Source organism: Montipora capricornis, chromosome 12 (assembly GCF_036669925.1).
Source record: "Montipora capricornis isolate CH-2021 chromosome 12, ASM3666992v2, whole genome shotgun sequence".
Lineage (NCBI taxonomy): Eukaryota > Metazoa > Cnidaria > Anthozoa > Scleractinia > Acroporidae > Montipora > Montipora capricornis.
This window is the reverse complement of record NC_090894.1, coordinates 4,262,203-4,334,291: the sequence shown is the minus strand read 5'-3', so window position 1 is coordinate 4,334,291 and position 72,089 is coordinate 4,262,203. Positions and strand designations below refer to the sequence as shown.

General features: G+C 40.5%; 4 protein-coding genes and 1 long non-coding RNA gene across 6 annotated transcripts in view; 3 read left to right on the top strand and 2 right to left on the bottom strand.

The window, feature by feature from the left end:
- Positions 1-24,401, top strand: part of LOC138027540 (uncharacterized) — a 35,773-nt gene extending 11,372 nt beyond the window's left edge. Inside the window, exons 3-6 of the mRNA XM_068875087.1 lie at positions 6,523-6,600; positions 8,042-9,810; positions 10,176-22,722; positions 23,084-24,401. Coding sequence (XP_068731188.1) covers positions 6,523-6,600; positions 8,042-9,810; positions 10,176-22,722; positions 23,084-23,188 — 14,499 coding nt within the window. The 3' untranslated portion in view covers positions 23,189-24,401. The remainder of the gene's footprint in view (positions 1-6,522; positions 6,601-8,041; positions 9,811-10,175; positions 22,723-23,083) is intronic.
- A 23,459-nt stretch (positions 24,402-47,860) lies between these two features.
- On the bottom strand, positions 47,861-50,798 carry LOC138026127 (uncharacterized). Its single transcript, XR_011127227.1, has 3 exons — positions 50,680-50,798; positions 48,069-48,364; positions 47,861-47,953 (listed from the first exon to the last, which is right to left on the bottom strand). It is a non-coding gene; the product is annotated as an uncharacterized lncRNA (long non-coding RNA).
- Positions 50,799-50,813: 15 nt separating this feature from the next.
- On the top strand, positions 50,814-59,170 carry LOC138026125 (rRNA N6-adenosine-methyltransferase METTL5-like). 2 transcript variants are annotated; one of them, XM_068873327.1, is made up of 3 exons: positions 50,814-51,299; positions 54,694-54,890; positions 58,496-59,170. In XM_068873327.1, exons 1-3 carry the CDS (start codon positions 50,897-50,899, stop codon positions 58,523-58,525), a joined length of 630 nt encoding a protein of 209 aa, XP_068729428.1. In that variant the 5' UTR covers positions 50,814-50,896; the 3' UTR covers positions 58,526-59,170. The 2 variants fall into 2 exon arrangements, with proteins under 2 accessions (XP_068729428.1, XP_068729427.1); XM_068873326.1 differs by lacking the exon at positions 58,496-59,170 and having other exon boundaries at positions 50,816-51,299; positions 54,694-55,087.
- Positions 58,441-60,126, bottom strand: LOC138026124 (uncharacterized). Its single transcript, XM_068873325.1, has one exon. It carries the CDS (start codon positions 60,109-60,111, stop codon positions 59,143-59,145), a length of 969 nt encoding a protein of 322 aa, XP_068729426.1. The 5' UTR covers positions 60,112-60,126; the 3' UTR covers positions 58,441-59,142.
- A 481-nt stretch (positions 60,127-60,607) lies between these two features.
- Positions 60,608-63,922, top strand: LOC138026366 (uncharacterized). Its single transcript, XM_068873686.1, has one exon. It carries the CDS (start codon positions 60,835-60,837, stop codon positions 61,972-61,974), a length of 1,140 nt encoding a protein of 379 aa, XP_068729787.1. The 5' UTR covers positions 60,608-60,834; the 3' UTR covers positions 61,975-63,922.
- The last annotated feature ends 8,167 nt before the right edge of the window (positions 63,923-72,089 follow it).

Genomic DNA, 72,089 nt, shown 5'->3' with positions numbered 1-72,089 from the left:
GACCTGCTTTCGGCATTGGAGTCAGAAAACTTATAAGTTTCCAATAGTTTCTCTGCAACATTGCAGCACTTGCTCCCCGAGAAAACCTCAAACCGCCCGTTGTATGCGGCCTACTTTTAATTAGTTAATAAATTCCGTGTGTATATAAACAGCGTTTGTAATAACTGCGATTTAGTTACAAAACCTCGGTAAGCAGTAACTGTAGTAAACCTCTCTCATGAAAACATGGCATGAGAGTGGTGAGATTGTCAAGACTACATGTAGTTATAACCCAAGATAATTCACAGAGGGAATAGGTAATTTTCTGTGTTGAAATAAACTGCTTTGTTGTTTACCATTAGCCTTTTATTTTTCAATTTGATTTCAATTGAGGGAAGCCCAAATGTCGCGTTCTCAGTGTCGTAGATGCGTGGAGTTCGCCAGGTCAACCACAGTGAAGTACTAGACAGTCAGCAAGATTTAATCTGTTTATTAAAATCAGGCCAGTCCAACTATTTATAGCACTTGGGGTGAAAACTAAAAGGAAACGAGTGATCTCTCCGTCAGAAGAAAGGAAAACTATGATGATACTCCATGCAGGAAAAAGAAGGACAAAGGAACTACAAGGTCTTAAAGCGTTACTTACATCTGATCTTGACTCTTTGGGCAAGAACTCCAAAACTTCAACAATGAAACAACTTCGAAAGTTCTATGATAGCTCCTAACAGCTCGTTTTGATGGACTCCTTACAACTGAGTAAATGTGGTTAGGAAAAGACTAATCTAATGCATGCCTTCTGATGTAAAGGAAATGAAAATGAATAAAGCTTTGTACGCCTAGCCGAAGAACGGATATGTAACGATCATGTGGTAAGATAATCAATGCTACAATTATGAGAAAAAAACAGCCTTTGAATGTAACTAATTAAAATGTCACTTTTCTTTTGTGGATAACGTGACATCAAAAGTAAGATGTTTGAACATGAATCAGTAACAAAGTGGAATTAGTGGAGCAATCTACTTTTTTATGGAGATGAAGAGACAACTTACAGTGCTAATCACTTTTTTTGCGATTGATAGTTTTGTTGATCGTCTTGAAACTTTGGTTTGTCTTTTAGTTGTTATGAGCAAGCTAACATTTTGTACCTTTGAGTTACTCAATGAGCATTTCAAATCACTAATGCGTTGCAATAAGGGAGCTCACTTCAGAGTTCTTGTAGTGTTACATGTTTTTGAAAGTACAAAGGACTTACTGCCATAGAAAGAGCTGCTTTGTTCAAGAAATAGAATTATGGTAAAGTAATCAATTTCCGAGGTTTTCTTTGAGAGTGTGAGTAATCACAAGAGGATTCTTGGACATCTTAGGGCAACTTTTTAGCAAACTGCAAAACTTGAGCAGTTGAGGAAGATAAACCATTTCGTGACATTTGCTCTGAGGTGAAGTTGTAGCCAAGCCAAACTAATTTCCTTCAATTCGTTGCGGCTGACAGATTAAGTACATTAGGTTAAAATATTCTTGTTTGCCTGAGGTATAAAAGACATGACAAACTGGAGAGAAGGGTTAGTTCCTGTGCAGCCTGTATTTCTAGTTTCAGTAATGACAATTTTCCTTTCATTAAATGTAGCTATGTGCAATGCAAAGTGAAGGTGAAAGTGTCTGATACTAACTATAAGCTTTTCTGACCTGTACATGATGATATTATCTGTCAATAAATGTGGTTGCTTTTGACACAGTGGAGTTTCAACAAATTTATGACGCCTGGCTCTGTGTTTTGACATTTTGATATCTTGGCAAGATTAGCTAGAAATCTTCCAGTTTAAATGCTATACCGAGTAATTGCATTGTGACTAAAATATAGACAACAAATGCAAGGAATCGATGTTATGTGCTTGTAATATTTTGATATAAATCTTTATCATCTTCGGACTAAGGTGGGATACAGGTAGCAGAAATTTAAATACTACGCGATGGTACAACAGTATTACCACGTGAAAATGAAATAGGTGGAGTTCCCTACTGGCTTTTAAACCAGTGTTCAGCAATGGTGTTAAACACTTGATACATGTATGATAAGCTTCTTTATATGTAATAGATTCCAGTTATCGTCGCAGCCTATTATGTTTGTGTTATCACGCATGGTTTGGGTGAGAAATTCTTTGTTCATTACCAACAGTAGAAGGAGAAATTATGTTCGCATTAGTGAAAATATCCGGTAAGTTGTATAAACCCTGCATGTGTTTGATCTTATCACAATCGCATAGATGTTTATATATAGTGCTTTCTTTTGTCCGTGAGTGCATGTTCTTGTGTTCGGCCAAGCAGAGTTCTGTTCGTTTTTCCGATGAACGAGGAATTACAACCAGGGCTGATGAATTCATATACAACATTTAATTGACTCAATTGCAGCGTTTTGTCCTTAGTGCTTGTGAAGAAACATAATTTTGTGGTCTTCTCTTTTATTCGGATGTCAACATTCGGATCGACAAGACATATCTCCGAACCTTACGTTTAAGCTTCTTAACAAGTTGTGTTGTTAGGTCACCGACGAATGGGATGGTAAGCCAGATAGTGGGATGCTGGTTGTTGTGGAAGGTGTCGTTGGTGAGATGATCTGAAGCCCTGTTCTGTACATTCGTAGTAAAGCGATCAATTAGTAGGTTGGTAACATGTTTAGGAAAACCGTTCCTCGATAAAAACTTCCTTATCAGCTTGAGCTCGGTTTTAATTTTGTTAGAAGTGCAGATTCGGTGTATGCGGTCAATCAGTGCGCTGAGCCAAGAGAATTTGTGTCGCCAGGGGACAAAGCTTTCAAAGTTAGTGTACTGTCCAGTAAAAGTATCTTTTCTGTAGATGCCAAGACCATCTCTAGCAATGTTTATGTCCAGAAAGTGCAGAGTGCTATTTTCGAATAAGTCGAAAGTGAAGTGGATATTTCGATCAAATTTGTGAAAGTGTTCCAAAAATAGCACATTGTGATTGCATTGTGTTTAATGAGAAGGAGTGGGTCATCCACGTATCTGCAATAGAAGGCAATTAGACCCTGATTGATGAGCTTATTTATAGTTTCATTTCATTTCACCTTCTACTGTAATGAACAAAGAATTTCTCACCCAAACCGTGCGATGATAACTGGATAACTGGCAATAGACCGCGATGATAACTGGAATCTATTACTATATAAAGAAGCTTATCATATCAAGCATTCAACACCATCTCTGAACACTGGTTTAAAGCCAGTAGGGAACTCCGCCTATTCTCTTGACAGTTTCGTTTCTTTGTTTTTCATTTTCATGTGGTAATACTGTTGTACAATCTCGCAGTATTTAAATTTCTGCTACCTGTATCCCACCTAGTCCGAAGATGATATAGATTTATATCGAAATATTACAAGCACATAACATCGATTCCTTGCATTTGCAATGCAAGTACTCGGTATAACATTTATTCTTTATCTACTAAAACTATCAACAGGTAATGAATCTTCCAGTTTCTCTCCGGGTTTTTTTGGCCCCTAAGATTTTGATATCTTGATGAGAATCTTGGTGGCCAAAAATTAGCTAAGACTCCTAGTGAGATCTTGGCAAGTCTACCTCAAATCTTGCACCAAGATCTTGGCGAGTTTTTGGCTCGACAAGATCTCTGCAATCTCACAAGAAAATAGCTTGCTGAGTCTTGGTCAAAATTATGCTGGGGAATAGAAGCCATGTTATTAAAGCTTTTGTCAGTTTTACATCGGTGAGCATTAGCTTTCATTTTGTGCTATCTTACAAACAGTTCATTGAATTATGGGTTTGCTGTCGGTAGACTGTCGGTAACCTGTCGGCCGACAGTTGACCGACAGTCGGCCGACAGGTTTTTTGGTTAGCTCTTCTTCGCAATTACCGAGTTATGGATGTGCATTGGAAGTTTAGTGGCACTTTAAGGTACTGTTGTGGCTCTTTGTCATGGCTTGCTCATTACTTAACTCAAATCCTTGTGTTCTCTTTGATTCAACTGATAAACTTGTGCTGGGACCACTAATCTCAGAAACAGACAAGGTGTTTCTAACCCTGTTCAGGCTAAACACGAGCAGTTATTTAAATTGTAACCATGCCCTACTTTATTATGTGGACAAAAAAAGCTGCTCTTAAGGTGGATTACTACAGTTTTGATGGATCAAGTACAAGAACCCAACTTTTGACTGGTGAAGAAATGTTTCAAGATGTTCTCCCCTTCTCTAGTTACCATTTGGTAACCTAATGCACTTAATGCACTTGTTGACAAAATTTGAAAATCAACTTGTTGCGTGTCATATTGTTTATGTTCATCAATAACAAATTGGCTGCCAAGCCAATGGGCAAGTCTTCAAGTCAGAGTCATCATGTGGAGAGAAGAGACAATTGTCTACCCTCATGCCCAAGCAGTTTGTCATGTCCAGTCTTGCATACTTTGCTTGTCCACTCCTGCCACTGTTGTCTCTCTGGGTGAGTATTTTCAAGTGGGCATAGCCCTTGACTTAGACCCTGACTGAACCCTTACCAGAGAGGCTATTACAGACATACCATCCAACAAATGCCGTAAAGTGTCACAGCTCTGGTGTCAGCCCCATGTTGTGTAAGCAGTAGCATAGCTTCAGTGGGATCTGTGTAGCCAACAACACTACTGAGCCAAAGACAGTCCAGTACCATGGACAGCCCTGCCAAGCATCTCACCACAACCAAGGAACCTAACACTCCTTCTGTTAGACGTCACCCATCACCTCCCCAACCCAACGGAGGCTTCTCAAAGTTGACGCTGCTGAGAACGTGTTACGTAAAAATACCACAGCCAGTTTCAGGAAATTGAGCATTCAGCATAGTTTCTCTGTTCAAGAAATCCTAGACAATACCAACATTCACTAGCAGGCCTGCATTGTTTAACATCCAAAATGAGTGTACCAAACTACAGGGAGCAGTGTTGGCTCAGTGGTGAGAGCTTTCTTCAAAGACAAAGGTAGTCCGGGTTGGATTCTGCCAGGTGCCATATGTGGATGAGTTTGTTTTTTGTTCCCACCTAGCTTTGAGGGTTTTCCTCTAGGTTTACTTGGTTTCCTCCCTCCACAAAAACCAACATCCCCAATTTGACCAAGACAGAGGACCCACATGAAATGCAGTTACAGCTGATGTGGCTTCCGCTACATATTGTAACTTATGCCACATCTGCCTGCACTTAACTCAAGGCTGGTGCCTGACCATCCAAAAAGGTAACTATAGCCATAAAAGGCATAAAGTGCTGGATCTCGGGGCCAGCTCTCTATTCCTTACAGCACCTTGGCATCTCAGGTGAAGTCAGCTTGGGTTGACAACATCAACAAAAATGCTATTGATGCAAGCCACTTTAACTGATGACTCTACAGCCAAAGACTTTCCACCTAAGAACTTTGGATGTACTGCAACTAGTTCATCAACATGCAATCATTGATTAAGCTAATGGTATACAATGGATATTGTGCACTTGGGCATGGGGGTGAAAGTTCATTGCTAGATTGAGGAGGATTATGCAGTATACAGAAAGTAATGTTTTTGTCTCTTGAGCACCCAAACAAATGGGTCTGTTGAATCTGGCAATACTACACTGCTGGAAATGAATATATGAAAGTTCATATATTTGAACTGCAGAGAATGATATAAAGACAAGATTGATCATTGCAGTTAAATGAACAATTTAAGCAGTTGTGAAATTAAAGCCTGAAAAAAATTCAGGCCTGAATGGATTCAAACCATGACCTTTGCGAAACTGCTGCAGTGCCCTACTAACTGAGCTATCAAGTGAAGCTGTGATCTTCGCAGTTATGAGTGCAATTTTTGCAATTGCATAGAGAAGCCTGAAAAACTCATGCAGGACTTCAACGGGGTTTGAGCCCTTGACTTCCCGATGCGGGTGTGACGCTCTAACCAACTGAACTGTGAAGCCACTGATGTTGGGAGCTGGTCATTTGTGGGTTCATTTGTGGGAATCGCGAGGTCACGGGTTCAAACCCTGTTGAAGTCCTGAATTTTTCAAGCTTCTCTACGCAATTGCGAAAATTGCGCTCATAACTGGGAAGATCATAGCTTCACTTGATTTCATATCTGCAGTTCATATATGATTCATTTCATATACCATTTCATCATTGATTCATTCCTCACGGGACCATTAGAACCCACAAACGACCAGCTCCCAACGTCAGTGGCTTCATAGCTCAGTTGGTTAGAGCGTCGCACCGGAATCGCGAGGTCACCGGTTCAAACCCCGTTGAAGTCCTGAATTTTTCAGGCTTCTCTACACAATTGCAAAAATTGCGGTCATAACTGCGAAGATCATAGCTTCACTTGATTTCATATCCGCAGTTCATATATGATTCATTTCATATACCATTTTATCATTAACTGAGCTATCAAGCCAACTGGGAGCTGTCCACATTGTGAGTTCGTTCATAATACATCCGTCACATGACTTGATGTCCACTAATAAAATCAGAACTTTCAAGTTTCTTGCTCAATCATTGCATCTTCATTTATGGTTTTTGTTTTTGATTGTATGCAGGATGACAGATCTTTACGAAGTGACACAGAGGAAGAAGAAAACTGTGACCCAGAGGAACCCTCTGAAAATCCAGAACAGGTACTTTGGTTATGAGCTCACAAATATGTAATATATGCACTGGGCATGCAGATATGTTTTGTTGCAGGAAATGTCCAATTACGCTTCCACTGAAGGTCTTTCAGGTTGATCCCCCATCCCTGTGAAAATGCCAGTTTACCGTTTTTAATTTCCATTGAAACCCTTTCCTTTTGGGTAACCAATTTGGAATACCATGTTGTCTAGGCTTTTTCTTTTCAGTTTTGCTTTATACTACTCAGTGTGGAACCTCCAAATACTGTTGCAGCACCCTAATTTAGTAGGCAGCCCAGCATGTAACGTATCATGTGATGAAAAGTTGTAACCCACTTGATAGTCATGATTCCCTTCTAAATTGTAAACTTGGGTGGAGGAAGTTAAACAGCTTTGTAAGAAAAACTACTAGATTATGGAATTCAAATAATACATCAGACATGTATTTTACCGCATTTCCAAACTATTTCTAGCAGACTTTGAGATGTTTGAATTGTGGTCAAGAAACGGTCTGGAGTGATTGATATACAGTTGTATAGCTTTATCTTCTCAATGAAAACAAAAACGAAGGAGAAAACGGAGAAATAAAATTGTAGCAATCTATAGTAATTAAGATCAGATATCCAAACACCATCCCTTTGTTTAAACGTATGAATTATATGAGTTTGAGAAATGTATTTCCTACATAGTTCAATAAATGCCCAGAGCAGGATTGCATTGTTTGTATAATGGGTAGTCTCTTACTGCCCACCAGTGTATCCATGCATGTGTCATGTAAGATTTTTAACTCACTAAACATAATCACAGAACCTAGCACACCATAGCAATTTGCAAATTTTGGTGGAAAGTAGAAAAGGTGCATAGTATTTTATCTAACACTCCAGACAGTGTTCAACCACATTTCCAAACACGTAGAATTCATCAAAAAATACTCCGCTGCATGTTGTATTTTAAACTCTCCTCTTGGTGTTTCGAAATGTGGTGAAACACAGTTTTTCATGTTTGATATATTACTTGAAGGCACAAATACCCTCCATCAGGATTTTTTAGTGATATTTTAGCTTTTGTTTGTTTTGTTTTGCCGACTTTTACATGTATAGAGGTAAATCAAGTGACTAATTATGCAAAATCCTGAACATTAATTTTTGTTTTGTAAATAGACATTTGCAACCTATTATGCTTGAAACAATAATCTTGTAAAAGATATATTCTGCGGATTCTGAAGGTTCCACAGTCCACCTATCGCGTCTTCCTGATGCCAAATATATTGAATATTTTGAAATGAAGAGTCATTGAATCAAGTTGAACCCTTGCGTTGAATGAGCATCAAATTGAATGGCATGTGTGCATTTTATTAACTATAAAATTTTGCTTTAATTGGCTCGCCATACGAGGAGTACAGTGTCCTTGCAAATTTAACATGCTTTTTCTTATCAAAGCATTTTCTTAGTTTCTTAGGTATGTGTTTCACCTTTATTTGGACGAAACAGTTGAGTCAGTGAAGATTCTCACAGAGAAGCCAATGTCAAATGGCAATGTGACACGAAACCTTAAATGTTGTCCCGAGAGCACAAGTCACTGGATGTCACCACCATTATTCATACATGCTTATGATGAAGAAACCTTTCGTTATCGGTATGTGGTAAAATACAAAGAAGGACTAGGGTCGTGGTTACTTAAAAAGGTTACAGGCGGAAAAGATGACAAAACTGTGAAGGAGACATGTTCTCGGAAGTTGAATTACGGAATGCATCAGTATGACATTTTTCATGCCCCAAATGAGAGCAACCAGATGAAAAAGATCTTCCTTGGGCAGATGTTCTTTGTCGAGCAGTTGTATGACGCCCTAGGTAAAGGTGGTGATCTTAAAGAGATACTCATTGAGTGTGAACACGTAGGCTTTGGTCATCCAAGCTATGCAGAGGCAGACGTGAGGTCCTTTATTCATTGGGTTAGTGACATACTAATCAAAACCGCCACTACTCCCTTTCAAAGAGTGTATATATGTGCTCTTCTTGGTCAGTTTGTCAAACGCATGCATTCCTTGTCAGCTTGGAGGACATGTGACCTGCTGGGAAAGAGGGCTGCTGACCAGCTTCTGTCATCTTTCGGGTGTTGCTCCCACAGGGCACTGCCTCAAAGTAGTATCAAGTTCATCAAGATTATTGCAGAAGAACTTCTCAAAGCAGGCTCTTCTACAGGATGTTTGATGTTTATTAAAATCTTCTGTAATCTTCTAGATGCGAACTATGTAACTCAGGTGGCAGACAAGCTTTCATCACAGTCATACACTGAACAGAAATTTGACAAACAGGTACCTGGTGTGTTACACTCCCTCACAACACTGAAGGACTTGGACACCTCTGTGAGATTATCGTGTTGTATAATACATCTTTCTCCGAGTGTCCGGTGCCTTTGGAATCTCTACCACGAGATATCTCGTCTTCCTAACCTGTTGGAGAACTGTGTGGACGAATTTGTAAGTGTTTACTGCAAGTTCATTTTACGCCGTCGCGCAGGAAAGCCAGATCTTCTTCAACCATGGTTTTGGAGTCAGGTGCCAAACAATTTGATGGAACGACTGGCCAGTCCATTCTGCAAGGTGTTGACTGAGCAAATTTCGTCAGAAACCAACTGGCCTGAAGAAAGGCTCGACGGCGTGACAGCCATTGCCCTAGATGCATGCTTGCAATCAAACGATCAGTTTTCTGATTTTGTTTTAGCTGTTATGACACACAAGTCCAAGGAAATGGTTTCTATCATTCCAGTTCTGTTAGAGTCAAAAGCGTTTTCCACTTACTGGGACACCAGGATCTCTAAGGAAGACAAACAGATGGTTTGCTTTAACTGGCTGAAAGTAAATTGCTTCCGTGTTGGAAAGAAAAAAAAAGAAGAAATCCTTGATGTCGTGGACGCCTGTGAGTCACTATGTTCAACACAAGCGTTGAAAATGGACAAAGTACTTTGCCAAGATATGGATAAGGAAGTAGAACGTCTAATACTAAAGACAAAGTTCGAATCCATCATGAATGCAGTGAAAGATTCACAGAATTGTACCCCAGCAATTCAGCATCGTCTTCGAATGCTCCTCAGAAGCGCGATAAAACAACAAAGTGGCAGTGGAGATCACCGATCGAAATACAGGAAAATGGTTCACTTGCTTGGCTATGACGCGTCAAAGGAACGAAAGAAGGAATTACGAAAGGAAAAATTGGACGGGTAAGCTTAATAGGATCGGATGTGTAATTTGTTATGATATTGAAATATATTGATATTGCTCTGTAGAGACATGTTGTTTTAAGACTATTAATGTTTACACTCATCTAACATGACTGTTTCTTGTAATGGTATTATGCGTGCCAGTGTCCTTCACTTCTTTCATGTGGTGATCATTCTAAAATTTAGCGATACGAATTTGAACACTCGTAATTTATACACTTGTAATTCAATTGTACACATAATTTCATGATTCAACGTTTTATCGAGATCCAGACACTTTGGACGCTGTTGTTGTCTTAAAAACAGATATTTCTTTAATACACTAGAAAGTCTATATCATTTTGCTTACCCAATCTTTTATTTAGGGCAAAGGAAGAACTTATCTTGTCGATTCTGGAACTAATCCAAATGCCACCCGAGGGAGGAAAAGCTTACGAAGAGATTTGCAAAGTGATATCTTCCCACAGTGAAGTTTGGTTACCACTGCTAAGTGCACTTCATGCCAAGAGCGGACTTTTGGAACATCCTAGTGTCAAGACAGTCTTGGAAGCCTTACAGTCGCTAATCCATCCAGACCAAAGACAGGAATTGCATGTGGACTTCTACCTTAACTTGAAGGACGACGAAGTCTATCTCTTGGCCACATATTGTGCCTTAGTAGAATCTGAGGAGTCAAGAATCGATCAAGTCAATGTAGATGAATGGATGACACAGCTGTCTTTGGCCCGTACAAGTGCACATACCTTTGATGAGCAGTTCTCTAAACTGGAGCACACAATACGTTTCCTCCAGGAGGTGTCCAAGGGTATTGCTGTGATCTCGGATGCAGACTCTCTAATCCGCGAAGTCAACAAAAGAAAGAGAGAAAAGAAGAACACAACTTTGGCGGATGTTCTTGCTGTAGACTACTGGGGTACCCTAGGCACTTTGACTGATTGTGAAGGGACAACAACCAAGTTGAGCGAATGTATCATTTTCCGCAATGTTGCACGTGTGTGTTTGACAAACTTGTTTACATCAAGCGAAACAGAAGTGGAGGAGTTAGCTGGTTCTGTACAGGACCTTCCAGAATCCAAAGCTGATGAGGTGTTGCACCTTCTTGAAAGCAAAGTGTTGCAGCAATTCAAAGAGGCATGCATCTTTCTGGTTGATAGCAGTGCCGATCCACGCACTGAGGAAGTGGACATGCTGTTTTTTGGAATTACTGATGAAGGCGGTCTCCTTAGAGAGCTTGATGTGATCAGTTCCTTCTGTGGTCGTCGGGTTCCTAAGCGAAAAAAAGAAATGCTGATTAACTACCTGCACTTCCCTCTTGTCTTTGCAAAAGTTCAGCAGCTTATGTCAATTTTCTCAGCCCTTGGATTTAAAGATGCTGATGATTCAGCGGTAACCAAGGAGCTACAAGACATCATTTCGTCCAGTCTTACTGGTGGTCTCAGCATAAGAAGCGTATCAGAAATTGTTGAAAGTAAGAGTGTGGCCATGATCGACTCTAAGCTTGATGACACTTTGAAAACTATCATGGAAACACTTCAAGGGTCTAGTGAATTGATTTCTTTCATGAAAGAAACTGCAAATGAAGACATAAGGATATTAATCGATGCTGTAGAGGAACATTCTGACCAATTTGTCTCTGAAGCAACTGTCTCCGATTTAATTGATGTCCATGGATTCCTGCGAAATGTCTTACGGGAAACGCCCAAAGATCCCATGGTGTTTTTGAAAAGCCTCAAGCTCTACTACAGCAAGCTTGAAAAGAAGCCAGAAATGGCGGCAAAAATCAAACAGTGCAGTTATAATGTCCACAGCTTGCGGGGGCTGTACATGAATGTTGCCAACCGAGGAGAAATGACAAAAGAAATCATCAGCAATGCCCTACAGAAAGGTTGCTACCTTATAAAGACCAACTCTGATGGGTCATGTGACGTTCAACTCAGCTATCGCCGCCAAGGTGCCACAAAAGACACAAGCTACAGCATGGCGGAACTCCATGACCTACGGAGCCGAGCTCTCCTTATTGTGAACACGGAAAAGAAGCAAGGAAAGATGAAACAATTAGAAGAAGGCGAAGTGGCAGATTCTTCCGTCAACGTTACCTTGTCTGCATTTACTAAACAAGTCGAGATGATTACAGACATCCTCAGTATGGTGACCTTGTTGCGAGAATCCGGCCATCCAAACTTTAAGAAATTTTGGGCCAAGCTTTCTTCCTCAGAAGAGATTGAATCTCAGGCAAAGTCTTTGGACTCGACACTAAAGCAGTGGGAAACGTTACTAAGTCGTTTGCAACAGGAACACTATTTCCTAAATTTTTTTCATCCGGACCAGCTTTGGATGATAAAGAAGTTTTTTTCGAGATCCTTTTCTCATACGAAAGATCAGTCATTAAAAACAGTTGTTCATAACCTTCTTCGCTTTGTTGATCCACGTATACAACTCAAGGACCTGGATAGCCTTCATTGCCAGTACAAAGCATCCAAAGAAAACCTAGGAATCGAGGGTGATTTCCACGCCATTGGACGGTTTCTAGATAAAATATTCGCCAAACATCAACAAACCACAAAATGGCAAAATGTACCACAACAGGATTTACAAAGAGCTGTTAAACCAGGCGAACTATTTGTAGCTGTCCTTGAGCATGATAGTAAACAGACTGCTCATGTCGTCATGTCTCTGTTCGAGAGTACAACAGGTTCATATCCGCAACCAAGCCAAGTTCTATTCTGTCATTCAGAGACCAGTTGGGAAGAGGTGGAGCGACTTCTTAAACGCACATTTGAAGCACACAGGCATGCCACTACAGTCAAGTTGCACTGCCTAGCAAATGTGGAGAATCTGTCAAACGACATGCAGTTTCAGCTTGTTGCAGCTATCAGAGCATATCAAGAGAGTGGGAAGGGTCCGTACCTGTTGAGTATAGTTTGCTGTGGAGGAGTTCATCATCATATTGTTGATCAATTTTCTACAGCAGTGCATAACGTTCTTGGCATGACCGAGGTTCAGCTGCGTAGCACATTCAAGAAAGTCTTCCCTGAAGTTTTCATGGTCACGTCGGATCTTGCTGGCGTTGGGAAAACGGAGGCCATTTACGAACATGCTGCATCCCGGAAAAAGAAAATCGTGACCATTCCAATCAGTGGGCCTTTATCGCGTAAGCATCTAGTGAAAAGGTTGTCAGGTTTGACTGTTGGCCCCCATGAATGCATTCATTTTGATGTTGGCGAAGTGGATGATCCCTTAGTTCTTGACACATTGATGTTTGAGCTTGTTGTTGTTGGCATGTTGTCCTCTGGAACAGAACTTTTTCATCTTCCAACCAAACACGTCTACATCGAAATTGCGAATACACTGAGGCACTGGTTGCAAGATTCACTGCCTGTTACGAAGTGCTTTTCTCCTGTGCACATCAAGCTGGATGGGTATGAAGACCTTGTTGTGAGCCAAGAACCTCTGAGCCCTATTCAAGTGGTTTGTCAATACCTCCATGCCTATGAAGCTGGTTTGTTGGAAAGCCAGCACTTGAATCTTGGCGAGCTGAAGCCGCTATCTCCTGAGCGCTGTAAAGTACTGCTAGCAAAACATTTCACATTAAGTGGTGACCTGTCTTATAACATAGTGGAGAGCTTCATCAAAGTGTTTGCTGATCAGCTTTTGCAATTTTCAGCAAGTCCTTACTTTAAACCACATAATTTGAAGGTCGTGCTTGGCCCATCACATGATGTTCGAAACTGCTTGTTCAAAGCCCTTTTAGAGGTCTCCAGAGAGTTTGCATCACGCTCTGTCGTAACATGCAAGAATGTTCAGTCAGAAGCAATCTCTAGAGAACAAGCTACAGAAGTACTCAAAGAGATTCAGTTGGCTTCAAAGAACGCTGCGGGAAAAATGGTTGAACGGGTAGAAGGAATGATTCAATGGGCTGACAACAACCATCTTGTCATTGTCTTCCACAGTCTAGAAGCACTAACTATTTCCGCCCTGTATCGTGATTTGTCACTGGTGCCTTCAAATGTTCAAAAATTATTCAAGACTCAAGCTATGAAAGGTAAAGGAATGGAGGACTTCACAAAGATGAATCACAAACAACTTCAGGAGAGACTTGATCGAATTGTTCGAACAACTCCAAGAGGAAGTGATGGCAGCTTGCAGGCCTTAGATTATGCTCTTACACCAGACAACATTCTCAAAATGGTGTTAATCATTCAACGCATAAATGCAGGCATTCCTGTCATTGTTATGGGGGAAACTGGCTGTGGTAAGACTAGCCTTGTTAGGTACCTTGCAAGGACGTGTGACGTCCCATTTCACGTGTTCAACTTCCATGCAGGGATAACAGAAGATGAGTTGGTCACTTTTGTGAGTGAAAGGGAAGAAGAAGCAAAGAGTGGCCAGGACGTGTGGGCATTCCTTGATGAAATTAACACTTGCGAATACCTCGGAACAGTCAATGAGATGATTTGCCACCGTACCATCAAAGGGAAACCCCTACCACCAAACTTGGTGTTTATCGCTGCCTGTAATCCATACCGTCTCCGCCCTTCCGGAAACATTTCAACAGCTGGTCTCAGTGGAAAGACGATTACAGATGAATACTCAAAGCTGGTGTACCGTGTTCATCCACTGCCAGAAACAATGATCGACTTTGTTTGGGACTATGGTTCGCTGAGTAAGGAAGATGAACGAGCATACATTAGCCGCATGGTCGAAGGAATCACAGGAAATCCTAACAACTTACTAGTTGATCTTCTTTGTACTTCTCAGGAGTATGTCAGAGAAGTTGACAAAAGCCCTTATTGTGTCAGTTTGCGAGATGCTCACCGATGCATTGTCCTTGTCAAATGGTTCAAGGAAACCCTGAAACGACGAGGCGATTTGCCATTATCGAAGCTGAACGATAGTCGCATTTACCACAAAGTTGCCCGTGGCTTTACTCTCTTAATGAGATCATTTGTGCTTGCCTTGGCGCACTGTTACCAATCACGTCTTCCTGCAGCAGAGGATAGGCATGGATATCGCAAGCGTATTTCTATGTGCTTTAGAAAACACAACAGTCATTCATTCCAAGAATCAAGCTTTGAAGCTATTGTAAGAGCTGATCAGGAAGATTACCTGGAACGAATGGAATTGCCAGAAGGAACTGCCAAAAATGCTGCGCTTCGTGAGAATGTGTTCGTCATGTTAGTTTGTATCTTAAACCGAATTCCCGTTTTTGTTGTCGGCAAGCCTGGTTGCAGCAAGTCTTTGTCTATGCAAATCATCAGGAGCAATTTGAGGGGAAAGGATGCCAAGGATCCTTTTCTTAAGACATTGCCACAGCTCTATGTTGTTTCTCACCAGGGATCGGAGTCATCGACATCTGATGGAATTCTCAAGGTGTTTAACAAGGCAAGGAAGTACAAGGAGCATAACAAAAGCGGTGATGTTCTTCCAGTTGTTCTTCTTGATGAGATTGGTCTCGCTGAGGTGTCAAAGTACAACCCTCTCAAAGTATTGCACAGTCTGCTGGAGCCAGGTGATGGTGCATTTCCTGATGTTGCTGTCGTGGGAATTTCAAATTGGGCTTTGGATGCTGCAAAAATGAACCGTGCAATCCATCTGTCCCGGCCTGAACCAGATGTGAGTGATTTGTTTGAAACTGGGAAATCCTTGCGAGAGGCTGGAAGTTATAAGGCTGGTCTTGGAATATCCGGTACACGCTCAGGGCCTCTGTGTCATCAAGATGTGTACCCAAATGACAACCAGCTCCATTGTCTTGCCACAGCATATCAGAAGTACCAAGAGCATCAGAGGTATGCAAATTTTCACGGACTGCGTGATTATTACAGCCTAATCAAATGCCTTAGCACAGACACGAACCAGAACACTTCGCACAATTTGTTTTCTGAAGAGAAAACCAAAGGAATCCAACGTGCACTACAAAGGAATTTTGGTGGCGTACCCGACGATGTAAACAATTTTCAAACTTTGTTTCAAGAAGGACTCCACTCGCTGGATTTGATGGAGAAGACGTACCGTTTTCCAGTCACAGAGCTCATCTGCGACAATCTACAGGACAAGCTAGCGCGGCATCTCATGATAATCACGAACGGCGATTCTGCTATTGGTATGCTTGATCAAATGCTGAAAAGACTGGACAAAGAGAAAATCACCATCTTTGGAAGTCGATTTGAAGAAGATCTCTCTGAAGAGTACAACTACCGAATGCTGAGCCGCATTATCCTGTGCATGGAGAGAGACTGTGTTCTCATTCTTCGAGATCTTGAAAGCATCTATGGCAGTCTTTACGACATGCTAAATCAAAACTACACTGTCGTTGGAGGAAAGAGGAACTGTCGGGTCGCACTTGGGGCCTTCAGTAATCCTATGTGTCAGGTCCATGATGGATTTCGATGTGTTGTGTTGATAGATCAAGGTAGAGTTGACTATACAGATCCGCCCTTCCTCAATCGATTTGAAAAGCAACTGCTCCGTTTCTCAGATGTCCTTAACCTAAAGCAGAGAAACATTATCAGCAGTCTGAATACCTGGATAACAGGCATCTCAACAATTCCTGATTTCGAGTCCCACTTTCACAAAGAAGACATGTTTGTTGGATTCTGTGATGACACCCTTCCCTCAGTAGTCCTCAAGAATAGTCAAGATGCAGAGCTTACCGGAGACGAAATTTTAGAACAATGCAAGCACGATCTCATGTTAACAGCATCCCCAGATGGTGTCGTGAGGAGCTTACAATCATCTTTGGCCAAGACAAACTTTGAGGAAGTCCAGACACTTTACAACAACTACTTTCAGAAACCCCTGCACAAAGGTTTGAAGGAGTACCTTAAACACTCCATGGAAAATCTGCAGTTTCAGCCAGAGCGAAATGAGGATGCAACTAATGGTATGCGACTGCTTATAATGACCCACAGTAACATCCACGTAAACGTATTGCAATGTCTTGAGGGGCTACTTCAGTGCCAGACCGAAAAGCTCAGTGCTTTCAAGTCTGAAAAGCACTTGACCAGGCAATTGGAACGTTTCTGGAGATCCGGTGACTCACTTTTGGTGCTACAGTGTAAACCAGAGCTTGATGCCACCCATATGCTTCTTGCAAAGTCCATTATCGAGCAGCAGAGACAGACGTACATCAAAGATGCAATGGAACAAAACCTAAAGCAGATGAAGCATGTTTGCATTGTAGTCCATGTTCAGAGAGAAAGTGAGGTAAATGAAGCTCAAAGTCAGCGCTGGCAATTCAGTTTCCAGAGTGGTTGGAAGCAAGCAACAATCGATGTTTTGGAAAACCCTCTTTTGCCCATTACTGACTGTTTGAATGTTAGCATCACGGACCTCCTGGAGACCAAGGCGCTCTCATTTGAGGATGTGGCTTCAAATCAGTTTCTTTGGTGCTTTACTCGAATTAAATATCCAGCTATTCACCAACCCACAGTGGATGCCATTGTCCAATTAGAGCAGCTATTGAGGTCATCATCCAACTCCACGATCCTAGAATGTTTCAAAGAGATAGTCAAACGGTGGTTGAAGAAGAGGGAACACCTGGTCGCTCATCAGCCCGATGCTCGCACTTGGCAATTCTCTGTGGCCTGTGACCGACAAGCCTTAATCAGTTCCTCGCATCTAGTGGGAGCCATTCAGCATCATGTCAGTCATCTCATACGTCAACCGTTGGCAAAGATTGTTTACTTCTTGGAGAACGAGTCTGCATGGCCACAGTTCTTGTTCACTCAGGATCCCTCCGATAAGGAGGAAATGCAAGTCTGGTCAGAGTTAATCCTGGACCAAGAAATTTTCATCATTGATGACATCCCAGAGCACCAAGGAGCAGAATCGTATTTTGTTTCGGAGCGACACTTGCAGCTGAAATTCCCTTGTGCTTCTGTATTTTACAAGAAGGTGGAACAAGTACAGCCTATGTTCGCTGAAGACCAAAGACAGCTCCTTTTGAACGAAGCAAACCTGGACGAAAATGAAGACTTGCATGATGTTGCCGTAGAAGCACAGTTATACAGATTCACGAGCATTGTAAAGGAGAAAATTCCTCAGGTCCTTGAAATGGAATACCTTCAGAGGAACATTGGATGCTATGTTGACGATCTTCTTGACATGAAAACAGCTCACTTTTCTGACGACTTCTCACGTGCTGAGAGAATTGATTTCATGAAGTCGGCGATGGCCCATGACATAAGGTTCCGAATCGATGGTGATCCTGCTCGGCTCATAACTTGTTTGCATTCTCTTTTGTGGTTGAACGAGTCTTCATATATGGCTGCCCTTCAGGTTTATCAAACGTGTCACAAAGTGCAACATGTGGACTTTAGTGTTCTGTCTTCTGCATGTCAGCCTGTGTTCGAAAAAATGTTATTTCAGGACAAGACACCCAAAGAAACTGAAGACACCCAAGAAACTGAATGGAGAGGTATTTGTGACAAACCAGAGGATGCTGAAGTGACTTCGAGGGGTAAAAACGATTGCCAAGAAGCTTATGGGAATGAAGTAATTGAAGAGGACTCCGTACTACTAACCAACACAGTAAATGATGTGCAGCCTCGACAATGTGAGCAAGGAAGGACGATGGACAAGGAAGACGAAAGGAAAGAAGTAGAATCAAAAGACGATGAGGCCACCGAGGAAATAGTAAACGACGCAAAAGTAGTTGGAGAAGTAAAGGCAGTTCCGTCAACAAATGAGCAAAGAGAGTTGGCACTGGCTGAAACTGCGAGGCAACTGGAACAGCAAGAAGATGAAACACACACACTGGAAACGGCTTCTTCGCCCATTGATGACTCTTTAAAAGAACAACGTGGTGGAGAAATTAACAGCCATGGAAATGTGAATAAGGAGAAAATCGGTGGTGCTGTACAGTCGGAAAATGAAGAAACTGCAAAAGATATTCTGCGAGAAAATGAATGCAAAGATCAAAACCGTGTCCATGGAGAAGGTCAGTTCGAAAAAGATAGGAATGTTGACAAGGACCATGACCAAAGTGAAGAAAATAGCTTCAAGGGACAGGATGGAAATAAAGAACTCGAAAACGTCCCTGAGAAAGGAATGGACCTAAAAGAAGAAGACGTGGAAGAAGCGGACGTAGAAGAAGAGGAGCTGACAGATGAACCATGCGAAGACAAACCTGTCAGCTTTGATGAGGTACTTGTGGACACACTGTGTTCAGCGTTATTTCCAACGAAGGATGTGATAAATGGCTTGAGTGGACCCGACGCCTGGCAGCGAACAACGAGTCTATTTCTGTCTACGGTCAGTAGAATGGGCGTCCAAAGCCCTGCATTTCACTTCCTTCGTGTCTGTTACGATTTTGTCACCTTGCTGGTTATACCCGAATCTCTTGAGCAATATTCTATTTACATGCTGGGTGAACTTGGAAAGGCGGGAGCCTCTGCCGGGTACCTCGACTGCCAAGACGTTTTTAACAGCATTACCAGTGTTGCTGACGAGTTGGAGAAACGAGGCGTTCAACAGAACAGATTGGAGGACTTCCTTATGCTCTTCTATGGACGATGCATTGATGCGAATCCAGACACCCCAGTCCTTGGCTCTATGCTGACAAGAATATGTTGCAGTGGAAACCAATCGCTTATGCGTCTGGCTGGGCCGTTGGTTCATCGCATCTTTCTTGACGAAGAGCAGCTTTCCTCAGGTGTCTTTGAGAAGCTTTTGCAGAACTTGGACACCATCCAGGAACACCCAGGGCTTCAGGAAACAAGTTATGCTTTGTCAAGCCTTGCTGATGATGTCGAGCTGGATTCCCCATTTGCTGTGGTGTGCTGTGACCTTATAAATGAAGTTGCATTCTTGAACATAGACCTATCAACTGTGTCGAGCTCCGAGGATCCAAATCTCGTGAACTTTCGCAGAGCTTTTCAAACTTTGACAGAGCCTTGCGAAGATGTCGAACATGGACAGTTTCACCTTCTTTGTGCAGCAGCATATCTGAAGTCCTTTCTAGCATCATTTTCCACCTTCATTTTGCAAAGACGCCAGTGCCTAGTTGAAGAAGGAGAATTTTCTATGCTTTTCAATGAGATAGACGCCGCGTTTTCCTCAAGTAAAATCGAGCCCTTTCAATTCAGGGCATCGGGGTTGCAACTATATTTCCTAAAGGAACTGAAGAAAGAGCTGTCGATGTATGAAGTCCGTGATGTTTGCCAAAGGAGCTGTAAACTCCCGTCTTTAAAGAGCATAGAGTGGCAAGATCCAGACCTGGTCGGCAAACTTAGTTTCGATCCTTTTCAATCTCGCACAGAGAATTCCCAAGCTCAAGCAGCGCTAGCAACTCTTTTGGAGAAAAAGGATCTGAAGCCTCTTGAAGACGTCATCCATTCTATGGCAACGTCATTGGAACAAAGAATTGAATTGGCAGCCGTCTTGACCAAGTCGTTCTATCTCGTTCGTTCCAGACGGAACTTGAAGGATAGTGAGGACAAGGCAATAGTTGCTTTTACAGAGAGATTGCAGAACATGGAAACTCCTTATATTGAGCTTCTTCTTCGAATCACAGGACGGAAAGATTTTAAAGGGTCAGTACTTTGCGTTTCACCGGAATCATTACCCGCAGACGTACACAAAGCAACATTGATTCTCCATCTCTGCATCCTCCTTTCTTCAAGTTTCAAAAGCACAAAGAAGACCACACTTGCTTTGATGTCATGCTTCACCAACCCATTGGCGTCAACGGGGTCGTATGTCTTGGCATCAGGAGAACATCCTAAACAACCCTGCAAGCAACACAATTACGCCAGCGCCGAACGATTTGGCAAAACAACTTCTTCCTCCTGTTCGTGTGGAACGTTCTTTGTGATGGTTGGTGACAACACGGAAGCAGTCTGCCCAAGTTGTAGGTCAGAATGCAAAGCTAAGGAAACATTTCCCCAACTAGTGAAGGTCGGAAACACCATCTTGCCATCAAAAGATTACGTCTCTATTCCATACTCTGTAGACACCTCCCTTCATGTACGGCAACTGAAGCCTGCAGAATTCCGTATTCTTCACTTGTTTGTCCACGCAGCACTTTATGGGGGCTTTGCACTGGAACTGTTTGACGACAAATGTCTTTCCCAGTTTATGGGTCTCGATCTTAACAAGCAGTCACCTTCCGAACTTTGTTTCCAACAAATTGCTAACGACTTAACGGCGCTGTGTAGTCTCTTAGATGCCAAAGAAGAGGAAATCATCCGTTTCCTGCACTGTGCTTTGGAACAAAGTGCCTCCATCCTCACTTCAGGAGATTTGTGTCATACACCAGATGAAAGATTGTCTTGGGAAAAGACGTTTGCAGCAGCTGTTAGCCCCTTAATTCGAGAATTTCATCCAAGACGACTGCTGGAACATTCTAAGGACTTTGCAGGCAAATCTTCACTGGCCATCCAAAGGAAGATAGAAGAGACCGACAGCCCCCAATTTTCAGACGCAAATCAGAGAAACAAGTACATTACTCGATTGTTGAGAATGACGCTTCCGAAAACGTTTAACAGCTTACAAGCTTACTACCTGGCGGCTGGAGACAAAGCGAGAGAAAACCATCCCCTGCTTGGTTTGTTTCTTGATTTTAACGACAATCTACCTCTTGTGTCAAATTTGACCCACCTTGTCTCCTGGAGCCGTATTGTGGATTCGCTGTTGAGCAGACGTCTTAGCCGTAAAGACACTAGTACAAAGATTGGTGATGTCATTCGAGGCAAAGCAAACTCCCCAGAGGAGAAAAAGCGATTGACCGAGGCCTTCGAGAACTTCACTATCGCCTTTGCGAATATGCATCCTGTTTTAAAAGATCGCCTTCAGAAGGAAGTACCATACCTTAGCGAGAGCTCGCCGATTTCACTTTGTCTTGTAGAGAAACAAAATCAAGGGGTGTTTCTCTGTGCGGCTTTAGACATTCTTCAGAAAATCCAGAATGACTTCTTGCGGAAGGTGCTCAGTATTGCAGCAACTGGGAAGTGTTCTGCATTGATATTCACAGAGAGAGATCAGGGAAAATGTGCCATTCCAATGGTCCACCTACAAGAGGCACGAGAGAAAGAAATTATCCAGTACCAATGGTCGGACGCTATCTTGAGGCATTCCCAGCGCAACACTGAATATGGCCATGGCAAAGAAGTATTCTTCGATCTCGACAAGATAGAAAAAGAACTGTCCGTCCGTTTCTTAGTAGGAAAAGCGTTCCTCTCTACGTTGGATGGCTTGCAGGAGTTCATCTTCTCCCGGGACCTCTTCCACTCTTGTAGAGGGATCCTGGATGAGTTACAAGAGCTTATTCCTCAGCAACCACTTACACATGTTTTTCGGAGTGGTTTGATTCGTCAAAGCGACCATAGCCTCGAGAGCGTGCAAGATTTGTTGGAGCACATGGAAATCGTTCTTTGCCTGATAAAAAGACATCAGGTTGGAAAGCCTGAGGAACCCTTGACAGACTTTACAGACAAGTGGCTTTGTGGATCAAGACCCTTTCCAAAGACCTCGCTTCCTCAGCCCCATAGTGCAATCCAGCTTAAACACGTGGTTGCCTTATACGAGTTTCTTGAAGACATGTTGGCTGAATCGGCTGCCAAACGCGTTCATGACGTGTATCGTGGTGCTGTACCGAAAGAGATTGCAGAGGAGATGGCCAAAGCATCCATAGTCTCTGGTAAAGCCGAGTCAGATCGTTCTTCTCTAAATGACATCACAACAGCTCTTCGACGCTTCATTTTCCGCTACCTTTCCTCAGAGGAGATGAGACCTGAGCCTGGTGACAGTCTAGTTGAACGCATGTTGGAACCATCACTTTGGCCAATCGATATGTTCAAATCTTCGGAGTCTTCGAAGGTGGAGTTGTCCAACTTAATCAACGCTGTATTTCCAGAGAATCTGACAATTGCACATACCTTCCAAGTACTCTGCTTTTACCAGGACCGTCTTAAAGTTAGTAAAAGTGATTTATATCGATTGTGTGTTTCTATTGTTTGCTAGGAACTCCGAACAGGAGATTTGACAGAGTCAAATCTTGTGAGAGTTTACTTTTCGCTCTTCCCAACTCATGAGTTCCCTTTAGCTGTAGAGACGTATACACAAAGCGAACAATTTGACTGATTCTATGTCTTGTTAACGCGGGAAGTGGCCTCACCCGTCGCCCAGTTACGATTTCTGTTGCATGAAGATATAAGGAGTGTTGTTGACAATGCGCAGACTTACTTAATTAGGACTTCTGGACGTTGGGATGTCGTCTCCTGACGGAACTGACTCTAAAAGTACATGATGTCTTCATGATCTTATTGTATTTCAGGTAATGGAAGAGGCAAAGCAGGTCTCTCGGAGCCCGGCTCCCAAAGGTGGTAGGCCCAACGTGTCAAGAGCCCGGAAAGGTAGAGCACGTTTCGGCTTCTCCTAAAGCAAAACATTAAGATGGTACCAAGTCACCACATGTGGCGTCCAGCAGAACTGACGACTTCCAACTGATTCAATTGTAGTACTAAAGAAGACACACTTGCAAGCAGTTAAGCTGTCGTTGTTTCAGTTCCAAGGCGTAAAGATCGGCAAACGTGGTAGACGTTAATATATTTATGTATTGTCTTGAACACTATTTGAAATTTAGTTCTAGAGAGCCGGTTGTAATTTTATTTCTCAACTTTACGACTAGTAGAATACTAAATTAATTAATGAGTTCACCTTAGCTTTTTTGCAAAGAGTAGTGATCAATCAGTGTGAAGTGGTGTTGAAAGATTTCCGTACTTTAAATGTATTTCGTTTTTTAGGCAAATTTATTCAGTCAAGCTTATTCACTAATATGAACCGGGTGATGTTGCGAAGCGAGATGTGTTCAACAACTGAATGAATGAATTTAGTTCCACATGGATGATAAGATTTGGTAATCAAATTTAAAATTTGTCGTTAAAGCTAATTTAGGACGAGTGTTTATTGCAAACTGATCCTACGATACGAGATGTCGGGATGATAACAATTTTCAAAAGCTGTTCATATTGGTTATTGTTATCAAGATCATGATTTAGTAATGAAATTGAAGTTCGTAGTCAAACGCTGACTGGTGTCACGGGACGAGACATTTTCGACAAGACTATAGAGCTTTATAGCTTTAAAGTTGTAGTGTTGTACTCAGTAAAGTTGTACTTTAGATTTTCTGTCTGATTTAAATGTACAGGCAAACTGTAGGTAATTTCAGAAAGAGCACTTGTTGCTTACTTAGTGATGGTGCGAGATGAGAAGTTTTCATCAACAGAATAATATTAAACAACTTTTTAAAGCTATGCTTAGAGAATATATTTCCGGTAATCAAGTTCACGTTTTTCAATCTTACGTTATTTTAGAAACGGTTCCTGTTGACTGATGTTGTGAGACCAGATGTTTTCAACAAGAGAGTAATGTCAACATACCGTACATAAGTTGTGCTTGAATGTTTAGGTTACGTTTACCAAATTGAAACATGTAGTCAATCGCTTTTTGAGAGACAGCAGTTATTGTTAACTGATGTTGCGAGGCGAGATGTCTTCAACAAGAGCAATGACCATTTATGAAGCTGAGTTTATTACAATTGTCTGTAAGTTTAGTATTAGATGGAAGTCAAATTAAAAAAAGAAGCCCTGCGTAATTTTTAGTAGCGGATATTTTCAGCTGATGTTGCAAAGCGAGATGTTTTAACACAGAAAGCGGTTTAATAATTAGGAACATAATCAATTAACTAACAGTTACACGTTTACTTCACAATTGCACCATTGTGCTTTAGGAGGGAGTAGCAGAGCTCAACTTTTAACTCTTGTGTAAATAAGCCAACATGCCAATATGCCGGGGACCGCATACATGTCCAAGCTATGATGAAGTCAACCTAAGGGCCTGATTACATGGCGAATTTCAGCCCGGGCTGAAATTTTGTTGCGATTACATGACGAACTTCAGCCCTGATGAAATATTAGCCTCGGTGCCAAATATGAAATTGCGCGCGAAGAGCCTCATGAGAATCAAAATGGCGCCGAGAACACGAAAATAGGCGCATTGCTTCTCTAACAGTTTGTCCATTTGGCAGCGCTCAATTTTCAACTGTTTGGGATGGTAAGGGAAGGTACGTTTTTTATTGGTGGGGGTGGGCTGGGGTATTTTAGAATTTTTTTTCCAAAAAAGTCGTAGCCCTCCCACTTCCTGGAATGGATTAATGCATTAATTAATTAATTCCCTGACCCTCCCCCACCCCCTTAACCTATCCAAGACAAAAATAACCGGAAGTGGAAATAACAAACTGGAAGTGTTACTCATATAACCATGTTCATCTGCGCACAAAGTAGTTAATTGCGTGGCGTGTGATTGTACGGTGAAAACTTGAAAATGGGCAAGGATGTACGAGGAATAGAAAGAGGGAAATGTGCTTGTGGTGAATGCGAGGATTTCATGAGGTCTGATGGAGCAACTTGTGGCTATTGTGGCTGTTTGCCGACTCGCCATTCTAAAAAGGATGCCTGCTACTCCTCTGACTCAGTTGATGGCACATCGGCTGCGGGAACAAGTGAAAGCACAGGTCCTGAGAAGTGGAAAGATAAAGACCTAGGGTGGTTCCCGAACCCAAAGGGCGAATATAGTGATGTAGTAGATCGAGTTGTCGGTTCAAGTTCGAGTAGCTTAAGTGACGAATCCTCACCGGAGACTGATTTTATACCAGAACCCCACAACATCAAAATATGGGCGAAAGCGGGAACAGGTCGAGAGAGACGATTATGTTAGTTGGGAGAAGATAATTTTTTGATGAGTAAATTTTTCGACACCTGTAAAATAATTAAGTTTAATCTCGACTGGGAGCTTTGCTTGTATATACAAAATAGAAGCGACATGGAGTATTTTTTTCCTTGCCAAAAAAAAACTTTTACCCTCCCCGGGTTGAGAATAAAACAGGTTTGACCCTCCCCAATTTGTAAAAAAGTAAAAAAATTACCAAGGACCCTCCCCTCCGAAGCCTCGGCTCACCCCCCCCCCCCCCCTCACTTAAAAACGTACCTTCCCTAACAGCCTACAGATGATGGAACTGAAGCGAAACCTGTCTTTGGCTGCATATCTCTTAGCTATAAAGACGTATTTGCGAAGAAAGAGAAGACATCTTCAAGCTCGCCAAGTTCATGGCTTTCCGGACAGCCTCGTACTGTTTAAACTTGTCCACATTGAAGTCGATGTTCTCATACTCTATCTGAGCTTTGAAATCAGAGAGACATTGAATACGATTCTCCATTTTATCGCCTTAATTCCACTGAAATCGCTTCTACAGCCATATTGTTTCCTGCTTTTCAGCCCGGGCTGAAATTCCGTTTCGATTACATGAGATTTTTTCAGATTTTCAGGCCCTTTTTGCCGGGCTGAAAATCCTAGCCCGGTTTGAAAAACTGGGCTAGGAGTTTCAGCCCGGGCTGAATTGCGCCCCGGGCTGAATCCCTCTTCAGGTAATCGACAATTTGATTTTAAGAAGATTTGTTTCAGAAGCCGGGCTGAAATTCGCCATGTAATCAGGCCCTAATTCCCTTGTTTGAAAACCAATCACTTCGTAACTCAAAGTAGCCAGCTCCCAGTCGGTTTGATAGCTAAGTTGGTAGCTTGCGGTTCGAATCCCGTTCAGGCCTGAATTTTCTTCAGGCTTTAATTTCACAACTGCTTTAGTCCTGTGCATAACGGCGATCATCAGTCATATCTTCACAACACAGATTCATGAGACGACGAGATATCGGCATAAGTCTGTTTAAAACAACTACAGACACGATATAGTTATCTGGTTGAGATGGTACATCTCTAACATATGAAGGTGTCATTGTTTTATTATATGTTTCCGGGCTGAATCCCTCTCCAGGTAATCGACAATTTGATTTTAAGAAGATTTGTTTCTGAAGCCGGGCTGAAATTCGCCATGTAATCAGGCCCTAATTCCCTTGTTTGAAAACCAATCACTTCGTAACTCAAAGTAGCCAGCTCCCAGTCGGTTTGATAGCTAAGTTGGTAGCTTGCGGTTCGAATCCCGTTCAGGCCTGAATTTTCTTCAGGCTTTAATTTCACAACTGCTTTAGTCCTGTGCATAACGGCGATCATCAGTCATATCTTCACAACACAGATTCATGAGACGACGAGATATCGGCATAAGTCTGTTTAAAACAACTACAGACACGATATAGTTATCTGGTTGAGATGGTACATCTCTAACATATGAAGGTGTCATTGTTTTATTATATGTTTCCGTCAACTCTTCGAAATGAGGGCGTAGCCGAGCTACAACAACTCATGGAGTGCAACCTTGCTCTCCGTGACTTTTCATATATAGCTCAGTGGATAGAGCACCCGCCTGGTGTTTGGGAGGTCATGAGTTGGAATGCTGTCGTCAGATTTTTCCTTTGTCCCACACTTGTGTCATGCTGATCAGTTCACTCAGTTTTCACATTGCTTTACTGGGCTTAACATTCACCATCTTTATTAACTTATGAACTGCAAATTGTAAGTGCCATTTTGCTTGATTGATTGGACACATGACAAGCACCCACAAACTTAATTACATATTTAAGCAGAAAATATCGACTTACTTGTTCAGCTCCTTCTTGATAATCAGGCAAAACTTGAAAATGAATTCCACATGATGCTGGAAAAAGAATGCGAGGAAAGAACTTTTTAAATATAATCTGATATAAAAGAAACAAACAAAAAACCAGCTCACATAATTTACACATTAAATGTGCCAAACTGTTAAGAATAATATTCTTGCAATGTATTGCAGTCAATGAATGCCTCGATAATTTTACTGAATGATGAAATGGTATATGAAATGAATCATATATGAACTCCGGATATGAAATCAAGGAAAGCTGTGATCTTCGCAGTTATGAACGCAATTTTTACAATTGCGTAGAGAAGCCTGAAAAATTCAGGACTTCAACGGGGTTTGAACCCGTGACCTCGAAAATTGTACATGTTTGAACTCGCAAAATTGAGGAAGAACTAATTGAAAAGACTGAACAATGTGCAATTGGGCCTTAACAAATAAACATGAGGATGGAAATTGCTCAAGAGTTCATAGCTGGCTGGTTTGCTGGTAAGCTTCAATTTTTCATTTTGCTAGTAAAGAGGTTACCCGCTTTATGAAATTAGTGGAGAAAATGCATGGGATTTAGAAGTCTCTTCATACTCTAGATCTTGAGACAACTAAATTATATAAGTCATTAACACTTATTTCCTCTTTGATAGCCACTCAGTTGGGAGATGGTTAGCCTGCGCAGCAAGCGTTTCTGTTTGACAAGAGCTGGGAAATGATTTTCCGCAAATTGGCTGCGTTAATGTTGGGACAAGAGACTGAGGGAACGCTTGCAAGAAGACCCCCTATTTTTGAAAAACGTCCACCTTTTTATTGTTGACTTGACACACGCTGATTGACGTCTTATTGACAAATTAGCCAATAACAGATAACCATGATAACACAAGGCTTCCGACAAAACAAACCGAGGCACCGAGGAAACACCGAGCGATCAACGCAGAATTTGCCAGTCTTATTTTAAAGTTAAATTTGTAACGGCAGCTTCTAAGCCGGGTACGACTGGTTATGTTTCTTCCGAGAATTTGTTTAAACCATCGAAAAGAAACTTACGGGCAAATTCTACCTGATATTTGCATAGCGGTTGGAATAGAAGTTATCGAAAACAACAGCCAATTTTTTTATGTTAGAAACATAACTCGTACAGAGTTCCATGGGTAGTAAGGGCGTTAAATGCAAATCTCCAGCAAAGCTGACCATGAAACCATTCAAGAGGTTTAAGTTTAAAACTAACGACGATTTCAGTGCGACTTGCTGGCTATTTTGTTGGTGCAGAGTGGTTGACGAAATGGATCGTACTAAATCTCCTGGAAATTACAGGCAAACATCCTCGCTAGTTTGATAATCCACAGTACGTTTTTGGTAAAATCGTTACGAAATCGTAGATGAAATAGCAAGTAAAAGTGCTTTAAAAAATCGAATGACTTTACAAAGGCGCCGCTTTCTTCTAACAATAATTAAGAGAAGATTTAACAGGCTGCGTGGTTGTCTTCATCTTGTCTCAATCCATGACATAGGACTCAAGCTTACATCAGGCAGAAAATTCGACGAATTTCCTTGATCCTGAAACATGTGGATTCTGATTTTTCGCAGGCATTTTATTAAACGAGATGCTTCTGTGAAGCATACATTGGGTTGCCTGTGGTACGTGCTACAGAAAATCAGAAGGCACAGAAATGTGTGGTATTGAAATACAGCATTCCAGTCTCTGAAGAATAACCAATAAAAGAGAAGCGAGAAACATTGGCTTCTGGGCTGACATGTTGATAATTTTCAAGTTCCCTCACAACCTCTTTTCACCACAAGTGTGCCCTCTGAGCATCTGACAGCTTTCTAATACTAACGTTCACTGAAGTCGAGACCTGTTTCGCGGGGTTAGTGTTAGGATGGGAGACCAAAACAATAAACCCCTCATAAAAAACAGAAACATCTGACCGAAAATACTATTAACGCTAACAAATGCGAACTCAGCAAGGTACAGATTCTGTTAGCTTGCTTTATGCAAAACAAATATTGATGAAAAAGCAAATAACTATTGATACACAGTTTTCAGAAAGAGCAGAAGGAAGGTTCCCGGACGGTCGATCAAGAATAAAATATTTACGACATGAAAACAACATTAATTTTGAACCGTGAATATAGAATATAAAAAGTTACGATCAGCGACAAACATTTTGGGAGATTTTTGCTACGTTCAAGTAAATTGTAAAATCGAAAGTGACATGGCCGGAATTCAGCGGGCGCCGTGATTAAGTTACCGCGGCATGTTTACGCGCCAAACAGTGAAGCATCTGTGTCAAATGATGGCAAGATACCGGGTTTTTGTAAGTTTCTTTTTCTGTCAAGTGTTATAAAGTTTGACAATGAAATGAGCGAAGTCAAAACAAAGATCACAATCGCCCAACTCTTGTTTATGCAAACAACAAAATTACTCTCCAAGACGCGTACGACGTTATTTATCACCAGGTAATTCCATCATTTTGGAAATAGCAGCTACTTTATTATTCATCTGCGTCACAAGTTTTCACTGATTTTGGGGCTCATTTTGTTGAAACTCAAGCACGCTTCCAACAGGCCTGTGAACCCTTCCTGCTTACAGAGCAATACTAAAAAACTTCTCCCATATCACATTTGAACCTTAAGCTCGAAAATTCAATACACAACATGATATTATAATTCACAAAGGCAGAAAATACCACAGAATCCTTTTCCAGCGAAATATTTATTGAAACAAACAACATATTTGCTCTTAGAGGCGAAAACCTCTTCCTATTTCATTGCGTGCGTGAAGACAAGAAACTCAATCGTGTCAAATTACCATGTACTTCAGGTAAATACAGCTCACTTTGATTTCGTCTCGACGGGCGATAGATTGTTGTCGAAGTCCATTGCTCGTCGCTTTTGAGATTCCTGCCTATTTTATTCAACTGACTTTCCATTATTGAGCTCCATAAGGGTATATTTTGTTTAAGGATCCACTAAAACGCCATTCGCGTTACATGACTTTCGACGCCATTGCAGGCTAAGTTAATGATTCTACTGTGTCCACCAGAGAAATCTACGCAGTTCCACTACCCTCTCGATCCTAAGAAAATACTCGCAGAAGGCTCTATCCACAAAGACACCACTTACCAGGGGAGTGACAGGCAAGACTTTTACCGACACGAAAAAAAAAAACTGAAAAAAAGAAAAAAAAGAAAACAAACAAACTAAACGCAGACCTTGACTGGGTTTGCCATAAGGCAACCCAGTAATTAAATTCATCCTGCGTAAATAAAGTATCCTTTGCAAGCGAAAGAAAAGCTCACTTCAGTTCAGTCCAAACTTTTCGTCGACAATAAGCGCTGCCAATGTTTTGTTATCGAATCTTTTGCTTTTAATGAATTACAGAAACGCCATAGCGGCTTCAGCTGACACGTAAATAATATTGAATTTCCCTTGATGGATATTGTCCAAGCAGTCCAGATTTTCATTTAAATCACAGGCTGTCATTTCCATAGAATTTATCTTAACCACTTACTTGATCGCGTATTATGCTTTGAAATGGAGAAATCACGATGATACTCGAGAAGCCGGTTCTTCGTTTTAAGTTCTTTTATTTCGCACTTCGCACATCATGACGAACATCTGAAAAATTAAGCTTTTTCCGAATCCTGTTAGCAAAACGGCCATTACATCTATACAGTTAAAGAGATGGCGTATTGACAGTTCTTTTTTCCTTTTCAATGTAAAACCCGAGACCCGATTCGCTGAGCTTCGACTCACGATTCAAAATCTTCCAGCATTGCCTTTGTCACGCTAGAACTTAGAAGAAATATTTTGCTCCAGGATTTGTCACCTGTCAATCATTGTGACTGTGCCGCACCAATCAGAAGCCCCCGCTCGTGGGCGAACGGGTTTTTCAAAAATAGGGGGTCTTCTTGCAAGGGTTTCCTCAGTCTCTTGCCCCAACTTCCGCGCGGCCAGTTTGCCGAAAATCTTCGAAGCTCTTTTCGTCGAAAAGGAACGCTTGCTACGCAGGCTAGGAGATGGTAAATTTGTTGGGCTTATGTGTTCGCGTGAAAGGACTTGATGAATAAAATAAATGTACATACTTGAAGTGTGGGTTATAGATGAAAGGGAAAAGGGATCCTCCCATTTCTCTGGACAATATAAACATTTTGTTTCTTTATACAGATATCTGAAAAATGTATTTCAGTCATTAAACATTCATTGCGTGAGGATAAACCACCATAGTTCAGATGGTGAAGTACCCCTGGTTAAACGATGAACTCTCAAGGCTTATTCAGAGTCAACGCCGGTTAACGGGCTCGAGGCTTAAGTATAGGCGATCAGACGCTTGCAAAACAAGCTGCAAAATGAATACTACGACGAAAAGAGCCGAAGCATTAGCCACGCGGCGAAGCAAAAACAAGTTGCAAGGGAGTTCAAGGAGATAAAAAAGTTTGACAAGATGCATAGCGGACGAGGGAAGCTCATGATCAGTAATGAAAAGCTTAGGACGCATTTTGAAGCGCACTTTAGTAAACAGCCGGACTTTCAGATGCCTGGGGAGTTAGAAAACCCGGAACAGCAAGATTATTTCGAGGTTGGGCAGGCGGCTGGGGTTGACCAGTCGGCTCCGACGCAAGAAGAAGTCGAGAAAGCATTGGGCAACTTGAAAAACCAAAAATCATCTGGTATAGATAAGTGTCCTTTGGAAAGCCTAAAATATGGCAGGGGATCGGCTAGGTTAATGATATGGATAATGGCGTTCATCTCTATGGTCTTGACGAGTGTCGTAGTGCCGTCGACCTGGCTCAGAAGCCAGTAACGTGTCTTCATAAGAAGTCCAGCTTTGCGGAGCCAAAGAATTACCGCCCTATAAGTACAATGTCCAATTTGTCGAGGATCATACCTGTGTTCATCCTAGATAGGGCCAGGGACGCGTATTCAAGGCTATTAGGACAATGTCAATGTGGATTTAGGCCGGGTATGGGATGTGATGATGCAATATTCACACTTCGGAATGTAGTAGAGCGTACTGGACAATCTGGAGTACTTATATATATTTTTTGTTTTACGAGACATCTGGTTTGTCTCTTCTACTGGGCAAACCTGCCCAGAGGGAAGGAGCACGAACAGGACTCGAGGTCCTATGCGAGGTGCTCCACCCTACCCTATCCAGACCAGAAAGACCAGACCACAACACCGGGAACTACATGCCCTACTCTTTACGACAAGTGTTCGAGAAGACTAGAGAGTCTAACCAATTGCAGATGTAATTACAAAGGCAGCACTTTCTCCTCAGTTATTTAAAGACCCTGAGTGTTGGTCCGGCCGGAGTTGAACTCACGACCTCCCGCGTGACAGCCCGGTGCTCAACTAACTGAGCCACCGGTGCACGGTATAGTCATTGATCTGACGAGTGCTTACGATACTTTGCCAAGAAGACTGATGTTTAGGTTAATGTCACTACGGCTGGATTTACCACACTTTGTAGAACTCCTACGTGCAGTATACACTAACACAACCGCGGTAATCAAAGGTTCAAAAAAGTCATTCAAGGTAGCGCGTGGTTGCCGGCAAGGTGGATTGGAATCTCCCTGGATTTTCAATGCAGTGTTTGACTCAGTATGTCGTGTTATTCACCGGAAACTGATTGATGAACTTGGCAATGGATATGGGCTTCAGCTGGATTACCAGATTCCGATTGAAGCTACTGATAGGGAGCAACGAAGCAGGTTCGAAAGCTGGGGAAGTACAAAATCGTATAGGGAAATGTATGCAGACGATTTATGTGCGTGTTTCACTTCGGTTGATGCGGCCAGATGGGTACTCAAAATCATACAGAATGAATTCAAAAGGTACGGCTTGATACTGTCAAGACCTAAAACAGAAAGTAAAACATTGAATCATGACGAAGAAACCACTAAAAGCGAGAGTTTAATATCTCTAGATGAAGAAAAAATCAAAAATGTGCGGGAATTTAAGTATTTAGGTGTTTCTCCAGAAACACCTACAACATCAGCAACAGCTAAATTCCACGAGCTCCGAAAAATACTCATCATGCGAGGACACGGGGTCGATATATGAATGCTTTTGTACGATCAAGATTATGCTACAACATAGCAACTGGGAATAATCCAGATCATTTTGTGAAGAAGTTGGACGTTGTATGGAACAGAATGTTGAGAGGAAAGAACGTTGGACAGAACTGTCTCTGGGCTAAAAGTCGTGACACACCTGAGAATCGAGTGCCTAGCAGTAACAAGCGACAGCCTGTCACTGAGCCTCATATTAATCTGGCATCCACATGCAGAAGACGGTGAACGCGGTCACTTCCGAGGTTGCTGGCGAGTCCATAACTGTAAAGCCCAGCAGATCCGTAGCATTTTGTTAGGTTAGAGCAAGTCGACCGACAGCGTGCTACAAAGTCGTTCCTGTTAAGATAAGCTGCCATGGAAGCACAAAAGAAATAATCACTTACGCTCTCTTGGACGGAGGTTCTGATGCAACATTTTGTTTGCAAAATCTGGTGGAAGAGTTAGGCTTGAAAGACATGAAACTCACCAGCTTCACGATGACGACTGCTAACCTTGAAGGGGAAAGATTCGGTCACGAAGTTAGGTTGGACATAGAGTCACTTGAAGGGGTTGCAAAGTTTCAGACTACCAATGTTTTGACCACAGACTGTCTTCCAGTTACACGAGGGCACGTAGCCACCAGCGAAGACTCAAGGAGATGGCCCCACCTTTCTGATGTCAACCTACCGAATACTTTATTTATTTATTTATTTATTTGCGATGTTTATACAGGCAATCCAATTCAGCAACGCTGGTTTAAACGGAGGCCTGTTTACATATTAGCATTGTACACACAGTTTACACATTACGTACAGTTGACATATTAAGGTGACATATACTGGGGACAAGAACGTAACCATCCTGATTGGCGGTGATCGTCTAGACATCAGTGATAAGCAGCAGCTAAACAAGAGAGAAGGGAAACATGGTGAACCCATAGCAGTGCAAAACCCCTAGGATCGATCCTCTATGGCTCCATTGCAGAACCTGCAGGAGATCGTGTTCATCTGAACTTTACCCGTACAGGTCAAGAAAGATTAAATGCGCAGTTGAAACGCATGTACGACAAAAAGTTCAATGAAGTTTGTGCTGACTTTGAAGAAGGCATATCCTTTGAGGACCGCAAAGCTCCAGAAATGGTGATCCTGGTGAATGGGTACTATCAGCTTACGCTTCCATCCCATCAAGAAACACCTGACCTACCAAATAGTCTTCCAATGGCAGAAAGGAGGCTAACGTGGCTGAAAGGAAAGATACAAAGATAACCAATATTCCGTAGCAGGTACACCACTACATAGTCGAGAAGTACTGAGCAGAAGGCGCATTGAGACAGGTGCCCGATAACATCTTGTTAACCTCAAACCGATCTGGAATCTTCGTCATCACGCTGTGTGGTATCCCAGGAAACCAGAAGAAACGGAAGTAGTGTTTGATTGTGCCTCTCGGAGTGGTGAAATATCTTTAAACCAACAGTTGTTAAGAGGACCAGAAAATGCCAGTACCCTGATAGGAGTAATCGTCAGATTCAGAGTGGAAAAAATAGAGGCTACCGCAGATATGAAGAGAATGTTTCATCAGGTTCTTATAGCACCAGAGGATCGTGAAGCTCTGTGTTTTTTGTGGTGGTCGAATGGCGACATTACCAAAGACCCTAAGATTCATCAAATTCTGGTTGACATTTTTGGAGCCAAATTATCACCGACCGTAGCTGGTTCCGCCCTTTACAGGAAGGTGGCTCAGGACAATAAGGAAGATTTCTCGTGACAGGTATGGATGCCGTGTACACTGCAGGGCTCGAAATTAACGAGAAAATCCAGTTGCAATTTTGCGTCAAGATACGTAATTCGCAAAATTTAGTCGCAAATTGTTGCGCTGCATTGTGTTGCATTGTGTTGTCAGCGGTTTAGTACAACAAAATACGAGCCCGCAATACTTGTGTGCAAAGAAACCGCTGAAAATGGCGAATGAGAAAAAGTCCCCCTCCCCTCCCCCCCCTCCCCATCCAGGCGTTTATGGGGAGGGGGAAGGAGAGAATTCGGGAAGAAAAAAACATTTCTTCTGCAATGGCGAAAGAGGGATTATTAACCGTAAAAGAACTGCTTGAGACAATGTTTTTTAAGTGTGGCGAAATCGAGCTCCGGATGCCTGTCCAAACTAAAAAGTTAGTCCTTTCGATCTTATTTTTAGCTGAATGGCAAAAGCGATATGGACCACGGTCCGAAATCTATTCCGTACTGAAACTGTCGCGGCTAAATGTTTTCACTACGGCGCGACGAAACGTTGGATTTTACCTCTTAAAAAGCCAATTTTCGCTTCAAGTTAACCGTTGCAATGAAAAGGAAAAGCAAATAATAGGATATGAGGACAGAGACAGATGTTTGAGTATTTTCAACAAGACAAATAATTTTAACACGTAGAACATTATTCTCCTGTTTGTACGAAATTTTCAAATATCATTGTTTAGTTTGTTTAGCTCGTTTCTATGTGCTTGCTACGAAATATAACAGTATGTTTTTTATATTTATTGCACCGAGAAATTTGAAGTTCTGTTTTATCGTTAATCTATCACTTTTCTCTGAGATCTGCGAACGGAGCGTTTTTTTTTTCAGTTATAAGTTAATTTCAACTGTGACAGTGCGACATGGTGCGCGTAGAAAGACTTTTTGCTAACCAGTTTGCCTTGGTTCATTTTGAAAAAAAAAGCTTAGGTCGGTCCATATAGGGAAAAACTGTGCCCTCGGCCTGCAGCCTCGGGCCGTACTCAAGACCTCGGGCACAGCTGGTGAATAACGTTTTAAAATCTTAGAATTGAAATTCCTTTGAACAATTAATTAGATAAATTTACTAACTGAATCAGTTTCAATTTGCCTAAAAATACATTAAACTTTTGAGACAAAATGCAATTTTTTCAATCGAACTTTTGAAAGGTCTTGAAACACCCTGTACAGCTACTACAAGTACCGTCCGGCAACGCGTACTACACTTGCTACACATACTACAACTACTACAGCTGTTACAGCCGCAAAATACGGCAATGCAACCAAGAAAGGACGAACTTCAAACAACATCCGCTCCAACACTTAAGTGACGTTTAGATGCTTTACAGAAATTTTTGAAAACACAAGCTAGTAATATTTCCCCCCAATTTTACGAGAAGTCATTTCGATTACCTGTTTATAACATAAGGGCCAAATTTTCTTGTCACTGTCGAGGCACATCGAAAACCAGTTGGGAAAACGGATTAAAAAGCACTTGTTCGCTCGCAGTTTAAAGCAAAACAAACAAACAAATCAACTTTTTCTACACGTAAAAAAAGAGTACAGATAATTGTTATTTAACTCCAGTTGACAATAAAAATTCGATTTTTAACATTCCTGAACAAAGGAAAAACTGATTAAACCACTTTTTGAAAATAGTAACGCTCTGCGTTGTTTGAAGAAGTCAGGTGTGATGGAAGGGGATTTAGTTGTGGTGTACTCTAGCCTGATCCAATCAGTGTTGCAGTATGCCTCCCCAGTTTGGGGAAATTTTCCGGAATATCTTAGCCTCCTAATTGAGGGTGTGCAGAAAAGAGCCTTTGATATAATCTTTCCTGGGCTTCCCTACAGGGACGCACTTGTGCACTGTGGTCTTCGTACTCTCTCGGATCGGCGTGCCGCAGCATGCACTAAGTTTATCCAGAGAGTTTGGGACACCGGTGTCCTTGCTACAGTTGTAACTTGCTACCACAGCGCACAACTGTGTCCCTTGGATACAATCAGAGAGGATCTCGCCATGGCCTCTACTAACCGGCTCGACAAATTTATTACATATAGATATTCGTATAAACATAACAACTTTCTTTAATTTTCCAGACATGTTTCGACGGTACATCCGTCATCTTCAGTGTTACATATTTTGAAATCGCCGTTGAATTTAAAGCGCGCGCGATCTTACAAACTTCGTTACATTGCGTTGTCAATATTGCGTATTAAATCAAAACAGAACAAAACAAAAATTTAAATGAGTGACGCTTAGTTCCTTACAGGGAGAGAGTCAGGTTAATGTGTTTCACCTGCTGGTTGAGATCGGGCTTCTCCCATTTTATATACATGGATTCCTTAAGCTTCACTTGGTACTTAGTGGCTGCAGAGTCCAGGATCTCGAAGCAATCCTGTGTGCAGGATGCCTTACAAGACTCTGAACTCTGCAGATGTTTAAAAACGTTCGAAGATCTGTCTGAAAGTAAGTGCTCGCGCACTCGTGTGGAGAAGTGTCGGCTGGTTTCACCAACATAACAAGCATTACAACTTGCACACGAAAATTTATAGACCACACGCGTGCGAAGCCCTACAGGGACAGCATCTTTCACATTAAAAAGACTCCTGACTTTGAAAGTAGTGAAGACTAACCTTATATCAATAGGTTTACATAACCGATTAGCAAGTTTGCGTATACACCTCTGTGCCGTGACTGAGAAGTGCCCAACGTAAGGGATTTTAAAGAAAAACTTAGGTGTTTCCTGGGCTCGATTCCTGAATGAGACTGTGTTTTCCCTCCCTTGACTGCTGTCTGAATATATTTAGAAATATATTTGTTGATAAGGTTTTCAGGGAAGAGATTCCTCCAATCTCTTTATGGGTCACCATGAGAATATATGGTTGGATCAATACGGGGATTCAGAGGTCTTATTCTATCGTCGCTACGTAGACGATACATTTTGCCTTTTCCGCTCTGAACGGGATGCAACCCTTTTCTTCAATTACATCAACAATCAACACCCCAATATACGCTTTACAATGGAACGGGAGGCTGACCATGTTCTACCTTTCCTAGATGTTCTAATCAATAACACTGACCCGCACCAAAGTATAACCACCGTTTACCGGAAAAAAACTTTCACAGGTTTGCTCACCAGTTATCTGAGTTTTTGCCCCTTTACCTACAAACTGGGGTTAATCAAAACCTTGATTGATAGAACTTTTAAGATAAACAACACTTGGATGGGGTTCCATACTGATCTTCAAAAATTGTCTGTCATTCTGCGGAGGAATCTCTCCCCTGAAAACCTTATCAACAAATATATTTCTAAATATATTCAGACAGCAGTCAAGGGAGGGAAAACACAGTCTCATTCAGGAATCGAGCCCCAGGAAACACCTAAGTTTTTCTTTAAAATCCCTTACGTTGGGCACTTCTCAGTCACGGCACAGAGGTGTATACGCAAACTTGCTAATCGGTTATGTAAACCTATTGATATAAGGTTAGTCTTCACTACTTTCAAAGTCAGGAGTCTTTTTAATGTGAAAGATGCTGTCCCTGTAGGGCTTCGCACGCGTGTGGTCTATAAATTTTCGTGTGCAAGTTGTAATGCTTGTTATGTTGGTGAAACCAGCCGACACTTCTCCACACGAGTGCGCGAGCACTTACTTTCAGACAGATCTTCGAACGTTTTTAAACATCTGCAGAGTTCAGAGTCTTGTAAGGCATCCTGCACACAGGATTGCTTCGAGATCCTGGACTCTGCAGCCACTAAGTACCAAGTGAAGCTTAAGGAATCCATGTATATAAAATGGAGAAGCCCGATCTCAACCAGCAGGTGAAACACATTAACCTGACTCTCTCCCTGTAAGGAACTAAGCGTCACTCATTTAAATTTTTGTTTTGTTCTGTTTTGATTTAATACGCAATATTGACAACGCAATGTAACGAACTTTGTAAGATCGTGCACGCTTTAAATTCAACGGCGATTTCAAACACTGAAGATGACGGATGTACCGTCGAAACATGTCTGGAAAATTAAAGAAAGTTGTTATGTTTATACGAATATCTATATTGTTGCTGCTATCTAGACCTTTTGGATATAGATATTCCTAGTAAAATGTTTCATGATAATGTATATATATGATTAGCACTTTGACCACTCTTGTAATTTAGCTGTTAAGCTACAAAAAGAGGAATTAAAATGATGATTATTATTTATTATTATTATTATTATTTATTATTATTAAATAAACGGTTTAGTGCCCAAGGAAAGAATTTGTGGAGTAACTTCTTCCACTAAGTATGAGCTATTACTGGTATTCTGTTTTGTCGTTGTCGTTCTCTTTCGCTCTCCTTTCGTTTCTGTTCTAGTCATAGGTCCACTAGGCATCATGTAACTTATCAGAGCTTGTAAAGATATGCCAAAAATTGAAATACAGAGAAAAAAGCAGCTCTAAGCAAATTAAAAATAAACACTCAGCTTTCAGTTTATATCCCTCAGATGCTTGACTTGAATAACTCCATAGCCGCCAGTGTGGAACACAGCTATCATGATATGTCAAAATGGATTGAAACCAGCGAAAAATGCAGAAAGAAAGCATTTTCCAAACCGTTTTCCACCTGAACTCGAAAAGCGTTGACTGTGTAAGAACTGTAGCTGACTTAGTATGGCCGTGTAGCCGCGTCGCGCCACAGAAAGCGCGCGAAAAATGAAACCTCGCTTATGTTTAGGAAATGTTTAGGTGAGTTTACCTGGGTTGAGCCTTCAATCCAATTGAAAACCAGTACCTGGTAAGCGTTCAACTTCAAAAAAACCCCAGCTGACGTTGACCTCGGTAAGCTCTAAGCTTGAGCCCGCGATCACGTGATGCTAGTCAGCGGATACCTTGTTTTGACAGATGTCAATTAATCAAAAGGTGGATGTCCAATATCAAAGATGTATGCTGTAAACTAGCATGATAAACAAAGGAGACTTTTGTCTGATTGGCTGTTGAAAATTGTAGTATCCAGTTTTCCAACCGCGCGCTGTAATATAAACAAAGATGGCTTTCGAAGCGGTGATTTCAACCTGTGCTTCTTCGATCGTTCTATATAGCTTCTGCCAGTTGAAGGTGGTCATTTATAGTTTACGTGACAGGGAAAGATTCTGCAAGGGGCATTTTAGTCGGTGGGAATTTTTCTTTCGTTACGCTTCTTGTAAGCAGCCCTTTTAGTCTGCTCGGGGAAGCAACGCCTCTGAAGTTGCTTCGAGTCACCTTTTATACTTTTTAGCTTTACTTCTCCATTTAAGTGAACAACAAATGCTCAAAGTGCGAAAAGACCCGAGCAAAGGCCAGATTCCTTTGTTGGGAAGGGAGTGGTATCTAACGTTGTTGCGAAATATATCCCTCGAGCTCGCAGGCTTCGATATATCCAACTTGAATGCAGCGCTGGAAGGAAGTATGTCACTTCATTCACTTTCTTTCATTGATCGTTTAGAGTTATGAGATGTCCTCAGTCCTTTGAAAGAACATCTTATCTCAACATATACGTCGACAGAAATTTAATACCAGCCGCTATTTTGTGTATGTGTCTGAGGCCAACCTGGTTCACTGCATTTATCTCATGTGCAAACACTCTCAAGATACACTACCTTAAAAATTTCAAGAACTTTCATTTAACGGAACCAAAACATTATTCTTAGATACATCAACTGATCATGAAGGCATGTTTGATAATATATGCTAAAATGATTCAATAATGAAGTTTCAGTTTATTACTTTATTGGATAATTTTGTCCTTGATCTATGGTAACTCCATTAAGTCTAGCCATAGTAGTTATTCATTGTTTTCATCATTTATGCTACCAGCGAATTATTCAAAAGTGATGTTGATGTTCTTAAGAAATCTATACAATAGTGACGAATGATGTGGTCACTGCCATCAGACTTGTAGGTTGTACTGAAATGAAATTTTCTGAATGAGTTCTCTTTGGGGAGGTAAAAATTTCACTTGACCATTTGAAGATGTAAAATTACACCCACATTAAATGTACAATTAAAATTGGGATGTCTGGAAATACATAAAGTAGGTCTTGTCTTCTGTGCAATGTTTAAAATTAAAAGGACAATTAAAGGCAAAGGAGACTTTGTGGTAGAACCCTGATACAATATTAACTACTCATTAATTTCGATGTGGGCAGTTCATGCTCATTCATATTCATTGCTCACTTTTGTGGTAAGTTACTATCTCACTGCAGAGAATAAAGTAAATTTATCTAAATCAGGATTCCAACAGTGTTAAGTAATTAATATACATTGATTTATGATGATGGAACATCACACACCATTTTGTGTTCATTAAATTTATTTTTTACTTCATTCTTGGTGTATGGCAACTTATAGTAACTGCAAAAAACTTGCAGAAGAAATTGAAGAGAAGGTATACCTGAATATTATGGCTGTTTTGTGTGTCAAAAAATTTAATTGACCTGGTTTTTGTTTATTTTTGCTGCCATTCCTTGCACACAGTCACATGTCTCATAAAACTTGAATGTGCAGACAAAGGTAAAATAATTCACTGTACAAAGTTTAAAGAATTGTTATATTTGTATTATTTATAAAAATGGGATTCCAAAAGCAGAAAGGTGCAAATAGTGACACACACACCCATGCAAGGCAGCCACACAAGGCAATGAAAATTTTAAAATATACATTATTTACAAAATATAATGTACAATTACTTATCATGTAAATCATCATGAACAAAATTATTATATTTTACAATAATTACTTGTCATGTAAATTTTACTATACAGTTTGTAAATATCTTTAAAATTTCAATTACTACAGTTTCCCTCAAATTTAAAGTAAGAAATTTATCAAATCGAAAAGTGCAGTGCAAAGTTGTGGTAAGCAGGCATTTTTATTTGTAAATATTACTACACTAACTAAACATTTTTATGTAATTAAGTATAATTTTTAATAGCTGGGACTAATATTTATTGCAATAAAAGCAAGAGTCTTATTTGCAGTACATTGCATTTAAGAATGCATTGCATCTCAAGAATTTGACCCAGAGTTGAATCAACGCATCACAAAGTGCCAAGTTTCGATGAAATTTAGGTTTACTTTCACAGGGCATTTTCGTGCGCCCTGCCACTTTTGAAGGAAAACTTTCAAAGCAGTTCGATTCTTCACAAATATGTGCGTTCCATACTAATGGCGATCGCTGGACAAAGACATATTTGCTGAGATTTGACCGAAAGTAACGTGAACACTGACGCCATTGTCTGATTTGGGGTAAGAAAATTTCAGTTGCGCGTCAAATATACACGGTTGTAGTTCACATTTCAAGAGGAGAAAAGACAAAAAAATGTCCAGACGGTATGAAAATCACACATTAACAGTACAGAGACTTTTGATGTCTTAGTCCAGAGAAAATAACACTTGATGGTGGAAAAAACAAGCACTGTTTCGTCGACAAAGAAAAGCACTTTGGTAAACGAAGAAGTCGAAACGTCGGGGTTCAGTATTCGCTGTGCCACTTTTACCGGGAGTATCTCTAGTCAGACCTTATCTTTGGCTCACAAAATATCACCTGTTGACGGCTTTTCGTGGACGAACGTCGGAGACAAAAGTCCTGTACTCTTAATGACCGAGTTCGGTTTAAACAGAAAAAGCTGTAAACCGATTGACATTTTGCAAAATGACTCTTTCGTCCGGATAGGATGTATTCGCGTCAAAGAGAGAACAAACGAAATTCTTCTGTCATGTTTTTCTGTTACTTACCTTAACTCCATTCATTGATAAATTTTAAGCTGTGACATCCTTTGAACGGTTTACCAGCTCATTTACCACTGACGCGCCATAAGCAAATCCCGTCAACCTGGCAAATTTGTTTTGCATTCACTTCAAGCGCGGGTATCCACGTGAAAAAACCACAGCGGAAAATTTTAATGCCGGTTCCAGTTACTTTAATACGTAACATTATTCAATATTGTGATTTGCACATTCAATCATGACCATACGCGTTGCAAATAAGGCAAAATTTTTCCAACTTCGCGCAATTCTTTGACAAGTCTGAGCACACCGCATCATTCTAAAACAGCCGATCTAAGCATGTTTCGTTTCATCCGAGATAAAGGACTTTCCCAAGTAGAAGGAATTGCCGAGGTCTTTCTAGCTTTTGTCCATCTTCTTTCGGTATTTGTACCACAAGTGCATAGATAGCATTGAAAGTGAATGCAATAAAAACTACAACTAGCGACAGCGTCGACATCTTTTCTTCCCGCGTTCTAAGACTGTCTCGAAGGTTTTCAACCAATCACAATGCAAATAAAATTGAATTTGCCATTGATAATGCGCATGCGTGACATTAGTCTCCTTTGTTAGCATGATACTGGTCACACTGGCATACATTGGAAGGGTACGGACGATCGATGACGTCATGGCTATAAAACCAAAATAATTAATTTGTCGCATCGATGGCTTACCATATTTTCTTAAGGACGGTGCCTACTATTGTTATTGCGCATACGTTCTGCGCATCTCCAGATACTCGGATTTCCTATCGCCGATGCTTACTAATACAGGGATATTTTTGTATCTTGCTATCCAAAGAGAAAATTGGGGGTAACCATGCATTTTTGAGAGATACTTAAGCTTCAATTTGAGAAAGAACGCCATACATTGCTTTGTATTTTAACGCTTTTTACAAATATTATTCATGAATTATCTTTGAAAAATGCGTGGTTACCCCCAATTTTCTTTTTGGATTTCAATAACACTTGTTAAGATCTACATTTGCTGCATAATCACACACCGGGGTAAAAATATCTTTAATTAGTAGGCACCGTCCTTAACTATGGTGCTCCGCGCGCTAGCTATTAGAGAGCTTTAGATTCTAGTACGAGAACCACTACGAGTACGAGATTTTCTTGTAAGGCAACAGTGAGCGCGCGCAAACCAGTGTCATTTTGGCGGGAAAAACGTGATGCCGCCGTCATTTTAATTCGAGTTTTTGCAAAAATGTCGTCGAATCAAAATAAGTCAACAACACGGTAGCAGTTTTGGCTTTTTTTGGTGAGCAAAAAGGCTCAGTTACCAGCAATAAGAATAACTGGGCAACCTATACTGCTAAGAAAGAGTAAGATAAGCGTACGGGTAATAAATTTCCTTAGTATTTTCGCTAAAAACGGGCAGTCAAAACTCGTACTCGTTCTCGTCCTCGTCCTAGAATCTAAAGGTCCCTACTACATGTACTACGGCTACTACAACTACAACTACTGCAGCTACTAACGGCTACTGAAGCTACTTCGGCTACTACAGGTACTACGGGTACTACAGCTACTACGGCGACTACAGCTACTACGGGTAATGCGGCTACTACGGGTACTACGATTGCGTGTACTACAGGCATCATCATCGTCAAGTCGAGTCTCCTCGGCATACTTGACCTGGGTGTGGTCCGGGACATAATAATTAGGTCTTACATGACGCACTTTATTGAAGTGACAACTTCTATTTAGCGCTGCGTTCCCGGGGTGCCTTTGTCGATGAGGAGACCCTGGGAACGAGGTAGATCAAAACGGGAATACCTGGAGAAAAACCTCTCGGAGCAGAGGAGAGAACCAACAAACTCAACCCACATGTGATGCCAAGTCTGGGAGCCGAACCATGTCCGCATTGGTGGAGGCGAGTGCTCTCACCACTGCATGCACCATCCCTTATCTTCCAAATCGCCTTTGTGAAGGCTGGTTTTCTCCGGCAACACAGGCATATTTTCGTGGCTAGCCTGACATACGTATGTTTCGACCCTGCCAAGGGTGATAAAATAAGGCCAGATTGCTACCATCATTTGAATGCTAGCGGGACCTCCAATGCAATGTTGGACGAGGTGGCAGTACCTCAAGGTCTCTGATGAGTCCATTGGCACGGACTAAACATATGTATGTCAGGCTAGCCACGAAAATATTTATGCATTGAACTATCTTTTCGCAATTTACCATACGCACAAGCAATTAAGCACAAGAAAAAAAATTCAGATGCACTAACTTGTTTACGCTACAGCACTAAGGATCAAGATTCCGCCGAGTTTGCGTACGTTGCTTGTGCTTGCATCAGGGAGCTGTTCTTTGTGTGGTCACGCAACGATCTTCTTGTGTGAGACCACAACCGTCTGAGCATTTCATTTCATTTTATTTCTTTCTCACACAAGTATGGATAAATTACAAGAGTAGAGCCAAAGACAGGGGCTTAAATGACCTAATGGTCTCCCCCGGGGGACGGGAGGGGGTTAGTAGGGTCAATTTTCACTGGTTATGTGCCGACTGGCAAATATTAAATCAACAGCACCACAGTTCTTTCTGTAACAAATTTTTTACTACAAATCTTCCCATTTTTAAATCCCACAAGCCAGAATTTTCTTAGCCCCAAAATTCCAAATATGAGGTGCGAATTGCATAGCAAGCAACACGTAAAGGGACAACTAAAGAGGGAATCAGATTACCTGGCTGCGGTGGACCTCCATATCAGTGGTCGGATGCTCTAACAATTAGGCTTCTACAACTCCTATTGGTATTCAAAGTATACAAAGTGTTCCACTGGGCAATGGCCTGTACAATGACACACAACCATTGGTGGTGGTGATTGTGCACTGTGCCAGGAATAAAGATGATGAAAAATTGAAGTAATCCTCACACTTATCTGGACAAGCAATATTATTGTCTCTGACTTATAGACACCTGAAAAAATTGAGGTCAAGGCTTCAATTTAATAAACTGACCTGCTCCCAACTGAGTGGCTTCATAGCTCAGTCAGTAGTGCATTGCACCGGTATCGCAGAGGTCATGGGTTCAAGTCCCGTTGGAGCCACCTGAATTTTTCAGGTATCTATTAGTTAGATAAGTATGTGCCAGATAAGTACGTGGATCATGTCAATCTTTTGCCCATAACCCGCACTTAAAATACAAATTTCTTTCAAGAAAGACGATGTTATACTTGCCCAATCAGTTATCAAACCTACAAACCCTTCTCAATGATTTATTTAATGCAAAGATAGTTGCCATGGTGCAGCTGTTTCCCGGTAGCAGTTCTTAAAACCTCTACTTTTATCTCTTGGTAACAACAGCACACAAGTCTACACTACAGAACAAAGCCAGCCAAATCGACCAATGACAGCATCTGCAGCACATGAGGGATATAACAACCCTTTTAATCCTGAATTCTGTCTAATGCCAGATGATTAATTTTTACTAAATACTTGTCAGTGGGCGTCGCTTCAGGGAAGAATGGGTAAAACTGTAAGAAACTGTTGTGTTATAATACTAGAGGTAACAATACATCACAAAGTGAGCGCAATTATTTTTTTCCTAGGATAAGTTTTTTTCTCTAGGTTAACTTTCTTTTTAAGGTTTGTTGTGAAGGCTTAAGTAATCTTCCAGCCATTAAAGAAGATATCGAAACGTTTTGGCAGGTTAAGGCATGAAAATAAAGAGCATTTTAGTTCTCTGGTGAGCAAGCTTAAGTATATGTATTTTAAAGAGTTATAATTATTAACTGAAGGTAATTAACCCATTTACACCTCAAATGCCCTAGAACACGCCAAATTGGCAAGTAAAATCCTCTGGCGATAGAGTAAAATCTGTTAAGTCTCACTCCCAGGGGTCAATGGATTAAAGCTTGAGGGTTAGGGTTTAGGGATTAGGGATTAGGGTTAGGGTTAGGGTTAGGCTACACTGTATAAGGGCGCTTTCCTTTTGTCAGAACTGGCCAGTCAGATCCATCAGTTTGCAAAGAAAGTGTGTTAATTTGGAAGCGTTGCAGAGTTAGATCTTCCAAATGCCCGGTCCGGCCGGTCGGTTCTGTCAAATGGAAAGCATCCTAAGTAACATGTGTTAGCTTATATTCTTAAAGATAGAGCTTGTATACTTCTTGTGAGTAAACTTCCCTGGACAATTCTAAAAATAAACATCATGTCTTCTACTGCATAAATAATGTATCCTCTCCAGATATGTTCCTTTGGTTCTTTGTTTCATTTTCATTTGTTCTTTTCCTCTCATTTGATTATTTGAAATTTAATGTTGCTAAGTAATATAGTGGCTAACTTGAGAACCAGATGGCTAACTTGGCCTGCATCTTCAAAATCTCTAACAAAAATAATTATTTAACCCTTTCTAATATCTGTGTCCACTAGGTTCATGCATATGACCTTAATGATTAATGATTGGTGGTTGGTTACCCTTAGCAAGTTGTTGCTGCCAGACAGGAGTGAAATAATGGTGAACAAACAGCCATTTAACTAGAAAAATAATGGAAATGAAAACTGTAGTGATGAGAGTGGGCAATGGGTAGGAATTTGTCATCTCAGCTTGGGCAAATTCTGGGGTTACCAAGCAAGCGTTAGAAAGAACTTCTGATCAATGATCTTCATTTTTTCAGAACCAATTAAAAGGATCATAAGTTACAATAATTTATGAAATCAATTCCCCACTGCTTTTAATTTCCATACAGGAGAGTCTAAAAATGGGGCAGCACTAAATGCAGGAATCTGGAATCTGGAATCCGGAATACAGAATCCGGAATCCAGAATTTGGAATCCAGAATCCAGAATCCGGAATCCGGAGACCAAAATTATGCAATTCGCCAGAATTACAACAACTTATCCACTGGATAAATCACTATCCGCTGGATAATTAAACAGTGATTTATCCGGTGGATAGAATGCAATAATGTTTGAAATTTATTACAGAAACAAAGTTGTGTTTTATCGTCTTTCCTTCCTTTGATTATGTTCTAGTGATTACCACAGCCTCCAAAATAAGAGATTTTAAACAGGCTGTGTCATGTTACTTTAGGGTTTTTAGGGGAAATCTGTAGTTAATCACGAGTTTAAAACTTGAAAATGATAATGTGGAATTCCTTTACTGATAAAATTATCATTACATCGTTACATCACACACATATGATTCTGAGCAAAAGCGACCTTTATCCAGGCGATTTGGCATAAACTTGAGAAATGTTGGGCAGATTGTTTTCAACATTACCCAGATGCAATCTGTTTGAATCTTGTCCATTTGTGTCCATCCATGCTTCTCTTTCCTTTGCTGCATTTCTTACATGTTGTTCAACAGATTTAAACGGTTATTGAAATGTTTTGTTCTACTTTGGGCATTTTGGGTGTCATGAAATTACATCATTCCAAAGCTCACAGTATGCTCAAACTGCAACAGAATCATCAAAACTTGCTTGTTTCCCGGCCTATTCAATGCTAGTGGGACATCTTGAACGACCCTAATGCACCTATCAATGTTAAGCCACTGGCGAGGGGAGGGGGGGGGGGGGGGGAGGAAGGCCGGGCATAGGAGGGGGATTCGACATTATAAGTCTGCCTGTGGTAGGGACGTTTGATCATTCGTTGAGTTCCGGGGATCGGTACTTTTGACTTTAACCGGCCGAGAAAGACTGAAAAATAGTACCGCCATTTTGGAATTACCCAGAAGTCACTACATGTAGAAGCAAACCAATTCTCTGCAATTCCCTTGACGCTATGGACTGAAACTCTAAAGCCTTTTATGAGGCAGTCATCTATATTCACCTTGTGTGCAGTGAATTTTGTTTCCAAGCAAGCTTATATATCGGTAATACCAAAACCGAGACCGAAATACTGAATTTCATTTTTATCCACTCACTATTTGTCACATCATAAGCGGTCACCCCAAAACGCCGACTGCGGACTGTGCAGACCGTGCAGACCAGGGGTAAAATATGGAGTTACCTTCACTATTATTGAGGGCTAACCGTAAACAGGCTAACCTGAATGTTATTTAGGCCTAATTAGGCTACCGATAACCGAATGTTATTTAAGCCTAATTCAGGCTAACCAAATTTTTATTTTACAAATGGTCTGCACAGTCTGCAGTCTGCGTTTTTCAGTGTGCCCATCATAAGTCCTCTTATGGAGCTTTTTTGAATATTTCTCTCTTTTATATGAAGTTTAATATTTTATTTCCGTTGTTCCTGTTTACAATTTAAGTTATTAACATAAAAAGTCTCTGCTTACGAGCCAACAGGCTCATCAGGCCGGCGCTTATCTCCGGTTTCTGTAGCATGAAGCGACTAGGAGTATTTATACTCCCCCCTGGATGGGATGCTAGTCCATCGCAGGGTTACCCCCAGCATTACGCCGGTACCCATTTATACACCTGGGTGGAGAGAGGCACCGTGAGAGTAAAGTGTCTTGCCCAAGAACAAAGTTATTAACATGTCACATTCTTTTTTCCTTCACAAAGTATATGGTTTTATTTTTAGTCAGTCCTTTAGGGCATAGTTTAAAGTTTAAAAGCGTTAATGTTTTAGAAACCGAGTTTTTAGCTGTAATATTTCTTGTCTTAGTGATTAAATATAAATAATGACCATGAGCTATAAAAGGATGGCAATTCAAGTAAACAAAAGTAGAATAACAGTTCAAGAAAAGCTACCCGAACTTCCCCATTGTACTGTCTTATTTAATATACTTTCCAGATGAACTATGGAACAACATGACAATTTTCCATTATAACAGATGTTACATTTTGAAGTCATTGCTTTGCTACCTTTTAAAAAAGAAAATGTATAATTTCTGTCCCGATTTCTGCTGTTCTTTTTTACTTATGCATTTTTGGGAGGAAGATTGGGTTGGGGAATTTGCACTCTTTTGACCCAGGATGACCTCCCCGGGGCCGGGCATTTGAACAGAAAAACTGATCTGGGTTCAAATCCCTCCCGTATGCCCAGCCTTCCCCCCACCCCAGCAGCTTAACATTGATAGGTGCATAACTTCAATAAACAATGTGAATTTTTTATATTGACAGTATGTTCTTCCTCAACCCATAATCGAGAGCTTCAGTAGTGCCCCGATACTTAAGTAACACATCCTCCAGGCACCTTGTTTCTTTAAAAGAGGCATTTTTGTACCAAGGCACGTGAAAAAACAAGGAAAATGAATTAAACAAGTTTGAAGTTTCCTATATTATAATGTGAACTGCCTTAGCTTGATAACGCCATCACCACGTCACAAGTCTCTATCTAGAATAACAAGGTCAGATCCATCTTACAGTTTACATTTACTCAGAGTTTAATACGGTACTTGACTATGGGGATTATAGCAGAGCATACAAGGAGTGGGTAAGTTATGCAGTTGTCGCGATTTGTGGATGTTTCTGGTTTCCGGTTTCCGGTTTCCGGATTCCGGTTTCCGGTTTCCGGATTCCGGTTTCCGGTTTTCGGTTTCCGGCTTTTAGTGCTGCCGCTAAAAATGCCCAAAACACATTTAACGGCAGACCAGTTTCAGTCGAAGAAATTTTATTATCTGTCCAATAGTAATAAAGAATGGAGCTTTTGGCAGTCAGATCTCTTGGTTAAAATGTTTTCGAAATGTGAGGAAAAATAAGCTGAAGTTGAATTTTTTTCAATAATTCCAAGCACACTTAAGCCCAAATAAATATTAAGCTGAGCAGCTTGTTCTCCGATTCGACGAACCATATGTGATTGAACTCACCTAAACGAGAAAGATACCGTCCATTTTCTTCAGAACGCTTTTCCTCAGTTATAGCATCAAAAGTAATTTTATCCTTGACAGAGTCGTCGAACCTAACCCATTCGAGAGGAAAATTTTTCAGACAACACGCGGCTACAAAGCCAACTCGAGCGGCCACTAAGGCAAGCAGTGACTGTATGACTAAAAAGTGCTTTGAAAATGTACTAGACTTTTTGCGATGAAGCTCAAAGAACTAGAAGGATATCTCCAACAAGTCGATGGTTTTGAAAACCCAAAGGTCAATTTGGAACAATATCCTACAACACCACATATTGCAGCTCATATGTTATATACAATGGACACCACTTTTGGCGACATTAGAGGCAAGCTCGTTGGAGATTTGGGCTGTGGTTGTGGCGTTTTAAGCATCGGCTCTTGTATTCTTGGAAGTGCTATGACTATTGGATTTGACGTGGACTGTGATGCTTTAGAGATCGCTTCTAGGAATTGCGCTGAATTTGAGCTCGAAACTTGTGAACTGGTACAGTGTGATTTGCAACAGATGTCACCTTTTGATAGATGGAGTAAGAAGTTTGACACTATTATAATGAATCCTCCCTTTGGGACAAAGGACAATAAAGGTGATGATTGGTTACAATAACTAGGTTGACAATGATGATCTCGTTGGCACATCAAGGGGGGAGCCTCCCATAGCTTTGGACTGAAACCCGTGAGAACTTAGGAACTTGTCAAAAATTAGCAGGGGGTGGGGGCAGGGAAACATAGGAGGGCAACAGTTTTTTGAGCCCTTCAAAAGGGAGGGGCATGAAAAAAGTAGACAGCAAAAGAGGGAGGGTCACAAGAAATTAAACCATGGCGATCTTAAAGGGATACTTAATATTATGTTATAACACAAATACAAACTATGTGTGAAAATCATGCCATACAAAAGATTTCTTGCCATACAAACAAGACAAGCTATTGAAAGTTTTGAATGCAGTCACTGAGTGTATGTATCTTGGTTTCTTGTGGTAGAAACTATAATTATCAGCCTATTGAGCCAAAAGCTTTTTTGGTCCTGTTTCTCCAACAGGGATATCACTTGGTTTATCTTTGCCACTTTACTGAAAATCTCCACCCCCATCCCCCTGCTAATATCTGACAAGTCCCTTATTGCCCCCGCAGAGTTTTGGCAGTAGGCACCCTGGGGTTTCAATAACTTCTGAAATAGCCGTCCATGATAGCCCATTGAAGGCGGCAGTTAGACAAGTTTATGGTAGCATTTTTAGTGAAAATCAAGGCAAACTAGCTGACGGTGTGCGGCAAAGCAGGCGGCGGTATACCGCCGGTAACCGGCTTCTAGTGAAACCCCTGAGTAGGCAACCTAGACGCCCCCACGTAAAAGAAAAAATATTTAAATCAATATGTAAATTGGTAGATATTGTGTAGGGGAAAGCAATCTCGATTTGCTCAACATAGCCCACAAGGTGGTATTGGTATTGCTCAACAGGGGGCACAAGGTGATATCGCTATTGTTTTCCAAGTTTGCGAGGTGTTCTCGGTAACTGGAGTCTCAAGGAGGATCATTATCGAAGTGCTGTTAGATTGAAGGTGAGTAATTTTCTAATGTTTACAGCAATTCCTTTTACTTTGAAAATCAAAGATTACAATATCTGATAGAATATCATATTCCCTGGGTCAGAAATCGATTTTTCAGGCACAAATCATAAGCAGGGGTGATGATTTGTCAGACACAAATGAAATCAGGAACTGGCGATAGACGACTCGGCCACAAATTGCTAGAGGCAACAACCTCAGCTGAGAAAGCAAAAGCATAGTCTTAGTATCAACATTTTTTAACAATCTTCAATTTTTATTACAACAGTTATTCACAGATAATAATAATAAACCATCCGAATATAATAACCAAGTTTTGTTCCTATTTATGGTATTTCAAGGTACTGTGGGAAGAACCATGTGGATCAAAAAGATGACAACGAAAAATGACGACGAAATGTTGCCTTCTAGTCATTGAATGTTCCTGTTCCTGTTTTACTATCATATTTCAAGGCATTTTCCATAATCATGTAAATTGCTTTTCAATTGATAGCATATCAAATAAACCTTGATGGAAATTGAAAATAAATGCTGTTTGTTGTAGCCCATCCTTCCTTGCATCTTTTGCTTTCATTTACCTGCCTAATTACAGGTAGAATAATATGAAGACATCACAATGTGCCGCACATATTAATTATTGGAAAACACCACAATTGCCTTCCATATTATCTAAGTAAGGTGGGGGCAGGTGTAGTGAAAATTATTACTAGTATGGGACATTACTAAACAACGAAATAGCGAAACAGCAAAGCAACAAAACAGCAAAACAAAGCACCAAATCACCATGTATGATCCCACCATACATTGAATACTAACTGACAAAGGGTGGATTTGAGATTAAGCATTGTTTTAGGCCTAATACGTTATTGCTCCTAATCTCAGTCTTATTCTGAATCCTAATCTTAATCTCAATGAATTAGGAGCAATAACGGTTTAGGCTTAGGCCGAAAACGATATTTAATCTCATTTAGTGTATGGTGTTTTGGTGCTTTGTTTCGCTGTTTCATTGTTTCGGTGTTTTGGTGTTTTCGCTGTTTCATGGTTTAGTAATGCCCACTAGTATGGTAAGGTTGAGAGGAGACTCCCCTCCTCCCCACTTACATACTGACCTGCCGTGATCTTAATACCTTTGAGAAAGGATGATATTTCCAACCTTATCTTTAACCTACAATGTGCAATAAAAAAATTTGCCCGAAAAAGTGTCTTCTGTTACAGATTAACGATACTGCTGCGATGGCAATGGCAATGACAGTAATGATAACATTGTAACGCTGACTAGGATTTGTGTGAATACTTGTGATGACTTATGAAGAAATGGAGCTCTTCACAATAAAGGGGCTATGTCACGCAAAATGATGTAATCTTATGATACCCAAACTGCCCAAAAAGTAAAATGGCAAATTGCAATAACCACATAAAACTGTTAAATAACATAAAAAAAAAGCAAAAGGAAAGAGAGGCATGGATGGGCAGAAATGGACAAGATTGAAACAAATTGCATTTGGGTAATCTTGAAAAAGTCAGCCCTCGGTTTTTCAAGTTTATGGCAAATTGCCTGGATAAAAGTCGTTTTTTCTCAGAATCATCTTGTTTGTGCTTTAACCATAATTTTATCAATAACAGAATTCCACATAACCATTTTCGAGTTTTAAAGTCATGATGAACTGAAGTTTCCCCAAAACGCCCTAATTAAAAATAACGTGACATAGTTTAGTTTTCTCCTAACAGACGAGTCAGCAAAATTTTAAGCAAAATTATAAGCCTTTTGGACTTCAGTATTGAATTGTACCAAGTCATACACTGTAAGATACCAGTAACAATGTTTTCCTTCCTCTGTTTTTCTCCTGATGTTTGTCTTTTGCCTACAACTTGTGAGAATTTACAACAGAAACCTGTTGCCATTTATTTGTTGGAGTTTATATTTGATTTGAAAAAAAAAAAACAGGGAATCTCAAGATTTCGAAGGGGCCTGCACAGAATTGTTGCTCCCCGACGTCATAAGTAAGAGTATTCAATTCAATAAATTATTTATTGAATTGAGTATTCTTACACTTGTAGCTAACTGGCAAGATCATTACAAAATAAAAATGTTGAGCTTCAAGGCTGCTGCCTAAGAAAATTTTAAAGGGGCCCCTCAGAGCTAAACACTGAGAACTTGGGAGCCCAACATATGAAGTGAAAGGTGTTGCTGTGAAAAATTAAGGAGCCCAGAGCTATTCTTTGGGAGCCCCAGGCTACCGGGCTCCTGTTAGGCAACAGCCTTGAGCTTGAGAAAGAAATCAATGCTATTATCTTCAACAAGGAGCCTGACTTGGGCTTCCAAAAGGATGAAAACATTGAGCAGATTTTGTGAACCAAGATTTTCAATATAAAAGTAAAAATTTCAAGGTTAGTATTGTGTTCTTTTTTCTCTCTCAGGTATTGACCTTGTATTTCTACAAAAAGCAATAGCTATGTCCACCACAGCAGTTTACTCGCTTCACAAGACGGCAACTCGAGAACACATCAAGAAAAAGGGGTTTGAATGGGGAATAAAGCTCGATGTATTGGCTGAGCTGAGATTTGACCTAGAAGCAAGCTACAGATTTCACAGGAAAAAGACAGTTGACATTGAGGTAGATTTTATAAGGATAGATTGTTCAGCCAGCTGCTATAATTAGGGACCAGTGATTGATTCTAAAGAAACTGCGGTGAGTGAGTGAAGCTTGGAAATTCAGTTGTTTCAAGTTTGTAGCAGGTCTAGAATACAGGCCACGTTCCGCATGTCATTTTGCATGTCACTGTGCTACAGATAAATAAACATCACCAAAAGTGTCTTCTAGCCCTAATCACTCTACAAAAATATTGTTTCACGTCTAGGGAAAACGTTTGGCTTAGTAGTTCAGCAGCAGAACAGGGATTTCTACTATTGGCCTGGGGTGATGGAAATGTGGTTGACGTCATAAATAAGTGTTCCCTTTGTGTAAAGTTTGTTGGAAGACGTCACACATGCTTTTTAGAAAACTTTGTTTTCTTGGCAAAACGTTAGATTCAATTAGCAATGGGAGGGTTTGTTAAGCATTCAAAAGGCAAAATCCTGATTTTTCTATTATCGAAATCTTACAATTCCCATCTGGGAAGTTTAAAGTCCAAAGATTTTGGTCCCCTACTCGGTGGAAGTCGAGGGACAATCTGAAAGAAACTAACAGGGAGCGCCGGCACAAGTAATATTATAGCGGGGCACATTCGTGGAAGGAAAGTTCTTCTACCTCTGCGCCAACCCCGCTCCACCAAAAGAAGTTAGAAAACTGTAACAAGATCATAGAAAGACGTTTTAAGGTTTTAAGGTTGGCATTTTACCTACATTGCGTTGCTTTTTTTTTTGTAGTTGAATTAAATTGCATTGGACGACCAAGTTTTATATTTGACTTTTAGTGCATGCATATCAAAGCTCGCCTGAACATTTTCTCGCGCTTTTCTTTGTTACATAATTCAAATTCTTTGAGTTGACTTCAATTAGCATTTCCTCGCTCTGAGTATAAAAGCCCAAATGCGTTAAGTTCTATCACGTGGGTGTAAACATTATTCTAACTTGGGAAATGGTGCTTCTAGTTCACCAAATAGTACCACGAAATTGTGAATTATCCTCGGCAATTTGTGTACGTGTGCTATGAAAGGCTCGCTTCCGACTCAAAATTACTAAGTTCCACTTGTCACACTTGGGAAATTTTAGCGTTTAAAAACCACAGAATAAAATAATCACGTACAGTCCTTTGGACTCTGGACTTAGCTTGAGTAAAGTAATTGAAGTAAAAACCAAACATAAAATTAAAAAATACTTTCGTCAATTCGTCAGTCTGTCAGACGCCCGGTCACCGCCCGAAAGTTATCGTGCTGACCATCCTTTATTTTTAAAGTGGCTATATATGCAAAGCGTGTTTTGCCATTTTCTCTCCAAAACTCTTGATGTCCTTTATTTACGTTATTATGGCATTTCCAAAGAGTACTTTCAAATAAAAGAGAAAGATAGCAATCAATTTTTGCAGGAATAGTTCGTCATCTGTGCTGAATTCATGACCTTGTCTCAGTTCGAGAATTTGAAAAATTTGGCGTGAATTATTCGTAGTCGATATGCAACATCTGTTATCCGTAACAACAGCAGATATTGAATGGTCGTGATCAACTAACAGTCTCAAAGATTCATGATTTTGGGTTTTTGATTTAAAGACATATTTAGCAGTCGTCGGACTTATCGTCTTCCGGGAGAGATAGCACGACAATACAATGTATAAGTCAGCCTGACCTCTTTGACCCTCTTTCAATATCGTTGAGCCATTCCACAGATTAGGCATTCAAGAACTGCTAAGAAAGAAGAAACATGCTGTAGTTTTTTTTTTGTAGGGCAGTCACAATATTTTGCAATTACTCTCTCAGGTATATGATGATGGCTAAAATCAGGAGATGTAATGGTTTTATTATTCAACACATTGATGACAAATTTTCTACGTTTATTGAAAAAAAAAAAAAAGCTGGAAAAACTACCATTTTTCTCCGCCACACACAAAATTACGTCTATCGCAGGATATTTGTCGAGTACGCACGACGAATATTGGGCGCGCTATGACTTTAATGGACATTGTCACAATGTGTTGAATAATAATCAACAACTATTCACCTCAGTGGAGGTGGCTAGTGGTGGATATTTACCGAGCCGCGAAGCGAGAATTTCCGCGGATTTCCGCGCGCGAATTTCGTGGAGGTGAATAGCGAAGGATATCCGGACTTTGAGTAGGCAATCAGCGCGCGCGTTCAACGCTATCCACTGTTTTAGTATACTAATAAAAAGTATTTGCATTTGAAAATCGCCTCCATTGCAAGCTATTTTAGTTCCAGTCCAATACTGAGAGTACGCATATGGTCTATTTAAACGCTAATGCGATGAAGTATACTTTTGTTTTTAAAGCTTATTTTCTTGTGTTCTTGTCTCCATTTGTTCAATATTCGTACTCTACGAGGGAGAGTAGAGACTGTTAGAGGGCACTGGTCTGAAGATGTCAACGTCAGAAGAAATCCTGGACGCGGGCACCACTTCCAGAGGCGATTTGGGCCTACTTGGTCTAAACAGGGCAGTTTCCTTCCTTTCTCACCGGTTTCTAGAAGGAGGAAATTTGAATCAAGAACATAGGAATTACACTTTTCTCACAGAACTACGAATTGTAAACGTATTTTTGAACAAAAACCATATGAGTGTGCATGCCCGAGTGCTATGATTGAACGGGCCTGAACTTTCTCCCGGTTCTATACTGATGATTAACTAGATTAACTAACACCATAGTTGATCGAGGGACTGGTTATGATACTTAAAACCTTCAAAAGCGAGAATAGTGTTGTCGCGATCGATGTTGAATTGACCGTGACAGTGCACAATCTTTTGTTTTCGCTTCAAAATTTAAATGAAGTTTCCTTGTTGTAGATGGCTTTTGTACCATGTGATCGCCAGCTGCTAACGGTCCATTACTTCAACGCCATCAATGTAACACGATACAGATCCAGACACCAAACTATTGTAATTGATACCCCCCAAAAAAAATATAAAAAAAATTAAAACGAACAAAGAAATCGGAATTCTGTCTTAAACAGAGTAGGAAAATCAGCGATATTTGTCTTAAACAGGGACAGGGTATGAGGGGCCGCGCCGCACCCCCCCACCCAGGGATATATCGAGTCCCCCCGGGGGGGGGGGGTTTGTCCTTAACAGATTATGAGATTTTACACACATCCGTTGTCGTTGAAAGAGTGAAAAGACATTAAACGACATTCCAGTAAGGTACATAATTAAAAGCAATTATAAAGCTTGAACGAGTTCTTGGAGCGTGTCAAGCTCCACGTGAAATCTGAAATAACAGTGATGAAATAAGACGGGAGAGCAAGTTGATAGCAACGCATTAAATGCTCCCTAAAGAGATACAAAGCAGGAGAGTTTTCAACGTTTCATACGATTGAAGGGCGAGTTTTGTGTATGAATCGTTATCCTCCATGTTCATCAGCCGTATATGTTTGCGGTCAAATCAAATTCACATAAGAATGATTCGTTTTTTTCCTTTTGTCAAGACTGAGAGAGGACACCGTATGCATTTAGAATCCAGACCTTTTGAGCTCATTAAGTGATTTCTGAGTCCTTTCGCGCAAATTCACACAGAAAACTTTAATAGTTTTATATCTTGTTTTCATTTCATTGTAGACCAGCCCCAGAACGGTTTCAAACACGTAAGGACATCATGTGTAACCACGAAAAATGGTTACTTGAAGAAAATATTGGCCTCGTTTAAGTGTCCTAATGGAGTTGAAAAAGATTCTCAATTCATTAGACATTATTTAATGTATTTCTGTGTTTATAAAACTCTTTTGTCCTTTCCAGCTTGCATTATGTAAAATACATTAATTCATATGTCGACGACTTAAATCTTTTACTGATAGTCCAAATAAATAAATCTGTTTACATAAAATGCAGTTAGTGATAAAGGCATTCGTTGTTTACTTTGGCAAGGTTTTGACCATCACAGCGGTTTGGAGCCTGTCTGAAGAAATAAATCCTTTAATTCTCTGGCATAAATCATGCAATCCTTGCATTAAGCCAATAAGATTGGCATCCGGGAAGCAATTCTAGAAATTTATAATCGGAAAAAGGCAACGCCAATGAAAACAAGTTTAAACAAAACGTTGCTCATTTTCAAGGGGCGAACCTCGATCACTTTTCTTCAAGTTTTGTATCGTCATAAAGTCAAAGCTTTCAAAATCACGTAACTTGAAGCCAAGTTAAATTTTCTTTCTCTTACCATTTTCTATTTACCAAGTTTGATTCAAGTAATGTTGGAAAATATCTTAAAGTTAATAAAGCCGGGGCAAATGAACAGTTATTGTTTCGTAATCCTTGGCTCCGTTGCGTTTGCCGAAGCTGTCAATGTCGCCTTGAAAACCTAATTTGTCCAATTTCAATGCTCCGGACCTTTTCTCTTTGGGCACAGCTAAATGTCCCTTATCAAATTTTCGTCGTGATTCTTGTCTCGTGATATCAGCGACCGTGGAGACTCTGATCTTCGGTAACTTTATGTGGTCTTTCGTTTCCTTGCCGACTTCTTCTAAATTTATTATGTGGTCCCTTAACCCTGTTGAGGCGTTTATTTCCGTTCTTATCTCTCCGAGATTGCTAAACTGAGCTTGCAGTCTTAACCTTTCCTGCTTTCGTTGTCTGTACAAGCCATCGAGTTTGTCCAAGATCTCGACATGACCAGCACCCATAAGATCTTTATACATTATTCGACGAGCTTTGTACCGTTCGATTAACTTTTCGAAAGAATCAGGGTTTGTTTTCTTCTCCCGATGGTTTCCTTTCTTGTCAACAAATCTCTCCATAGGGACAATTTCCTTTGTCCCTGCTGAGCTGTATTTAGCCGGAACGTGTGATTTCTGAGGCGTACTTAACACCTCTTTGTGATGATTAACTGATTCGCTTGCGAAGAACAACTGGTTTCGAAGGCTTTCTGCTGGCTTCAGTGATGTGATGACTTTAAAATGTCCGAATTTGTCGTAGCCGTACGAAGCCTTTTGTGCGAAGACCATCAAAGGTCCATCTCGACCGTTGTGTTCAAACTTGGATAAATTTAATCCTTTAGTGTCGCATGACAGTGTAGTTTGCTTTCCTTTTACAATAGCTGATTTGATTCTATCGCTGTGGAGTCCTGTGTTGGATTTGACCACTGGAATGTCGACGTCCTTGAACTGTTTCGTCTCAATTCGCACTTTACTCCACTCCGTCATGTTTTCGTGTGGAAAACCTATACTTTTTTTCCCTTTCATTTCCGTCTGAGTGATTAGTGATAATGGGGCGACCCACGGTTTTGTCTCATCACATTTGATTGGCTTAGAAAGCAAGCTTACGATCGACCATGAGTGTAAAGTGCCATTCCCCAAACAACCTACATTTTTGCAAAAACGTTGCCCTGGGGTTAAACAACTTGAAGGACTTTGCGTTTCAGGCTGGAAGGAAAGAGCATGGTTTCTTACCAACTTGTGATAAAACTTTGCCGTCGGTTTTCTTTCGTCTAACTCTAAGGGCTGATGTGGGGAATGGAAAATGTCCAAATTTGGCGCTCTGCTCTCTCAGCAGTAATTACATGCAACATGAAGCGGTATGGCGGGAAACTAAACAAAAGATACCGGAAGTTCTTAAATGTGTAGGCGTAAAAACAAGATCACTGTCGCGGATCCGTTGTGTGAATGGACGTGGCAGTCTTCCATAGCATGACTCAAACCAATCAATGATAGCATACGTAACTTTAGATCCTTAGAACAAAATCATGCCATTTTACACTTCTGTGAAACAGTATATCTCACGTTTCCGCGGGGAGGGATTCCCTACGCATTTGTCGTTCTCGAATTACGATAAACATTTGCTCCGTCCTCTGAAACGGCTGATAGTGGATGTATCGCCTGTTACGAAGAAACCGTTTGGAACAATAACGTTCGTGTGATCATCGCTTTAATTAAGTGAGCTGGGAAAGGTTACAGTGGCTTGTAGCAATGGCCAGTGTGAATTCTCGAGCAGAATTGATTCCGAACAGAGCGTTTACTCCGACTGGAAGCGATGAGTTGATGATGATGGATGACGATCCAGATTTTCAAGCCAAGATGCCTCTGACGCCGAAGCGACATCACTCTTCTTACGAAAACATGAATGGTCATCGTTTTGCTGACGACACCCACCAATACGAAGACCCTGGCAAGCTGAGGGATGCAGTCTTTCGAGGAAAACCTGCTCCACCAGAGCCCAAAAAATCTGGGACTAAGAGGCCGAGGAAAAAAGTCAACGAAACGTATGAAGCCGTCCAGACTAAGCAGCGGAGAAGGACTTTCACGAATGACTCAGAGTTTTCCGATGGATATCGCAAAGATCGTTGGTCTACATTCTTCAAGATTCTGGCTTTTGCTGGGTGTATTTTTGCACTGGCAGCTTTAGCGGTGACTCTCATGCTTATGCTGGGAATTTTGTCCACGCCAGCTTGCCAAGAATGCACGAAAAAAGTTGTACCGGGGTCAGATGAAAGTGGTGTGCGAGATGCGCAAGTTTCGGAATCGCAAGAATTATGGCAAATGCTGAAGGAACTGAAGTCTAACATGACCGACATGAACTTGGCCGTGAAGGAAAAGGATGCGCTGATCTCGCAGCTTGAGAAGCGAGACTTGGAGCACACCAACAGAATCGATGAGCTGGAGAGAATAGCTGAAAATCTGAAGTTAGCTTCCAAGAACTCGACGATGATTGTCGTCAAAAGTGGACAAAGTGGCCCACAAGGACCGCCAGGGCCCCCTGGGAATCCGGGTCCAAAGGGTGAAGATGGTTTGGACGGAGTTCCAGGGAAGCCAGGAGTGGGGAATATGTCTTTGTGCGTATACAGAGAACTGGAGAGCACTCCTTTCACCGCATCGATAACGGGATTCGGGCAAAATGTGGTCTTAACCGAACCAAACGGATACAGAATCGTCAGCGTTACTTGTTCAACACGTGGGGCTTCGGAATATAATTTAAAGAGCGAATTAAACTCGGAATTACAAGTGAGACAGTACGAATGTGACTGCCGGGGAAAATCCTCTGTTTTTACTGGAGATGGACGGCTATCTTATTGCATTTTGCATTACTGGATGTGTCCAATTATTTCATAAGTATTAATGGTAAAACACTATTATTGCAATTTTTAATGATATGAGAGACGCCACGCCTGGTTCAAGTCAAAGTTTCACTTCAGTGAACTCCTAAATTTTCATAGAATTATCCGAATGTACAGACTCAAGGCATGCATTATGTTATGTTGAAGATCTGCCAGCTCCTGTGGGGTTTATCAAAATTATAGCATCAAATTACTATATTTCAATATTTTTTGGCTCGTTCGAATTCATTGTAAATTAATCTAACTTAACGAATTCGGAATGCCTTTGTTTATAGCTTTCATTTTTGTCATTTTTGTGAATATATCAACAAGTCTCCAAGGGTTGGAAGGAATTCACTATTTGCAAGAATTTTTTTACAATTTTTTATCCGCTTTTCAATTAAATTGTTTTTTTATGCAATAATTTGCAAGAATTTTTTTACAATTTTTTATCCGCTTTTCAATTAAATTGTTTTTTTATGCAATAATTTCATGGGGTTGTTTTTTATCTCTGTTGAGAAATTCCAGTGCATGAAGCCATTGTTTGACAATGATTTGATCTAGTACATGCATTCAGCATGATTTTACTCAAAATATTCATACAAACTGTGTATTAAAATCTTTGGTGCCTGGCTTACACAATCGCGTGATTGTTCAAGTCATAAACCGCATTGAAATAATAATTAAAATATGATGCTCTGTAATTTTTCGATTTCGCACAAATTATCTTGTAAACAAATGTTATTTAAAACAAGCGTGAGCATTATTTTGCTTTCCACGTTCCTCGGAATAATGTTCTGCGTAAACGTCGCTGTTTAAACAATTAGTTTAATAGAATGTACTGTGTCTCGACATGTCTCTGTCTGCAATTTTCGCGGTGTGTACCAAAGGCCAAGTTATGCTCAGGTGGAACACCATAAAAGGTATCCATGTCGAAGATAATACTCTTCCGCCTCTTCAAGGTGACAGATAACACATCTACGTGAATTCATATCTGTATCTCTTTGTTATGGTCATTGATACAATAGAGAAATAAAGCGGACAAGGAGAATAGCCGATGACATTGTAGCATTACTTTGTGTTCCTTACAGACGCTAAGAGCGCCACTGGAAAGCAATGCTCGGCGAGGTTCAAAGTCTGCGGATGCGTCTAGTAAAGTTGCACATCCTATTATTACAAAAATAATAAATCCGGATGGATTTTTCAGTTTTCGTAAAAAATGAAAGCTTTCTTTGCGAAGTGTTTTGTCCAGCTAGGTTGATTGATAAGTTTTTGTGTTTGAAGAAAAAAATTCGTTTTCGATCGTCGCTTTCGGCCTGAGTGATTTGCAGCCAGCTGCATTGTTGACTCTTCTGTCATCCGGTGTGGGCATAAACGCATCTGTTAGTTTTTGAGACTAAAATTAAAGTTGAATTCAGTCATCCTATACAAAGCCTTTTAAAAATGTAAACTGGCGACCTTTTGTAATTTTAGTAACTGGAGAATAGACCCCTTTCAGTTATAAATTCCCAATCTGGAGGACAAAACAAGATTGATTTGCATTTGAAAGGTTTGTTTTTCTCAAGGGACAAAACAATGGTTGTCCTCCAGATTGGGAGTTACTGAAATGGGTCTTCCATTAATTGTGTTCTTTTGGCGGCAACGTCTGAAGAACGAGGTATGTGACAATACATCTTATTCACAAAGTGCAAATAAGTGACCGGGTATAGTATTCTGCAGTTTATCTTAAAACGAGTCCATATTTCTGTTGGTGAACGCACAAAAGTAAGATTGTGGGAGATCTGCCGTTGTTCTTCACTAACGTAGCGGTGATGACGTAACGGGAAAAAATCTTTGTAAATTTTCGCATGCGCGTTGACAAAGTTGATCGTTCGATATCGAGTCTGGCCATGTGAAAACACAAGCAAGCTTTTTGCAGTTTATGTATTTTTACAATTAAAATCTTTGTTCTAAGTGTAAAAGTCTCTATCGCTTTGCAGTTTTTGTTTAGAGCGGTTTCCTGTTTACTTCAGTGTACTTTTCTGTTTGGGAAATGAAAACAGTAGGAAAAAATTGAATTCCAATGACTAAATGACTAAGTTGGCCACACAAGAACAATTGAACCCATCCCTGTTAAAAGTTGAACAAACACCTCTTGTTCACGATTACTTGGTGTAATTGCCGATAAAAAATACATTCCTGTATTTAGTGGGCGGGCAAAGAACTTTCTATTTCTTCCTCAACAATTGATAGGACTACAATAGATAGTTCATGTTGCCTCATCGGCGTCACATGAATGTTGTTTGACGAAAAAAAAGATCGAGAAGGTCTATTTTGGGGTCTGGGGCAGAACTTTCTTATTTTCTTTGCGATTTGAGCCTGAAAATGTTCTTAACGTGTTCTTAAAGTTGTGTGTTGTATACTAAGTTAGACTACAAACCAGAGTTCAATGTTCTGTAGTATATCATGCAATGAGAAAACCACATTGTTAATCTTGCAAAACGTACCTGAGTTTTAACATTTTTCTTTTGCATTTCTTTATTCTTCTAACAAAACGAAAAACCCAAATGAGCCGCAAAATAAAGACGTTCTTAACTGACTCTCAGCCTGGGTCTGTTCTGAGTATATTCTTAAAAATTTGGTTAATATAATATCTCAGCCTAAACGTTACTGATGGAAAAGGTAAATTCTCATAAAAAAGGTTTTCAGTTTTTCAGTTTTATTACTCGGTAAAGCTTAAGTTGCTCTGATCGCCGCGACATAAATGTTTGTTGACGACACCAAAATTCTTTTCTTCATACACTATCATTTGTCTCACGAGATTACATTGCAAACCAGCTATTGCAAGAATGCCATCTTTCGAGATTTCTGACCTAGCATCATGTTTATTCAGGAATTAGTGTAATGCCTAGCTCCCACTGGTATCCAAACTCTGTGGATCCCGCTGGTTAAAAATCCTTTCCCTGGTAAGGAGTATGAATTGTATGCCTGTGTTATCACTGATAAATAAAGTATCTGCAACAATCAATATGTCAAAGAATGGCCTTTCATTCCTAAGAGAAAAAAAGAAATTCATATTAATTTCGCAACAGAAGTAAACAGTGCTCGCTTTAGAAGCCAAGATTTTCGTAAGATGCGTCAACGTTGTGTGAGTTCTTAACAAAATTGGTCTTTCACAGAGGAATTCGTGAAAGTTCAGTTGTGATGGTAGTTTGAAAGTTTACATTTTTGCAATTACATCAGTCCACTCAAATACCACTCTCTAGCATGCATCGTGCAACAAAACGTCTTGCGAAATTATTAGAATCTTCACCAACTTGACTTTGCCAAAGACATCAAGATTATAATTTTAATTAATGCCTTGTTTTATTTTCCTCAGAGAGGATTTCGATGTGTGTCGATAGGATAGAGGATAAAGCATGCATAGCTATTGTATGAACATCATTCAACGCATTTTACCTTGGTTGTGTTTTCACTAGGACAATTTTAACTAGATAAAGCCGGAAAAGTCCGGAAATACAGTGAAAACACCTCGTCTTGGTTTTAGCTTGTTATTAAAAAATGCAAGCTGTTTTCACAAGCAAAAACAAGGGATTTTCTCGCCTTTACGAGCGGAAGTTCACGCAGAGTTATACTACCTCGCGAGATGGCATAACTTGTCCTGATGAACACCGCAGCCAATAGTGCCGCGCGTCTTGACAGAAGCCTGCCAAATAATCTGGTGATGTCATTTTCCCTCTTTACAGACAAGTCTCTCGCGGTTGAGCTTGATAAATTCAAAAAGGAAAACGATTTCAACAGTCATTTCTTTCGATTTACAATCCCCCGACCCCACTGGATTCTCCATTTCTTCGGCCAGGTCCTTAAACCGAAATTGTGGTCTTGGATAAGCCTACATATATGTAGTCTTGCTCTTATGGCGCTGAATGTTGTTTCATTGTTGGATTGACAGAATTATTTAAAACTTTTCGTCGCATCTTCCTTATTTGTAAGGAAATAAGCCTCATTGGCTCCTTCTACTTGTCAAAAATACAGCGAAAATAATCACAAGAGAAGTCATTCCAAGCACTACGGCCCCTTTCATTTTTTTATTATGGCGCGCTTTTGCAATTTGAATCCTCTGAGTTAGCGGCTTAGATTTCGGGTTAAATTTCACAGTGAAAACAGTTGTCACTTTTAGCTAGTAAAAGTCGGTTTCTAAACAAAGCCTGGAAAGAATGTTCAGCTAGTTAATCGGCCTAGTGAAAACACAACCCTTGTTTTGTCAGAGAGGCAGAAACTACAATAGGTGTTACCCTATCCATGAATGGCGTTGACAATTTCGTGGAAAACCGCACCTCTGCGTCGCGATAATTCCGACATGTTATGCGATATCCAGGAATTAATTAGAGAGATTTATCTCGAGATATATTTCTGACACAAGTGTTCTTGACACCTAATAATGTCTGTTATGTCACATGTCCCTAAAGCCTTCCTTTCTAAGAATCGAAGGACGACTTGTCTGATCGGTAAATTTCTAATTTTTTCAAGAATCAAGGAAAGGAGTGTATCATTGCATCTCTTCAGTTGCTGACGAAGATGCTTGGAAAACAAACAAAGGGAAAACTTAGAAATTTTCAGTACCTAGAAACTCCAGCATGGATTTGTTTTATTCTAATTAAGGAGGGACGTTTAGCCGGGTTTCTCTATAAAACAAGAAGTTTGTTTTCTATTTGCCTGCCAAAAATGTCCAGAAATAATTCCCAGTGTCCGTTACTCATGTTTAAAAAGCAATCGTCAAAACTGTTAGAAGATCTCTTCGACAGAAAGCGTGGTACAACTTTGGGACGAATGCAACTCCTCTGTTAGAGCCCCCAAAGGAAAAACTGCTTCCCACACTCGGAGGAAGATCTCTTCACGCAGCGGCTCCAGTGTTATGGAATGATTTCCATGCTCACTGACGTGAAATTTGTTCGCTAGTTGTGTTCAAAAAGAAATTGAAGACTCGCATTTATTAACCCTCAAATGTTTTGTGGTTTGTATTTTATCATTGCATTGTTTTTCATCGTGAGACTATGTTTATTCTTTAGATCGGGCATTTTTAGTTAGCAAAGTATGTTATGTTAAAGTCCTGTTGATCAGGACATGTAAGAGTTTACTCGACATGTAAATAACGAGTTAAATTAAATTAAATATTTTGACATTCTACAGGGAGACCAAAATGGGGTGATTGTCTTAAAACCTACTCACTTCTTGTAAAAATATTGTGATTATCTCAGTGTGTGATTATCTCAGATGTGTAACTGTTTTTATAGTCAAACTGCAGGGCGCAAGTCTTTTGGGTGAAGCGATGGAGACTTTTATATATCATGATTGTTTGCTTTAGAGCTTCAATTTTAGAGCTGATAAGAACTATTATACCAAAATACTATTCATAAAACTAATTTTCAGTGCATATCCACACAATAGTTAGTGAAGAACAGCTAGTCGTAAGCCTGCTGGTCTTTAAGAGAAGTCGATAGCTCTCCTCTCTAACAAATATGTCCCCATGATACACAGAGTTTCACGAAGTCGAGACACTACGTGACTGCAATGAATGTCTATTGTATTTGACGAAGCGGGGATGGAACTTCCTTCGATGTGGGGTATTATTTTTTTGGTCTCCTTCTCCGCTTTTCCGTTGTTATTTACTACAGGCCTGGACATGTAGCACCTGGGTCAAGTTATCAAAGCGCTTTGGTATTGGTAATCAAAACAGATATCGTTTTTGGTGCAATCTTGTAAGAGAACAGAAGATATATATCAAGTGACTGACTGGCGTGACCTTGAAAACGAATGAATTTTACTTACGAACTACGTGTTTTTTATTTAATACTACAAAAATTTCCCATCTTAAATACTTTGGAGATACTGTGATAATATCTAAAAGGAATTTATCCAGTCTCTTGCTTGGAGTATATGTATTTTAGTTTCTTGTCTACTTTTCCTTTTGTAAACAAGAGGCATCACGGTTTGTCATGTCTAAATCCAGAAGAGACGCTTTCATTCAGCGATTGGAATTAAAATGACTCTTTCATGCGAAAGTGAATCAGCAGAAATTTTGCTTTGCCATTCCACCTTTAATTTTAGCTGAAGTCACCGGTGCGGTATGCAGTTGTCGACACTCCGGCTAGCCCACTAATAGCTTCACTTGTCATCATTTCACTAATTGTTTCATGAAAAAAATATCCGGCGGAGATGTCGCCGTGTATACACATGGACAAAGGTCGTTTCTCGAGAGGCGTTAATAATTGACCACTCCCCTTGAGGATCCTTGAGGACAAAAGTATTACGAAGCCCCGTTGTAGGAAGGCAAACCAGTTTTCTTCCTACAAACGGGCAGTCAACTTTTCCTTCTTCATTTTCTTAGCGGTAAAGATGATTTTGACAACTGAGTACTGCATAGCCAAGCAATGTTCACAATCATAATTACGCGAAGTACGATCGTCCCGGTGAGTGTAGTCCTGAAAAGGACTGTTTGAGATGACATTGACTGACGTTTCGACAACCTGAGCGGAAGTCATCTAGTCGCTCAGGTTGTCGAAACGTCAGTCAATGTCATCTCAAACAGTCCTTCTCAGTAACCCAGACGATCGTACTTCACTTAATTATGAGATGACTCCTGGGTTCAAACCATTTTCAATCTTCACAATGTTCACGTCAGTGTTGTATAATGTGTACAAACTCAAGGTGAAATCGAATCATATTAGACCAACCAATATTTTTGTAGTCTGAGGCATCTTAATGAAGGAAATCGAGAGAAATGATTATAAACATTAGCAGAGTGTTTTAGACATACATAGCAAACCAGATCGCTTTGAATCGGGCCGTTGTGGTGTGGATTTCATCTTGCAGTCATAAATTCATCTTGCAAAGCAAGACACTATTTCTCGTTTCTACATTTCAATATTTTGCGTTTCAGCACGTTGTTAGAAGAAAAAGCGCTCATTCTTCGCCTCCATGCTGTCACCGAGCGTCTACTACGAAGGATAGATCAAATGAGGGTCAATGCAGTTACATCAACCATTTTTCCCCGAATCGAAAGGAAAGGACTTTTTCTTTGTGTGGAAATGTCTTTTTGTGTACCCATCTGTCCCCCAAGAATGAAACAGTGGCACCCAACGTCAATTTCGGAAAATATCTGTTCGGAAGACGATTTGAGATCTAGAACTTTCGGAACTTCTTGCTTGCCTGCCTGTCCTAAGATTTTCGAACATCTAAAAAAGGGTATAATTGCCCATTTTAAAAGGATTTTTACTCTAAAAAGGTCACTTAGAATTTTCGGGAGCCTTTTTTCGGCCTGAAATTTTCGGAAAGGTATGTCTTGATCCCTATAATTTTCGGATCACTAGACTTTCTGCTAGGAAATCCGAACAGATGAAAAATTTTTAGGGTATAAAAATATGCCTATATCTACCGTTTAAATACCAAACTACGTTTAACAACTGTATGTTTAAGTGCTTTTGAACTATATTCTCGTTGGGTGCCCTCTTGGGAAATTTAGATTGGAAAATAAAAATACAAACAGACAACCAAACAAGGCTAGTTTCAAACGGTGACAAAACAAAATAACAGTCTGTGCGTTCAGGTTTTCCTTTGTTTCAAATAAGAAAAAGTTGAATTTATTTTCCTGAGCGTCGACTCAAGTGTTTTTTCGTGAGCAGTTCTGAAGTGGGTTGCTGCCGACGGCAGTTCGGTTCCAGATGTAAATTCTTATGATTTCTTAAAACCACCCATCTAAATTAAAACTGAACAACTCTCACATCATTGCATTTGGTTACAATCATTTTTAAGGACAGGTATATGTAGTTAAGTCATTTTACATTCTTCTTTTAATTGACTCAGTAGTACCGATCTTGCGAGCTCTTGGCACGCAAATTCGAGATATTCTTGTGTTGCTGCCAATTTTGTTAAAATTGTCAACCTTCCAGGGCGTGGCCGGGAATGCGTGGTCTGATGGTCACCTCAGATCACCTTACTTAGGCATGCGTGGGTAACAAAATACAAATAGATTTATGCATTATCCTGCTTATCACGGCATTAGTGTCATGTAATATATTTTAAAACACATTAAAAACACCGGAAACAAGACACAAAAGGACAGACGAAATGGGGAAAGTCACAGGACATAACACACGTTATTTTAATTATAGTGAAAATATACTTAACCTTACGGCTAGTTTACGGATATCCTACGACCATTGTTTACTAGCGTAAGATCAAAATAAAGTATCTTGCAACAGTAATGGTGAGAATATCAACTATAATATAAATATATAAAAATTAAAAGTGTGCTCAGGTGCCTACGATGTAACAAAAGTTAAAGACCTAAAGTTTAAAACGTGAAACTTCGAACCTTGCCAACAAAATCCGGCTTGGTTCCAGCAGGTCTTCGTATACCGTCTGGTCACGTGCGTCCCAGTGTTTCGTGACGTAATAACGAAAAGCCCTGGGAACGAGGTTGCACTTTACACCATATTTGGTGTTCGCCCCTCAACGACTTTTTTGTCATTTTTCGAAAATGAACTTGGGTGGACGTCAATCACTAATGTTTCCATGACGAATTCGACTGCCACCAGGAGAACAGGCCAATGTTGTCATGGAAACATTCGATTGACGTCCAGCCAAATTTAGAATTGGAAAATGAAAAAAACCTATCAAGGGGCGCGTGACTGATAAACCGATATTACTCAAATAATTAATAATCAAAGGTATCCTGTGGTAAGCTCGTGGAGTAAGTAAGATGCTGCGTCAGGGCGGTGGGCGAGTCACATGGGCTATACTGCTGGCAATACAAAAAGCTCACTTCGACGGTTTCCTGTAGACTTAACCAGGATTACAACAAAGGGGTGCAGCCTACTGGCATAAGTTTCTCTCTATTAAACATTCTTTTTTTAAAAATTTGTTTGTAAGCCTCTGTTGTTCGAGCGCATTTAATCGAACACACAAGCTCACAAATAGATGACAACAGGATCTTGTCAAAGAGAGCCTTTATCTCCCATTTTAGACCACTTTAGATATATTAAAATTCGGCTTGGCAGCGAGGCCTAGAGGAAAAAAAACAAAAGAAACTGAATGAACACATTTTTAATCATTTCGATTGAGATTTATGTTCTATTTTGATTTACAGACTTTGCCAGTCAAGCTGGCAGAGCGCCACAACAGCTTGCGTCAATTACCGTGGCCCCTTGATGACTCCCGATGACTTGTTTCTTTTGTTTGTGTCCTCTAAGCCTCACTATCAAGCTGAATTTTAGTACATCGAAAGTGGTCTATGGGGTCCCTAGTAGATTTATTTATAGAACGCCTTCCTTGGGAGATGCAGCACGCCCACTGTTGTAAAGCCAATCAAAACAAAGCCATCTTAGCGTCAAGGGAAATATGATACTTTCCGAGGGAAAAACCTGTTCCTTAAAATAACTTTTACTCAGGAAAGGGTTGACTCAAGGAATCAGTGGAGATCGAGGCTCCATTTGATGAGCTCCTTATGACTGGTAATTCGTTCGGAGGAAGCTGTGGTAACGCGTCGGCTGATCTTTAAGCCACGGAAACCTAGTGGCATCAATTGAGTCGAAAAAAACTAAATTGATTACCGTCGGGAAATCAAAAGCTGACGTAGTGCGGTTAGCCCTTCTAGATGTCCAGATCTTAGAGAGCAGGGACCCGAAATTCACGAGAATAATACGCAGATTTCTTGCATATTCCTTTTTTTTTGTTAAAAAGCCTGTAATATCGTTCACATCCCGTATCCTGTCCCGTCCTTCAATCTCCTCAATGTTTGTTTGTTTGTTTGTTATTTTATTTGTTCGAGCAGGTTGAAGTATTGGCAGCTATACGGCTGATGTGGACCTACTATACTCACCCACCCATACACTCACGAAGGACAGCCACAACACCGGGAACTTCATCCCATACTCTTCTCGAATAGAGTGTGGTTTCTTTAATGTCCCACGGGGAACTTATGAACATCAAAGATATTTATGAGACGGGGCTACGGTTTATAGTCCTTATCCGAGAAGACTTGAAAGTCTAACCATTTGCGGATGTTATTACAAAGGCAGCACATTTTCCTCAGTTATTTTAAGACCCTGGGTGATGGTCCGGCCGGAGTCGAACTTGATTGATAAATTGATA

What these genes read in the sequence shown, in the direction of transcription:
- LOC138026125 (XM_068873326.1), top strand. Translation starts at nt 50,897, where the DNA reads ATGAAGCTCAAAGAACTAGAAGGATATCTCCAACAAGTCGATGGTTTT. An exon ending in TGGGACAAAGGACAATAAAG is followed by an intron (nt 51,300 to 54,693) that starts GTGATGATTGGT and finishes TTTCTCTCTCAG; the next exon opens with GTATTGACCTTGTATTTCTA.
- LOC138026124 (XM_068873325.1), bottom strand. Translation starts at nt 60,111, where the DNA reads ATGAAAGGGAAAAAAAGTATAGGTTTTCCACACGAAAACATGACGGAG.
- LOC138026366 (XM_068873686.1), top strand. Translation starts at nt 60,835, where the DNA reads ATGGCCAGTGTGAATTCTCGAGCAGAATTGATTCCGAACAGAGCGTTT.